The 72089-nt window shown below is 38.0% G+C and overlaps 1 protein-coding gene across 1 annotated transcript; it reads right to left on the minus strand.

Moving 5' to 3' along the window:
* Window positions 1-19441: 19441 nt before the first annotated feature.
* Window positions 19442-47320, minus strand: LOC117394533 (histamine H3 receptor-like). Its single transcript, XM_033992864.3, has 3 exons — window positions 46995-47320; window positions 35169-35335; window positions 19442-20863 (listed from the first exon to the last, which is right to left on the minus strand). The coding sequence occupies exons 1-3, from the start codon at window positions 47248-47250 to the stop codon at window positions 20039-20041; spliced, it is 1248 nt and encodes a 415-aa protein (XP_033848755.3). The 5' UTR covers window positions 47251-47320; the 3' UTR covers window positions 19442-20038.
* Window positions 47321-72089: the final 24769 nt, after the last annotated feature.

Consider the following 72089-nt stretch of genomic DNA (forward strand, 5'->3'; position numbering starts at 1 on the left):
ATAGTGTTGAGCTCGAAAGAACATTCAACCGGCAAAATGTTGTTATCATCTACATTCATAGTTTTAATTGGTTGCATTTTGTCAGCTAGCCTTTGTATGTGTGGTTTTCATTGGTCGCATTTGGTCAGCTGTGTAAATGGTTTCATTGGGTGGAAGGGAAACAATGTTTGCCGCAGTCAGTGCTTCCGTACCATACATGTATACCACTGTGTCATGAATTTATAGTCGGTGATAATCAAAACATAAACACAATTGTAATCGTGTCTATGGCTAAAGGGTGGGGGGGGGGGGCTGAAGAGCAGTCACAGATCATTAAGGGACAACTAATAGACACTGGTCTGGGGAGCAATGCTAAAGGAACTAGTAATAATGATTCATGACATTACAAATATTACAGGTGCAACAAGATAGGGCATATAGCCAAACACTGCCAACAGTGACGAGCCTATGCAGTGCAATATAGAAAAATACTTTTGTAGTAGTATAACTGGGCCACAGATATCAGAAGGGATGACAACTGTCTGGATTGAGCTAAGTAGGGTACATCTCTGGGGTCTTCAAGTGGGCACCTTCCGTCTTCTGTGTTGTGTCGACTAGCCCATGACACCTCTGGCGTCCCAGCATCACCCCCCTCCGTCCCCCACTCAACTCAGCCCAGCTTACTTACCTGTACATCAGCGCTGCTTTTTTTTTCTATTGTGCTTGAGATCCCCAGCCAGAATCTTTCCGTCTCAACTTTTTGCTGCTTCAGATAAGTTCTTCACTGTGCGACAAAACTCTTGGCCACTGAACCCGACATCTCTGAGAAACTGGGTTGTAGAGTGTGCAGGAAATCCTCGACAACCCACCTCCACTTGATCCATGAAATAAAACTAGGGCCAAAGCCGAATTTGTCAAGTGTGGCAAAAAGATAATTCCATTCGATGCGGTCAAATTCTTTTTCCGCATCAAGAGATACAAGGACCTCTGGGGGAAATTTGGATGAAGAGGTGTAAATAATATGAAATAGTCTACGTAAATTGAAGAAAGAGTTTCTTCCATGTATAAAGCCAGTTTGATCCAATGAAATTAAAGAGGGAAGAACCTGTTCGAGACGCTGGGCCAGAACCTTGGAGAGGATATTAAAATCGGCATTGAGGAGAGAGATTGGTCTACATGATCCACAGTGGAGGAGGTCCTTGTCTTTCTTTAATAGGAGAGCTTGTGAAAGTGTTGGAGGGAGGAGTCCTGAGGAGAATGATTCCCTGAAAACAGAAGAAAGCAGTGGGGAAAGTGCAACTGATAATACTTTCTATAATTCGACAGGGAATCCGGGCCTGGGGATTTTCCATTTTGCATAGATCTAATGGCTTGTTCTACCTCTGGGAGAGAGATTGGTTCCTCCAGAGCAGTTTTTGATTGTTGGTCTACAGTAGGAATGTCAAGGTTATGAAAGAAAGCGTCAAATAGAGAAGGATCACCTGCAGATTCAGATGTATAAAGTGCAGAGTAGAACTTTACAAATTCGTTGTTTATCTCTCGCGGCTTGACAGTTGAAGGGCCTGCAGAGGTATTGATTTGGGTGATCAAGCAAGTGGCAGCAAATCGCCTGTGGGCTAAGAGTTTACTGGCTTTGTCTCCAAATTCATACACAGTATGACAAGACTTGATAAGTAGCTGCTCCACATATTTAATGGACAACAGGTCAGGCGTAGGGGATGAAGCATAACGCTTGTCAAGTTGTAAAATAAGGTCAGCGAGTTCAGAAAGTCTGGAAGATTCTTGCTTTTTTACTCTAGAGGTATAACAGATCATTTGCCCACGCAGATAGGCTTTAAGGGCTTCCCATAAAGTGGAATTAGAGATCTCTGGGGTGGAATTAGTTTCAATGAAAAATTATATTTCATGAGAGATCGACTGGACAAAAGAAAGCAAAAGGGGATTAAGTCACCAGGTCTTATGTGAAAAAGAACAGTCAAGGAAGGATAGTTCTGTTGATATAGGGTCATGATCAGAAATCACAATGATGTGGTAGGAGCAAGTTTTGACCAATGAAAGAAGCCTATTATCCAACAGAAAGTAGTCTATACGGGAGAAAGAGTGGTGGACAGGAGAAAAGAAAGAAGTCCCTAGCAGTAGTCCCTAACAGCTGCCCCACCCATCCCCTACAAATTCAAAATTGATCTGTAGAGTGAAAGTGAGTTTCTTGGAGGAAAGCTATTCCTACTTTTAGATGTAAAAGATGGCTTAATACTTTATTTCTTTTAACTGGGTGGTTAAGCCCTTTGACAAAGCATGGATAATGATAATACTACGGTAATAAATCTGATAAAAAACAAAAGTCCTCAGACACATTGAAGTTGGGTACTCATCTAATATCCTCCAGAGTAGCAGCATCTGTGGGCTTCAGACTCAGGGCAATGCGGTCATTGTAAAAGAAACTGCTTTCTTGGGAGTGCTGAATGTGAATCGGGTTCAATTAAAGGTGATCTGGAGACGTGCATGATGTAGCAAGCCATATCTTACCCCAGCTTCACAAAACTGAGACTTCACTCCTCCAAAAGCTGCGTGGCATTTTGAAACCTCAGAGCTGAAATCAGGGAAGATGTGCACTCTCTTGCCACGGAAGTGAAGGAGGCCATGCTCTCGGGCGAGATGCAAGATCCGCTCTTTTGCTTGATAGTGATGGATTCTGGCAATAATGGCTGGAGGACACTCTTCCCAAAAAGTTCTATAGAAAAAAGCTGTGGGATGTGGCCTTTCGCTCCCCTCCAGAATTTCAATCACACGCAGATTTTGTCTACAGTTCTTATATTCCAAATTATCCAATTTTGATTTTATGGCTGTATTTTCGGTGGTGAGACTGGAGTATATTTTTTCCAAAGCCGTAACCCTGCTGTCAACATCACCAAGAGATTTTTCCACTTCTTGCAGTCGGTTCCCGTAGCTTTAAACCGCGAGATGGAGGATCGAGTCTCAGTTCAGAAAGATTTGATCAGGCCATGGATAATAGACATCAAGGCTGCTAGCGAGGCCAGGGATGAGTCACCGCCATCTTCAGTTACAGGGTTGGGCCTGTTCAGCAGTGCCAACTTGGTCGGTTTCAGAGGTCTCTGCAGTCTGAGCAGCTTAGTTTTGGCTTTTGACATCGTAAAGGAGAGGTAAGAACTTTTATAAAGTAATACATCTGTAAAAATGGCAAAATACAGTAGGTTTGCAGGAATTAAGAAAGGATTTTGTAGGATCTAGCATGAGACGTGACTATTCACTTAGCATGCTCAACCTCTCTCTCTACCAGTCTTTTAAAGGTAATGTTTCACTGTAGTAATTGAAATGTTCTTTTCTTTTCACTTGTAGATTGATACTCCTGTAAAATGAATCTGATTAAATCAAACTGTCTCGAACTGTCAGAACTAATGATTCGAATTGACTCGAACCAGATAGGTGACTCGAGCAAACTCTGTGACTCGACTCGACTCGACTCGAGCTTGGCATGTCAAAGACTCGACTTACATACATACACACATACATCCAAGCTGTGTGTGAAGAGTTAATATATTTTAGGCTTTTCTAGAGATATTTTATTTTTATTTTTTGTAGTCAGTATATTCGTTACAAAACTTGATCATAACTCATGTTAGCTTTTCTACGTGCTAAAGATGCTTGAGCTGGCCCCAGCAATAGGGCACTCACTGCTAGTCAGGATGAATCCAGCACCAGTGCAGTAATGGGTTTATTGTGTATAAAATCACTTGTGCTAACCAATGCTTTAACATGTATTTTCTTACCTTTATAAGCTTTGTTAATATTTTTATGACAGTGTGCTGATTCTGCACTGTCATGCTTATTCAGGGCATGCATATATTTAAATTACTGGTACTGTGCCTTTGCTGAAGGTCAATTGGTCTGATTGCAGCTTGATGATTATAACCAGCAAAAAACCAAAAGATCTTCACCAAAAGAAAGGGGTCTGTGATATTGTATATTGCTGGTGTTAATATGATGTAAGAAAACACTGTACATTTAAAACCTTGTTTGATTCCAATGGTGCTGTTGTTTAGTTACTCTGCACATACTGCTGTACCATACTGAATATTGTAACAACACCATTATCTCTCTTAAAGGGAAAATCTGATTCGTGCCTGGCCCTTGTAGACTGCAGAAAATGATGACCCTTCCCATATTATGACCTAAATAGTTTTTGTATAAACCCCACAAAGCACTGTAAAATATTAGTTTCTGACAGTTCTTTGGTGTTACACAAATAAGCATCTCTTTGAAAGAAGCCTTTGAGTGCTTGTAAAAAAGAAGAGATTACAGCAGGTGCGACTTGACGACACTAGCAACATAACTTCTGTTGTGGATTAACCAACCAACTACTACCCCTTTTGATTGACATGTATATAGCCAGTAACAGGCTTTCACACTGAAGACACTGATGAGGTGAAATTACCTAGTGTAATATATAATGTTTTAAAATGAAAATACTTATTTGCTATAACTCGTGCTTCTTCCAAAACTGCACATTTGAGACCTATTTCGGGACTGGAGGTGTATGACAGATAAGATTTATGGAATGATTTTGTCTGTTTCAACCACTGTAATGACCAAAACTACAGTGCCCTAGTAATAAAGACACACTTCAACGTAACAAGATTTTTTTTTGTTTTTTGTTTCAACTGGTGAAACGCAATAAATAAAATGCATGGGGACATTATAAAACGTACAAAATCTCTTCATGAGATGTCTAACTCAAAGTGAAAGGAAATGCAAGATTCAAGAAATAGTGACTGTGCTTCACACTGCTGTCCTATATGTTAGTAGTGAGGTACAAATTAACTCCAACATAAAAAGGAGACCTGTATTATCTTGCAGCATGAGGTGAGAAATAATCATGCTGACAGTTGGTGGGTTTTCTATTGGCCACTTCTACTGGGGTATGTTAGTGATTGTTTTGATTTTTTGTCTCTGTGGTCCCATGTCTCATGATAAGAAGGAATCCATGTCCTAAAAAACAGGACAGCACAGGTGTCGTTGTCCATCCATCTACAGTCCAAAGCACCTTTGACCATTGTTCCATAGTCCAATTTCTTTTAGTCTTGTTCCCCTTTCTAACAGAGGTATTCTTACTGCAACACATCCTTTAAGTCCTGATTTCAAGAATGACCTTTGCACTGTTGTACTTTGATGGACAATGACACCTGTGCCTTCTGCCAGTTCTGTTGTCAATTCAATGCCTGTCTTCTTTCTATTCCTTAAGGATATTATCTTCAAGTATTGCTCATCATTGTTAGACAGCTTTTTTGGGTCTTCCAGTCCTGGGTTTGTCAATTACAGATGATGTTTCTCTGTACTTGTTGATTATGCTTCGGATACCACACCTTGAAAATCGAGTGATGCAAGCTATTTCACTCAATGTTTTTCCTTCTTTATGCAAGTCAAGGTTGTTATAATAGTAGAAAACACAGGTGGAGGCTTTAGAGTAAATTGTTGATGCTCATAATGCATCAGAGTAGAAAAATGCAACATCTCTAAGAGTTTATATATATATATATATATATATATATATATACAGTAACAAAACCTTTTTCCACTGTGAGGTGTATACGTTATTTTTCTTTTTTAATGTAGCATATTAGCATTTAAATATGAACTGCTAAAGGTTACTTTGCTGAGCAAATATGTGTTTTTACCTCTGCAATCGGGTTAAAACAAAGATTTGTAAAGAGCTACAGGGACATCTGCTGGACAGTAGAAAGTAAGTCCTCATAATCGACAGTCCATTGCGCAAATAGTCTATTTTTGCAACTTTATTCATATAAATGTTGACATGTTCTTCTTGTAAAAAAAAAATCCTAGAAAGTTATTTGTAATCCTTTAACAGGGATCTCAGTTGAGTCAAAACTGCTGATATTTTTTATTATTAATATTATTATTATTATTATTATTATTATTATTATTATTATTATTATTATTATTATTACAACGGCATTGCTTCAGTAAGTAATATAAAGTATTGTGATATTTGAGACAGGCAATTGATCACCTGACAGTCAGGACAATCCAAGCAATCATGAAAACGTTAAAGCAGGGATTATACCAAAGAGGCAATTTACACAAACCTGTTTACCTTCAATCATTTTCTAGCTACCACTAATATCCACGTCAGGTAGATGTGCAGTCTGTGCTTATAGGTTTAACAAAGCAAGAATAACAGAGTGTCTGCAATGCAATGATTATAGTAAGGGTTATAGTGACTGAATACAATTGATAACATACATTAATTCAAGCTAATTTTAATATTTCATGGTATATCTGGCATGCATTTTAAATGTCAAAACAAGTAAATATATCTATTTGTTTATATTGTGCACAATAAATAATACATTCTCACCCTTTTGAAATTGAGTGAATACAATAAAAATGAACATAATGCTGATTTTTTTTTTTTTTATATAACAAAACTAAATGCAGTTCTTGCATCAGCCATCTCCAAACAGATATTTAAGCCAGGTTAGTGAAATAGCAAATAGCTTTCATCATTTCTTTTCATCAGAATACTGAATATAGGTTATTTTAAACCAGTTTTTTTTTTAACACCAGCACAAGAGAAATTAAACATAAAACCGCCAGTAGGTGGAGTAATTGATTCATGAAAGATCATTCTTTCTTAAATTATTTTTTATTTCTTAATATTTCAGGACCTTTGTATTGTTCATTGATTGCTTCATTCAGCAAGTGGTTTAAACACTGCCAATAGATGGGAACTGTTTACAGCATAATAATAAGCAGATTCCTGGAGATTAAAGTGTTTGTGACATGTCTTCAAATAGTATCTACAGTCCTCCAGGTGACTGTCTTAACCAGACTTAACCAGTTTTTTTCAAATTTTGCTACATAGGTGGTGTTCCCTTTCAATTCGAAGACAACCAGCAATGACATTACATATGGGATATGCCTGCCCATTGGGTAGGTATTGCTGAGCTCTCTATACCAGAGCTGCCGATAGGCCCCTTCCTGGGATGATGCACTCGGTCACGCCCACCGAGGGGATAAAACTATCATCCATTTCTCTTTTTCCTTCTCAAGGCGGTACAGTAAGACCTCTGTGTTGAGCTGAGCGTGTTGATAGAAAAGAGCTTATCGAGTCGAATTGAGTCGATTGTATTTCCCTTGCTTTCATGCTGAAAGCTGGCTTGCCGCTTTCCCGGAATCAACGACTTTGAAAAAGACAGAGCCTTTTTGTCTCTCTGCCTTTCTTTGTATCGGTCTTTCGTGTGTGAGCGACTGCCTGTGCAGTCATCCGCGAGTGGTTGTCTATTCTTTCTGAGAGTATACAGTTCCTCCATGGGGCTAGGCCTTGCCGCATCCCCGCTGTCGAGTAGACCCTGCCGACTGCATAGGCCTACCCACCTCGGTACTCGATACGCATGCTGCTCGGGACACACGGTGCACACGGTGCGCACTGGGCTCAGCATGCACGGTGCACGTGGTTTTCACATGTCTTTTTCCTTTATTTCGATGGTTTAGAGACAACTCCCCAGTAATGTTGTTGAAGCTGACACTCTGGGATCCTTCAAGAAGCTGCTTCATGAGATTCTGGGATCAATAAGCTACTAACAACCAAATGAGCAAGATGGGCCAAATGTCCTCCTCTCGTTTGTAAACTTTCTTATGTTCTCATGTTCTTAAATAACACACAGTGTCACCAGTGACCAATTGGTATAAGAATAATACAAAACAAGCAGAGTAATTTGTTAAACTGATGGATTCCCAAAAGTTTTTACAAGTGTTAAAGCAGGAAATGTGGAAGAATATTTTTTTTCTTTAATACAATTTCTTGGTGGTCCAATATTTTACAATAAATTATATTTATTAGCCTGTCACTGAAAGAAACAGAAAACTTCATTATTTTTTCTTAATATTGGTGCATTAAGTTATTGTGGAATCCTGATGAGAATAACTCAGAAGAGAGCAGACTGCAGGGAAATACAGTATTACGTTTGATCACCCATAGGAGCTTTTTTTTTTAAACCAGACATGGAATACCTGAGGACATGCTATTTATAATAATGACAGTAAAATTCCCATACCGTATCTGTTGTTTTTGCTTCAAATGTTTGGGCTCTATTCGGATAGCTTTTACTCTTTTTAAAAAAGTTATTTTTTTATGAATAAAACATGATGTTTGTTTCTTATGAATATAAAACAGTTAATATTCATAAATACATTCTAGACTGCTGTTGGCTTAAATTTTTACTTGTTTTTTCATCAAGGAAGGAGGTCCTCTATGTGGTTCATGGAACATTATGTGGATACAAATATCAGGGTTCTCCAACTTTTTTTTTTTTTTTAGCTGCAGCAGCTATTTGTAGGTAAGATCTGGGTCATGTTGTAAAACTTTCACCTTTTCTTTTTTCTGGTTGTGACTTAAAAAGTAAGTAGCGAGGTTCCAAAAAATATAACGTTATACGTCCCCATGTGTTGCTACAACTGTTTAAATAACATACCTGTAATTTTTCTTTTCATTGTGAACATCCTGACAACTTTTTACACTTATAACTTTAAAGCTTGTTTTCAAAGCTCTTTTCAAAATAGCTGCTCTATCTTTAATCACTGCAAAAAGAGTGATTAAAAATAAAAAAAAGCATAACAAGTGCTCTGGCTGTGTTTCAGTGCCTTGCATAAGTATTCACCCCCCTTGGACTTTTACACATTTTGTAGTGTTACAACCTGGAATTAAAATGGATTTAATTAGGATTTTTTGTCACTGATCTACACAAAATAGTCCATAATGTCGAAGTGGGGGAAAAAATCTACATATTTTTCAAAATTATTTACAAATAAAAAACTGAAAAGTCTTGATTGCATAAGTATTCACCCCCTTTGCTGTGACACCCCTAAATAAGCTCTGGTGCAACCTTCAGAATTAGTTGAATGGAGTCCACCTGTGAGCAATTAAAGTGTCACATGATCTCAGATTAAATACACCTGTTTCTGGAAGGCCCCAGAGTTGTTAGAGAGCATATCTAAACAAACAGCATCATGAAGACCAAGGAGCTATCAAAACAAGTCCGGAATAAAGTTCTGGAGACGCACCAGTCAGGGTTGGGTTATAAAAAAATATCACAAACTTTGAACATCCCCCGGTGCACCGTTAAATCCATTATTAAAAAATGGAAAGAATATGGCACAACCGCGACTCTGCCTAGAGAAGGCCGTCCACCAAAACTCAGTGACCAGGTAAGGAGGGCATTAGTCAGAGAAGCAACCAAGAGGCCAATGGTAACTCTGAAGGAGCTGGAGAGATCCACAGCTGAGATGGGAGAAACCGTCCATGGGACAACTATAACCCGGACGCTCCACAAAGCTGGGCTTTATGGAAGAGTGGCGAGAAGAAAGCCATTGCTGAAAAAAACCCATATCAAATCCCGTTTGGATTTTGCCAAAAGGCATGTGGAAGACACAGCAAACATGTGGAAAAAGGTTCTCTGGTCTGATGAGACCAAAACTGAACTTTGTGGCCTTAGCACAAAACGCTATGTGTGGCGCAAAGCCAACACTGCTCATCACCCTGAGAACACCATCCCCACGGTGAAGCATGGTGGTGGCAGCATCATATTATCGGGATGCTTTTCATCGGCAGGGGCTGGGAAACTGGTCAGGATTGAGGACCAAGATGGATGGAGCCAAATACAGGGAAATTCTAGAGGAAAACCTGTTTCAGTCTGCAAGAGACCTGGGACTGGGGTGGAGGTTCACCTTCCAGCAGGACAATGACCCTAAACACACAGCCAAAGCTACACTGGAGTGGTTTAAAAACAAGAACCTGAATGTCTTAAAATAGCCCAGTCAAAGCCCAGACCTCAATCCGATTGAGAATCTTGAAAATTGCTGTTCACCAACGGTCCCCATCCAACTTAACAGAGCTTGAGCAATTTTGCCAAGAAGAATGGGCAAAAATTGCAGGATCCAGATGTGCAAATCTGGTAGAGACTTACCCAAAAAGACTCACAGCTGTAATTGCTGCCAAAGGTGCTTCTACCAAGTATTGACTCAAATGTCTTTTTTTTTTTTGTTTAATTAACTTTTGTGTCACAATAAAAAATATTTTGCACCTTCAAAGTGTTAAGTATGTTGTGTAAATAAAATGGTAAAAATCCCAATAAATCCATTTTAATTCCAGGTTGTAACACTACAAAATGTGGAAAAGTCCAAGGGGGGGTGAATACTTATGCAAGGCACTGTACCTGTTTGACAATGTGGGCAATGATTATTATTTATTTATTTATCAGAAGACGCCCTTATCCAGGATGACTTACAATTGTTACAAAATATCAACAGTACAAAATATCACATTGCAGAGTATCACATTACAGATAAGAGCAGTTATAAAGTACAATAAAATCAGTCGCAAATAAGATCAAATTCTAATAAGAGTAAAATAAAGACTACAGTAAATAATTACATATGACAGCGGGTTTGACTAATAGCAGTTAACTTATAGAAAACATATTTGCTTATACAAGTAAAGTCCAGTAAGAGCACATAGTAAGTTCGATATATGGGTGAGAACGATTTCAAATAAAAGCAATTACAAAAATGTGAATACGGATACCTATAAGAGTAAAATCATGTACAAGATACAGGAAGTAGTTATAATTAAGAGCAATTGTAGAATATGGCAAGGTATGGAGCAGTTCAGTGCAAGTACAAGCTGAAGAAAGTACTGGTACAATTGGGTGTCAAGAGTAGTGAGGTTTACAGATGCTGTCTGAACAGGTGTGTCTTGAGAAGGTGCTGGAAGGTGGTCAGGGACTGAGCATTCCTGATATCCGTGGGTAGGTCGTTCCACCACTGAGGGGCAAGGGAGGAGGAGCGGGCCCTGGAAGCAGGGGAGCAGAGGGGGGGGGTACAGCTAATCTGCCGGTGGTGGAGGAGCAGAGGGAGTAAGAGGGGGTGTAGGAAGAAATGATGGTTTGGAGATAGGAGGGAGCAGAAAGGTGGAGACAGCGACAGGCAAGTACAAGAGTTTTGAATTAGATCCGAGTGGAGATAGGGAGCCAATGGAGGGAGTGGAGCAGCAGTGTAGCGTGGGATAAACAAGGAAGGGAAAAGACAAGGCGAGCAGCAGAGTTTTGGATGAGCTGGAGTGGACAGATAGCAGAGGCAGAGAGGCCAGCCAGTAGGGAGTTGCAGTAGTCAAGGCAGGATAGTACCAGGGCCTGAACTAGGAGCTGAGTGGCGTAGTTGGTGAGGAAGGGGCGAATTTTGCATATGTTGCTGAGGAAAAAGCGTCAGGAGTGTGCCAGAGTAGAGATGTGCTGAAAGTAGGAGAGGGAGGGGTCGAGGGTGATACCGAGGTTCTTGGTGGATGAAAAGGGTGAGAGGGCGGTGGATTCAAGAGAAATATAAATAGAGATTAGCAGTGGGTAGGAAAAGGGGGGTAGAAAAGAAGGTCTGATTTGGAGAGGCTGAGTTTAAAATGATGCCAGTGCATCCAGGAGGAGATGGCCGAGAGACAGGTAGAGATACAGGAGGAGATGGCCGAGAGACAGGTAGAGATACAGGAGGAGATGTCGGAGTCAGAGGGAGGAAAGGAGAGGAAGCATAGAAATTAATCAGCATAGAAATTATATGAGAAGCCATGGGAGGAGATGAGGCGACCCAGGGAGCGGGTGTAGAGAGAAAACACAAGGGGTCCCAGGACTGAGCTTTGGGGGGCACCTGTCAAAAGAGAGCAAGAGGCAGAGGGTGAGCCACGCCAGGACACCTGGTACGTGAGATTGGAGAGGTAGGCAAGAGCCTGGCAAGAGCAGTGCTGGAGAGTCCCAGGTCAGTGAGGAAGGACAGGAGAATAGAGTGGCCCACTGTGTCAAAGGCAGCAGAGAGGTCGAGAAGAATTAGGAAAGAGGAGAGGGAGGCGGCACGGGCAGAGAATAGAGAGTTAGTGACGGTGAGAAGAACAGTTTCAGTGGAGTGTGCCAGGCAAAAACCAGATTGGAGGGGGTCGAGCAGAGAATGCGTTGACAGGAAAGAAGAGAGCTGGCGATGTACTGCTCGCTCGAGAGTTTTAGAAAGGAACAGGAGAAGGGAGACAGGTTGGTAGTTCTGGAGGGGGTGTTTTTTTTTAAGATGGGTGTGATGCAGGCCTGTTTGAAGGCAGAGGGTAAACAGCAAGAGAGCAAATAGGTGTTGAGAATGGAGGAAATGAAAGGGAGTAGAGTGGGGAGGGGGTCCAGAGCACATGTGGTGGTTTTATTGCTCTGGAGCAGGGAACAAAGAACAGAGTCCAAGAGGGGCGAGAAGGAGGGTAGATTAGTAGTGTTGCAGAGGGTGATGGGGAGTGAGTGAGCAGAGGACAGGGGGTGGGTGGGGAAGGAGGCGAGGTAGTGCAGAGTTTGCGGATGTTTGTGATTTTGGAGGAGGAGGCAAAGTCGAGACACAGGAAGGTGAAAGGGGGGAGGGCTAAGAAAGTAGAGAAGAGTTTACGGGGATTGCTAGTGAAAGACTGAATGATAGAGTGGAAGTAGAGGTGAGTGTAGAAGAGAAGGAAGCGAGGAGCGAGTGATAGAGATCCAAAGCAGAAGGTTTTCTTCCATGCCTTTTCAGCAAAATGCAGTTTGGTACAAGCCAAGCGGAGCACGGAGGAGAGCCAGGGCTGGGGTGGGGAGAGGCGGGCAGGTTGAGGGGTGAGAGGGCAAAGGGAGTCAAGGCAAGAGGTGAGGGAAGAGAAGAGGGTGGAGGTAGTCGAGTCTACAAAGAGTTGGGAGAAGAGTTGAGTCGATAGAGGGGAGCTGCTAGACAGCAGCAGAGGAGAAGACAGAGGGGGAGATGGAACAGAGGTTTTGCCGGAAGGTAACAGAGGGGGTTGGCAGAGTAGGAAGGGATGGAAGCGACAGAGACAAGGAGATGAAGTAGTGATCAAAGATATTGAGAGGAGTGACTGATAGAGCAGGGGGAAAGCATTCCCCTTTGAAGATGAGGTCCAGTTGACGGCCCGCTGTGTGAGTGAGGAGGGGACGAAGAGACAACGAAGGGGATTAAATCCAGCAGAGTGGTTAGGATTGGAGAGGTGGTTGAAGTCACCTAACAGAACAACAGGAGTGGAGGGAGAGGGGAGGGAAGAAGGAGAGGAGGAAGTCAAGCTTATCAAGAAAATGAGTTAGGGGTCTAGGAGGGTGGTAGAGAACAATGAGGAGAAGGTGAAAAGGGGAGGTGATTTCAACAGCATGAAACTCAAAGGTGCTAAGAGAGAGAGAGGAGGGAGTGCAGAAAAGAGCAGGGAGGGAGAGAAGAAGTCCTGTTCCCCCACCCTGTCCAGAGGTGCAAAGAGAGTGAGAGAGGACATAGAGAGAGGAAAGGGCGGTCGGGATGGTAGTGTTATCAGGGGAGATCCAGGTTTCAGTGAGAGCTAGGAAGTCAAGAGAGAGGTGAGAGGCAAAGCCAGAGATAAAGTCAACTGTGTTGGAAGCCAAGCAACAATTCCAGAGGGCACCAGAGAGAGCACAGTGGGGTGGGGTGAGCAGTTGGATTTGCAGTGGCAGGGAGAAGCCAGAGGATGGGAACAAGAGGAGAGGATTGCAGGGATATTAAAGTTAGTCATGGAAGGGAGCAGTAGAGAAAAGGAAGTAAAAATGGCTACGTGAGGGGGGTGGTGCCGAGAGGGAGGCGAAAACAGACAGGTACAGGAGAAGCGAGAGCATTAATTAATAAAAAGAAAAGAAAGAAATGTATGCAAATCTGGTCTGGAATCCTTACCCTATCAGTGCACTAGAGTGGACATTTTGAAAAGATCTTTGAAACAGTCTTGGTGTTAGATCTCCCTCTCGACCTGTGAGGGCATGGTGTACGAGGAACAGAGTACCCTTAATGAAATGGCACGACAATTTATTCTGTAGGGTAGATGGAAGTCGGTCATTTCGGAAGGGGGCGGAGCCACGGCACCCGAGCTCAGTGACCCGGACGGTAAGCGACGTGACATCCGAGGACTGGAGGAGCGGATGCGCTCGTTAACCTCGGGGTCATGGGCGAGGGTATAAATAGGGGGCATGGCTTGAGTGATCTGTTCCTTTGTATATGGTTAAACAAACTAGCCGAGAAGGAACCCGTAGCGTGAGGAACTGTGAGTGTTTTCGTGTCTGTGTCTAACCTCTGTGTGTCTTGTGTATTGTTTAGCCACGGAAGGATACTGAGCACGATCCGGAGCTGCAGCCGCAGGCCAGCGATAAAACCGGACTTCACCATTCACGCTTTGCACTATCCAAACTGTCTTTGTTTTCACCACTAGCACTATAATCACGCACTGTCAAAACTGTGTCTTTGTTTTGTGTTTTGTGTGGGTGACTGAAAGGGACTTTGGGGTTACGGGTCAAACCCGTGGATTACAAATCAGAAGTGATACACGCCGCTGTATCACTTCCAACACTATTATTATTTGCAGGTTTGCCTTAAGGCTCTGGACATGTATTGAATTAAATAAACACCCTTGCACCTGTACCAACGTTGTCTGTGTGATTACTCTGCACTGCACTCACCTGCACGTCTTTACCACTTTGCCACACAGCTTTAAAGTTATAAGTATAAAAAGTTGTCAAGATGTTAACAATGTAAAGAACATTACAGGTATGTTACTTAAAACAGTTTTAGCAACATGTGGAGAGTATAACTATATTTTTCGGAACCTCGCTACTTACTCTTTAAGGTGGGGTTTAGTGCTGGAGGCTAAATAGCTACTGATTGTTGTTTACATTCATTTTAAATTCAGATTAGTATTGAGTACTCAGTATTCAGCACACTAGCAAAGTTGCATGTAAACTGGGAATTCCAGAGGAATGGCATGATTCATATCATGTAATCACAGTAAGAATACATATTCCACATACTGCATAGTGCAGAATACTAAGTGCGTGCCAACATACTGAATGATTATCAGTACATTACCAATGAAAGGAAGGTAATTTTGCAGTATTGTTGTTGATTACAGGTCAAGGATGCAGCCTGTAGTCTTTTGGGATTAGGTCAATTACAATGGGAAGAAGAATAAGTGCAGAGATGCTATCGATTTCTCCAATGCATTTAGAAGATTTTCAAAGAGTGTTAGGGAGGAGAAGAACTTCAACCAAGTTTAGAAGGTGTCTAGCCAGCAGACCTGGGATAAATATTGATTTTGAATACTTAAATATTTCAAATAATTTATTTGATATGATTTTAAATATAAGTACTTAAAATATTTCGATTTCTGTTTCAAATATATTTATACATGTTTTACAATAACATGAAAAATAACACATTACAATTTATATGAACATCTATTTAGTATTATCACATTCATATGTACACTCAATATTATCCAGTTAATCAGCATGCATATGTATAACTTCAAAACATCTATAACTTGAATCATAACACGATTTAACTATACTCATCTGCTATGTTCAGTATGGCCTATTGTTTTCCACTGCTTGTTTTAAAGACCCTTAAGAATGCGTATGTAATTGTGTAACAAGCACTTACCCTGACATGCACAAGGAGGTTTGAGGTAGAGTACACTGAGGTGCCAACCTGTTGTTTAGAATATTTACAAGTGGCTTTGAATTTATCCGAGGCATTGTCTGGTATAATGAAATGCAAAGCAGCCTTAGATCTAGGAAATAACATGTTGGTGAGTGACTTAAACTTGAACTAAAGACAGGCAGCTTATATATACACCAAGTCCCCTTCATTGACTTGTAATTGAGGTTTTTCAAATGAGGAGACTATTAGTTTATACAACCTCAGAGTAAACCGATTCCCCAGGTGAAGAGAAAATAGCTATAAAGGGAGGAGTTAAACCATTACTCTGTTAAACCAGGTTATTGATAAAAAATGCATTACTTATTTGATTACAGGTTTCCAAGGAGATTTACTTAACTTGTAAAATGTGCCCAATATTTAAATACCTTTCAAATAATTATTTGTTTGGAGACAAAATATATATTCATATTTTCAAATAATTATTTGACTGTGGACAACATATTGAAATATCTGATATTTATACATTTTATCTCAAATATAAATATATTTGTCTCAGGTCTGCTCAGCAGCAGTGAAAACATCCCAGTACAAGGACAGGTGTCGCTAGTAGTCTTGGTGCACAGTGTATCTCCATTGCACTCAAGTAAAACACCAAGATAGTGAGTAATACACCACAGTGGCTGGAGAGTAATTTTCATCCTAAGATTATAAAGTGCTTGTTACAATTTAAAAAGGGGTTAAACCTGCAACAAAATGGAGGCATTATGCAATCAGCATGTTTTGGCACTTTTATTAATTACAGTCCCCATGCTTTCCACATTATAACTTTTCCTTCATATGACATTTCTTCACCGTTATAGCCTTTTTCAGCTTATCTTAACAATCACGAAACAGTGCCACACATATTTAAAAGGTGATACTTTAAGAAGAAAATAGTCTTTATAAGTGAATTGTGCTAAATATACATATACAATTTATATTACACAAAGAAGTCTCCATAAACACAAACATAATGTGGCAATACTCGCTAATGTTGTGTATCTCATCTGAGTTACAGACTACAACTGAACTTCATTTAGACAAGTGTCCAATTAAGTAGAATAATAGATGGGTGAGAAGATATTATTATCACACAATAATGCATGTCTGGAGTTGGTTTTGGGCAGTTATGCATGCATGGCGCAGCCACTGTTACCCGCCTAAAACCAATGTTATTTTATATATTATATGTTTCTTAAAGCATTTAAAAACAAACCACCTCCATTATCACTCTTGCTACAAGCACAATACAATGGAGAAGAAATAAGACATTCAAAATAAAGACATGGCCATTCAACCAAACAATGTTGAGAACCCAGAAACAACGAGGTTCCGACCAATAACAGCAGATTTAAGGAGACTGTAGCAGGGTGGTAGAAAGCCCTGCTGTTTTAAATGTATTATTTGTTTATTTTTAGAACAGGGTTTCCCCCTCCGCCCCTGTGTCATTTTGTATTTTTGTTTTATGAATTATGTTTGTAAATATGACGGCGTAGCTGTGTGTTTTGTTATTGTTTTTGTTTATTTAAAAATGTGATCTGGCAGAAACGAGATTAGTACTTGTCCGCTGCCAGGAATAATTAAAAACCTTGTGCAGAAGATGGCCATCTCCCGAATTAATTAAGTGATTAATTTGTTGGGAGATGGTCACCTGCATATAAACCTGCAGCTCTCTGCACTCCGGGTGGGTGTTCGGAGGAGGAACAGGAGAGCGAGAGGAGAGAAACGAAACTAAACGAAACTAAAACAAAAATAATTAGGAACAGTGAAGGCGATTTGCCCAGCCTGACCTGGATCATTTATTTATTGTTTGTGTTTGTGATTTGTTTTATTTACACTTTTTCTTTTGTGCTCTGAGAGTAAATATTTAAACAAAAAGTGTTTTTATTTAAATATTTATTTTATTTTTGTATTTAAATAAACGGTGCACGCCGCGTTTGTTTTGAAACTGTAGTACTACCTGGTGTCAGTTTTCTGTTCCTGCATCTGGCCTGACGTCACCACTTAGCCACCCTGTCACAGAGACGTATAAAAAAAAAAAGAAAATGAAAATATATGGGAAAAAAAACCAAAACATTTGCTAATATAAATCTCACAAAGTCGTATTTGCGTTCAGTGGGAGAAACAAGATAAATTCACTAAATACCTGAAAAAGATTTGGCCAAACACCTTTTGAATTTCATCTCGTCAGTAAAAAAGAAAAATGGGGAAGACTTTGAACAATGTCTTTATTTTGAATGTATTAGGTCTCCTCCGTTGGACTGTGCTTGTTTGTTGTAGCAGGAGTGATAATGGTAGCGGTTTGTTTCTGTGAAGCTGCTGACAAGGCAGCGTCATGACATAGTGACTTGTATATTATAGAGATATATTTTTGTACATGAAGATTTCAAGGATATACATTTTTTATTATAGCATTCTGTTTCCATGACAACATAGAATATAGTTCAATAATCACTGTTGAGATGTATATTAAAAGCCAAAGCAACATCAAAATACAGCTTTGCAGAAAGTTTATAGGTATGCAAGGGTTATGATTTTCCCAAATCAAAACCAACGTTTTCATAAAATTCCAACCCGATCTGTAACGACAAAAGATAAACCTGAACCGGATCCGAAACCGAAATTTTTGAACAATGAAAAATGTTGGCAGTCTCAGCACTATCCCTGTGACATCGCGCACTTTTCTGCATATAGATGGTTTATATTAACATTGCTTAATTATTTGAATATACGGTAGTAACATAACTCAAAAGATATGACAAAACGTACCGGATTGATTCTGACAGCTCTCAGTAGGGATATAACCGCATTTTCATACTTAGTCTGGGTGTTCAGATGCCAAGGGCTGTTTTCATTTTAGGTTTCGAAAATTGTTTATTGATGAAAGGTGCTGTTGCTAGTACTATCAGGCATATGCATACACTTTAGCCTGTGTTACATTTTTGTTTGTTAGAAAAATGCATCCTCAGAAGTGACAAGTTGAAGCAGGACATTTATTAGTTAAAAAAGAGTTGTTGAGTCTACTGCATCTTTTAAATTACTTGGTGTGGACCTACTGTAATGTAGATCTAATAAATTAAATAAAACAGACAATAAAATGTTAGTTGCTGTCCCAAACCACTGTAAAACTGGAATAAGCTGTAAAACAAGTGAGCGGGATGCTGCGTGAACAGGCTGAAGAGTAATTTAAGGAAGATCGTGCTTACTGAGCACTGGGATTCAGGTATTATTATTATTATTATTTGTTTATTTAGCAGACACCTTTATCCAAGGCAACTTACAGAGACTAGGGTGTGTGAACTATGCATCAGCTGCAGAGTCACTTACAACTACGTATCACCCGAAAGACGGAGCACAAGGAGGTTAAGTGACTTGCTCAGGGTCACACAATGAGTCAGTGGCTGAGGTGGGATTTGAACCGGGGACCTCCTCGTTACAAGCCCTTTTCTTTAACCACTGGACCACACAGCCTCCTATGTATGTGTTCGTCTACCGCATGGCATCTCAGTGCAAATATCTGGAAGATGCTTTAAATTAGATGCTTCTGTGAGCAGGTCATTTTTTATTTTTTTTTATTAAGGTAGCTTTATTTACTGTTTACTTAAAAATGAGTTTTAGTTTGTCTGATTACAGTACTTCCTGAATTGAATTCAAGTTTAAGGGTCTTATCCCAGGGTCTTATATATATCACAGTTACGGGCTCTAATAAACCAGCATACTAAACAATGTTTTTGGGGGGTTGGCGGCAGGCCTGGCTTCTAGTTTTAGTTTTGTTGCATACATAAATCTAGCTGGCATTTTAAATGATGTGTTTCCTCATCAGAATCGATTTTTAAATTATGTCAAACATCTCAGTCAAGTGATGCAAAAACACTGTATTATTTGTCACAGTTTAAAAAAAAAAAAAAAAAAATGTGTATAATAATGGTATGTTCCTGTTCCCTGGCTACAAAGTTTCATTTTGGTTTTATCGAAAAATTGATTGTATGACAAAACAAACCAATCATAACACTTACACCTTTATTTTACAATTATTTTTGTCTATGATATATATTTTTGCAGTGCTACTATTATTGTAAAACACATCAGTGCAAAATACATTCATTTTAATAGAAAATATTTAAAAAACAAACAATATAATTACAAATGAATACTGTATACCACAACTATGCATTTTCTTATTAAAACTACATTTGACCAAGAACTGGCAACATTCAAGTGCTGGAGTTACTTTAGATGATTAGCAAGCAGTACAGTAAGAAACAAGTACAAGGCTGTACAACAAGCAAAACATATACTGCATCTTTACCACTGTTTCAAGATACTGTTGGGTTCATGAACCGATTTCAAAATTACCAACATTTCCAAAAATACTAAGTTACACAAAGCTGCCATGGTTTGTATAGTGGTTCCCAATGGAGTTGGTCTGGTGGTTTGTATAGTGGTTCCCAGAGGAGTTGGTCTGGTTGCTTGTATTTTCCAGTGTAACTGACAGGGTTGTGGTTCAATTTGGCTCTATAGACTGTCGTTTTGGGCACAGTATCTTTGCAAAGGCTCTTCTAAAACTGCTGTGGCAGAGAGGATACAGAAACGGGTTAATGGCTGAATTCAGCCACAAGAGCCAAAAGGTGATTTCGTACCAGTGGTACTGCACGCAGCGTCCACTACAGGCTGCTCGGATGATCATCAACAGCGTATATGGAGCCCAACATATGCCAAAAATGCACACTATGATGGCAAGAGACTTTGCAATTTTCTTATCCCTGGACAGTCTGAAATGTGGGGTGAGTTTCTGTGACACAGTGTCGAACCGTCCGTCTGATGTGGAAGCGTCGACATTTATGCACTTTGAAGTGCATGACCCCCTCTTCTTTTTGAAGGCAAAGGTGTTGCTGGTGGAAGGTGATGTGTCCTCCTCCTCTGTCACCACAGCATCAGCCACTGGCTCGCTCAGAGAAGTTTTGCTTGTTTTCACAAAAAACACTGAACCCAGCTGCTCTTCATCCTGTCGGCTTCGCAAGTGGCCATTTCCTTCATTCACTGATTGTAATTTGTTTTTGTTTCTTTTTCTGATGTTCATGTAGATACTTAAATTGAAAAAGGTCACACTGATGAAAGGTGCAAAAAACTCAAATGTTGATGCACTAAGCAGGAAATACCAAGTATAGTAGAACTCAGCATAGCATTCTTCCCCGGGAACATTGCTTTTTCCTACAATAAACTCCCAGAAGATTATAGCAGGACCATAAAGGAGAAATGCTAACACCCACACAGCAACCATCTTGGTAATAGCATGCTTGGTCATTGTTTGCTGGGCTCTGTATGTAACCTATAATTTAGAAAGAAAGAAAGAAAAAAAGCAAGAAAATCAGTCTAAAAATGTAGCAAACACAGTATGGAAGCTAAATTGCTCTTATTGTATTACTTGTATTGCAACACTTGAAATGTATTTGCTTACGATTGTAAGTCGCCCTGGATAAGGGCGTCTGCTAAGAAATAAATAATAATAATAATAATAATAATAATAATAATAATAATAATAATAATAATAATAATAATAATAATAATAATAAATTGTGTGAATGCTGATTTGAAAACCAAGCCCATCCAGTACAAATGATAATTAGCCATATGTAGTATATGTTTAGAGTATTTTTTATCTGTGTACGTGATCATGCGTTCAATAGGAATCGGGATTGCTGCCTAATAGAGCTAATTTCCTTGAGCAACGTGCCTTGGCTTTTCTTTATAGACCCAATATGTGGTGTCTTTTTAAAGATTACACAAATATTATTCTGAATTCAACATTTGTTATTTTGTTTATGCATTATGAAAAGATGGCAGTGAGTAGCGTATCAACTCAGAAAGGTACGTTCTATTCTGAGTAGAACTGATAGAGATCTTGACCATCAACATATTTTTAAAATCCAGGTAATACAAAAAATAACATATGGGCTTTTGACAGAAATATAATGAGTTCTGGTTGTAAATCTCCCTCCCGACCTGTGAGGGCACTAAGTAGTGAAAGTGGAAGTCCTTGGACGGGCTGGCCTGACAGTTCATTTCCTGGGTCAGAAAGTCAGTCAGCCTGGAAGAAGGCGAGACTCCGTTGCAGGAACGTATTGACCTGGAAGGTAAACGAGGTAGCAGCTGCAGGCAATAGAGTCAGCTGAAATCGTTTACCAAGGGGTCATGCATGATAGCATAAAGGGGCCGGAGAATTGTAAATCTTTTCCTTCGCTTTGGTTACGAAACAAACCCGGAAGGACCCGTGCACTGTGTATTGAAAATATTGTGAGTGTTTGTTTGTTTGTTTGTCTTGTGTATAATTGTTACTTGTGTGTTCATAGACGGCTAACACGTTCCAGAGCTGTCGCTAAGGGCCAGCACTGAACCCGGAACAGCACTGCACTATTTGTCACTCTTTAAACTGTATCACCCACCATGAGCACTACAGCTGCAATCTCCGTGTTTTACGCATCGCTGTGTATAACCAGAGTTTATTATTTGGTCACCAGACCTGGATTATAAGTAAAAATAAAATAAACATTTTCCATACCAGATTACAAATCTCTGTCTGTTTATTCCTGCACTGCATCACCTCTGCACCTGTTCATAATCAGCAGCCACTTTGCCACAGGGCTGCAGTGCTCTCTGGGTTTATTGTGCCACAGAAAACCTTGATTATATATTTTTTCATAATGCATGGCAGCCAATATATATTTTGTGGTAGCATGGTCGGTGCAGGGTAATAATAAACAATTAATATTAGTCTGGAGACTTTGTTTGCAGTTAACTTCACTTGAAGCACTTACTACACCCTAGATAGTCCTCCCTAGCTAACAACAGGACGGCTAAGCCGTTTTTCTGTAACAATACATGTTACAGATTCCAAAGCTGTAATTTACACTTACATCCAGTTTTTCCAATTTTAACAGCACAGATTTCAACAGTAGAAATTTCCTTTCCCCTTTCCACACTACAGTCCTCCACACACTACACAAACTACACACTCCTCCACACACTACACACACCACACACACTACACACTCATCTACACACTACACCACACACTCCACTACACACTCCTCTATAGCACCCACAGTCTGAGGACAATGGAGAGCTTAAATACACAGGTTAATCATCATAACAATCAACTGACTTTATTCACGCAGCGGCCATGTTGGATTTGAAAACGAGGCTTGGTGTGAAAGCTACCACCGACACGTGGAGTAAATCAATGATTCTTGTACGTATTAGGGACGTACTACATGTATGACTAAATACGTTGTTTATTTGTTGAAATGTCCATGTGGGCTATGTTACGTTGGTAAAACCATTAGAGAATTAAAAACTAGAATTTATGAACATAAGAGTGCAATACGTAATGCAGACCAACATTCACCTGTTGCAAGACACTTTAATAAACACAATCATGAAGCTTGCTCTCTCAGATTTCTGGGCATTGAAATGGTTACAGATCCTAGAAGGGGTGGAGATCGATCGAAATTATTGCTACAAAGAGAAGCTTATTGGATTCACACTGAGGCATCATTTGGTAGGAATGAAGAATTGTTGTTATCAGTGTTTCTGTAATTTATTTGATTTATTTTTTTATTTGCATTTTTGACATGTTTACAAGCAGATGTATAGCAAAGTTTCTGAATTGGTTTTGTAATCTAATAGCTTTGTGTGATATTTACTGACATTTTAATAATGGTTATTGAGACTTTTAATTTGATGAATGATTCTCCCATTGGATGTTCTGTAAAAGTGGTTTGAATTTTCAATCTAATTTTATATATGTTTTATCATACAAAGATCTTTAAAAGTGCTAGTTGAATGTGATTTAAAGTTGTTGTCATTATATTATTAAGGAAATTGTTTTCACTAAATACACTTTAATAGCCCAATTGGTATTGCATTTTCACGCTCTTTTTAAAAAAATAACACCTGTTTGTTGTTAAGCTTATAAAAGAGAGTCTATGCTCATTATGTGTATGCACTGATGAAGGCTTGATTGTTGCAACGTGTTTGTTTGTTATGTTTCTGACATTATTATTTTTTTCTTTAATTAAAAACGTTATTTTATAAGGAGTGCTGGCTTCTTTCTACTTTTTTACATTCTTTTTTGAGTTTCAGCACCCACAGAGAAGTCATTAAGGTTTCAGTTGAGCGTGTTTCTTTGCAAACTGTTTGTACCTCCAATAAGGCAAGAAGAAATCGATCACTGGGCAAATAAAGATGCGTGAATTCCTAAAAGCACACAACAGAAAGGGTACAGATATCTCTAAATGGCTTCCTGTTCATTTGAAGATATCTTCAAATGAATAGAGATATCTCTAAATGAACAGAAAGTTATTTGAATATATCTTAAAATGTTTTAGAGATATCTCTTAATAAACAGGAAGTTATTTGAAGACATCTTTAAATGATTTACAGATATCTTTAAAACCCTCATTTTAAGTTATCTCTAAATGACAGTTTAGTGTACCATGCTAGCCAAATCCACATATTATTTAAAGATATCTCTAAATCATTTCAAGATATCTTCAAATAACTTCCCGTTCATTTAAATATATCTGTAAATCATTTCAAGATATCTTCAAATAATGTCCTGTTCATTTAAAGATATCTGCAAATCATTTGAAGATATCTTCAAATAACTTCCTGTTCATTTAAAGATATCTGTAAATCATTTGAAGATATCTTCAAATAATGTCCTGTTCATTTAAAGATATCTGCAAATCATTTGAAGATATCTTCTAATAGTTTCCTGTTCATTTAGAGATATGTCTAAATCATTTAGCCAATCCAGAACTAATGTAATCTTCTCTTCGTATATACATGCACGACACATCTAAAAGTATTAAGTACAGTGTCATGCTGAATGTTGCATTATTTTGAGATGTGTTTTGATGTTTTAAAAATACATCTAATTTATAATACCGAAAGTTCACATTTTAAAAATACATTAATAACAGTGTAAGTAATCATGGAAAAAATGCAATGAACCACACTGACACATGCTCATATCTCAAAATAATCCCAATAGTGCTTAATGCAGCATGCAAACAGCATTTGGTACCTTGTGAGCACATTCTGATTGGAAGAAAAAATATGAAGAAAAAAATATATATATATCAAATCAAATTATTTAAGCCAATTTTCCTGTTATGTTTCTCTGTGTTAAATTTGTTTTTAGTTGTGTATCCCTTTAAAAAAGACGGTCCTCTTTCTTAATTGATGCACATATCTTTTGAAAACAGGATATACCTTCCGGTAAGGGATTGGCCGGTGAGAGGAAACAGGATGGAGAGCACACGAGAGAGGGTATACAGGTTGTGGATTTGTTGATTTTCTTGATTTATTATTATTATTATTTTAATGTTTGAAATACATTTGTTAATCGGGTTCTTAGAAAAAGAAAAACGCCAATCAATTGAATAAAATGGTTAAATAATATTTTAATGTGTGGTGTTTGCCAACGAGACTAACAATGATAGGTACGTATAGGGTTTGTTGTATCTTAATATAAAATAAACTTAATTATACTGCATTTGTATTTTTAGCAGTATTAGCAATAATACAGCAAAAAATCTGCGAGCTTATGTGAATTATCCCACGATATCGCGATATGGCAATTATTATCGATATCGAAAGATAACGATATCATATCAAAATATCAATATTGGTGCCCACCCCTAATATATATATAAATGTAATCAAAGGGATTGCAGTAATAGAACCCTGTCTTAGAAGGTTGAAGAATAAATAGAAGTGTACAGTTCACTGTTATAAAAGCCTTATTTTTCAAAGCTCAGCATCATAGCATTTGTCATTTGTCTTACCTTGCTTTCATATGCTTTATATCAAATATTTTTTTTTCTAATTTCAGTGACTCTTAAGGCCTGATCACACGGGCGACCTTTGTTGATGGCAACAAGGGGACGACAGATGTTGTCGGCTTGTCGCCTCGTGTGACCACCCTGGTCAACACACCGGCGACGTGTCTCCAACTTAACACGATGTTATTTTTCAGGCGACACGAGGGAAACATTTTCAATACCAGCCAATCGTATTTGATAGTAGTGTTACATGATAATAAAGATATAGAAGACCATAAAGTCAGACAGACAGCACATACGGTATATTCTTTTAATTTTTTTTTTTTCATTTTTAACAATGCAGAAATTAGAACAAATGAGGGACATATTGGAAAGGAACATGAGAACAAAGAATAAAAAATACAATACATTGCCAGGGGTTGACACATTACATTCAGATTGCATTAATGAAATGTTAAGGTGATGAATAACATCAGACCATTTTTTAGAGATTTTATATCAAGCTTTATCTCATGAGTAAATTCCTTGTTATATTATTGAACCCATAAATGTTAATCAAAATGTAATTAATCTCATCCAATTTTGATTACAGCCACCCGATGTCCTTCAAAGTCAGATTTACTATTTACAGTTTTAGCAGATATATTTTTTAAACAATATAGCAACTCTGGGTGAACGAGAAGTTCCTTGGCTCAATAATATTTGGTCACCCCATTGGGATTTCCAAAATGTCACATTAACATCAGTTGAAGGAGTTTCTTGTCAAAAAAAAAAAAAAACAGTTTGATTTTTATTCCTTACAAATGAGAAAAATAGCCTTTGGTTTAGTGATAAATTCTAAGGCCCCTGATATTTAGATGTACTAGAGAAAGATAACTTTTAATATTAAACATTAATAAAAAACTAAGTTAACAATAGTAATGATCAACAATTACAAGACTGAGTAATATAAACCTTTTCCAGAATGACTGTTAGACCATGGATACCAGCATTTGCAAATCCTACATCTGAAATACCCATCCATTTACAACAGGACAATAATTTGCCTAAAGGATGTTATCTGTGGTTCTGTAATGGTAGTTCAAACATTTTGAAGAAAGAGACACAGACTCGACCTTGTGTGACTCGGACTCGGACTTGAACATTCAGGCTCTGTGACAAATAAGTAATTATTTCGCTTTACTACTTTAAACTGTGTTCTAAGTTTTTTAAGCACTGTAGAAATACATTTCTAAAACTGCATTCTTGAAAAATACGTAATTTGATTTTCCTGAACTCCCTGACTGTCTGGAATATAATTTATTTGTTTGCACTGAAAACAAAGAACATTGGTCACCTTAATAATTTCGAGTTTACTGAAATTAATGAAAAAAAAAAATCATATAAGTTATAATCATACTTTTAGAGCTTCTTAATTAATATCATAAAGTTGCTGTGTGATTAAATATTCAGTGCTTGGCTTCTAATCTCCACTCCTTCATGCACACGTCATCACTGTTTGCACGCAATATCAATGAATTCACCTGGCAAATTCAGTGTAAAACTAGGCACTAAAGTCTCAAATCGAAAATTGCCTACCGTCAAATAGACAGATAAATGAGACTGATATGACAGAAGGACTGATTGATAGCAAAAAAAAATTAAAAATGACAGAATAACTTATTACCACTTCATTTATCAAAATGAAAATAGTTAGAAGCTGAGCTGTGTTTCATCATTTGGTAATGTCTGGCAATTTCATTATCCAAATTGTTATTGTGAATGGCTGCCTTGTGTTCCGCTATTCTAATTTTAAAATGTATTTTTGTTTGTCCAATGTATGCTAGACCGCACAGACATTTCAACATGTCTATCACATGAGTCCTTGAATTTGATATGTTTTTGTCTGTATGTGGATGATTGAAATACTTAGTGTTCTGTGTATTCGAACAATGAATGCATTTACCACAGCGATGATTTCCATGTATTGGATTTTGCATGTCCAAAGCTTTCATTTCATAATCTGATGTATCATTACATATAAGTTTTAAGTTTAAAAATTGCCCAAAAGGTATATTTGAAATCACATGTTTTGGATGATCGCTTTTAGCATGCAAAATCATATTTCTATCAGTTGCTTTTTCGAAAAACAGATGTATCAAGCATACCATTGTGTGATGGGGTGCAACCTATTTTATGGTGGTTTTGTGTTTTTTGTATTGTTTAGAGTGAGTCTGGGGTGTGGTTCAGTGAGTTTGTGTGAGGAATGTGTGTGGAATGTGCCTGGGCTAATGAGGTGCGAATTGCCCAATTAGTCCAGGCACATGTATAAAAGGGAGTGGTTGGGTATGTTAGTTGGTGAGTGTTTGTGACTGTGAGAAGATGGATGGATGGATGGATGGATGGATGGATGGATGGATGGATGGATGGATGGATGGATGGATGGGTGGGTGTGTATGTATGTATGTGTGTGTGTGAGAGAGAGAGAGAGAGAGAGAGAGAGTGAGTGAGTGTGAGTGAGTGAGTGAGTGAGTGTGTGTGTGAGAGTGAGTGGTTTTCTTGATATAGTTTGTTTAAAGCCTGTTTTTGTGTTTGTCTTTTTGGTTGGCCATCGTGCCTTTTGTTTTGTGTATTTTGTTTAATTAAAAGTCTGTTATTTTCCCTGCACATCCTGGCTCTGAGTCTCCTTACCTTGGTCAGCCTGTCACACATTGAGATTAATCAAAACACGTAAATAAAAAAAAAATTAAATTTTAAATTAAAATGATCTGTATTAATATATTCTCCAAATAGGATTAAATCAGCTTCCGAACCAGTCCATACCATCAATATATCATCAATATATTTTCTCCAAAATTGCATATATAAACTGGCTTTCCAATAGCCCATTTACAAATTTGCATTATTCGGTGCGAATGGCGACCCAATTGTTGTACCTTGAGTTTGTAAATATTATTAATTATTAAATAAAACAATACAAATGCAGTTAATTCCAATAAAAGATGCATAGGTACATCGTTATTTTTTGAAAAAAATGACAACGCCTCTAACCTTGGAGTTTTGCAAAAAAAAAAAAAAAATAGCTGAAATAAATAATTGTAGATATCTATTTCTTGTAACTTTTTTTCCTCATCCACAAAAACAAAACTTTTGTTACAAAAGATTTCTCCTGTAATTACACCATGTAACAATTTTTTTTTTTGGTTCCTGGGTAGTAAGTGTTATTTCCTAATTGCTTATGCCTCAAAAGTATAGAAAATGGCTATTATTACCCACAAACTTTGCTTTTGTGACCAGGACAGTGATATTTTGAAATTTACCTATTTTCCAGAACATTCCAGATAGATTCAGTGCTGAGTAAACTTGGAGTAACTTCTAGAAATTTCCAGTAATATAAATAGTAGTATAAATACAGGGGCCTTAAGCCCACCAGTTCAGTTTAGTTCCAGCTGCCTAAGTGGATACATATCTGCATTTTTCTGAGATGGCATCAAGAGGCTGCAAGCATCCGGCAGACGCATTTTGCTATGTCTGCAGCCAATTTATCAAGACAAGAGCGAAAAAGTACTCCGCGGAAGCATCTGCTAAGATGTGTGAGGCCTACAAGGCATATTTCGGCATGCCTGTCGGGGATCAAGACAAACCCTGGGCACCTCATTTCACCTGTGAGCACTGCAAAAAAACTCTGGAAGGTAAGATGGACAATTGTTGCTCAGAATTTTATGTTATAAAATTTGTTAAAATTTTTAAAATTGTAAAAGTTCTTAATTTTAAAATGTTTTACAATTTTCAATGTTATTGAAAAAATATATCATATATGAAAAATGTTGCGAGAATCTCTTACACATTAGTCATGGGTGAAATAAATATATTTTTGTAGGATGGTACAGAGGGGAAAAGAGAGCCATGAAGTTCGCTATCCCAAGAATTTGGCGGGAACCCACTGACCACTCAAGCAACTGCTACTTCTGCATGGTGGACCCTTCCAAACGTCGGACTGGCAAGAATGCACCTGCTATCATGTATCCGGACCTTCCTTCATCCATCGCCCCAGTGCCACACTGCCATGAGCTCCCCATACCCACTCCTCCGGAGAGAGAGCAGCCGTCTTTAGAAGAGAGCAGCAAGTCAGAGAGCGAGGAAGACGTTGTAGATCCAGATGACAATTTCAGAGGTGGAGCTGAGGAGAGAAACCCATACTACCCCAACCAAAAAGACCTCAACGACTTGATTAGAGATCTTGGTCTCACCAAGTCCAATGCCGGGCTTTTGACGTCTAGGCTCAAGCAGTGGAACTTGTTGGATGAAAGTGTGCAAGTCGCAGATCAGAGGAAGTGTCACCAACCTTTTTCCAGCTTCTTCACCCGTCAAGATGGGCTCTGCTTCTGCCACAATGTGACCAGTCTGTTCGAGGCAATCGGAATCGCCTGTAACCAGAATGAGTGGCGCCTCTTCATTGACAGCTCATCCAGGAGCCTCAAAGCCGTGCTGCTCCATAATGGTAACAAGTACCCGTCTCTTCCCCTGGCTCACTCGGTGCACCTCAAAGAGGATTACAACAGCATCAAGACCTTGCTGGACGCCTTGAAGAATGATGAGTACGGCTGGGAGGTCATAGGAGACTTCAAAATGGTGGCATTCCTGATGGGTCTCCAAGGCGGTTTTACCAAGTTTCCCTGCTATCCTTGCCTTTGGGACAGCAGGGACACCAAGGCGCAATACCACAGGCGGGACTGGTCACAGCGGACCGAGTTCTCTGTGGGGAGGAACAACGTCAAGTGGGAGCCACTGGTGGACCCTCGCAAGGTGCTGATGCCACCACTGCACATCAAATTGGGCCTTATGAAACAATTTGTCAGAGCTCTAGATAAGGAGTCGGCAGCCTTCAAGTACCTTCAAGACTTCTTCCCCAAGCTGTCTGAGGCAAAGGTCAAAGCCGGTGTCTTCGTCGGACCACAGATAAAGAAGATCCTGGAGTGCAATGAATTCCCCAAGAAGCTCACTAGTAAGGAGATAGCGGCTTGGAACAGCTTTGTCGCAGTGGTTCGGGGCTTCCTGGGCAATCACAAGGCCGAAAACTATGTGGAGCTGGTTGAGACTCTGGTGAAGAACTACGGCACAATGGGCTGTAGGATGTCCCTCAAAGTCCATATCCTTGATGCTCATCTTGATAAATTCAAGGAGAACATGGGAGCGTACTCGGAGGAGCAAGGCGAGTGCTTCCACCAGGATATACTGGACTTTGAACGCCGCTACCAAGGACAGTATAACGAGAACATGATGGGAGACTACATTTGGGGGCAGATTCGTGAAAGTGATTTACAGTATAATCGTAAATCTCGAAAAACTACTCACATCTAAATCTTTTGTAGTCATTTTTGTATTACTTTAGTATAAATACATGTTAATTTGGATTCATATGTTGTTTTTTTCTGACTTTATGTGAACGAAAAGACACAAATTCACCCGTTTTCTCATTGGAAATAGGTCAATTTCAAAATATCACTGTCCTGGTCACAAAAGCAAAGTTTGTGGGGAATAATAGCCATTTTCTATACTTTTGAGGCATAAGCAATTAGGAAATAAAACTTACTACCCAGGAACAAAAATTGTGTTACATAGTGTTATTTGTTTTCGAGAAAATTCTAGAAATTATGAATTTCTATTGGGGTATGTAAACTTTTGACTACAACTGTACACACACACACACACACACACACACATATATATATATATATATATATATATATATATATATATATACACACACACATAAAAATAATAATAATAGCCTCACATTTACATCAGTAAATACTGTACCTTCTGTGGCAAATAGAGGGTTGGTAACAGGTGAGAACAGTAGAAACAGTGGGGTATTTCTATTGTTTCCACCTGAAAAGTTAAAGTAATTTGCCACAGTTTAAAATGAATATGAATAATACAAACATGTTGGAATATAAAGGGTTAAAATACTGTTCTTTGCTTCCTCCATAACATTGGCTTGATAGGATAAAAGACTGCAGTTCCCATAGATACAAGCACAGACGGGATAACTAACAGCTGGGTAAGCTGGAGGTAAATATAAATGGAGCTACGCTAGGTCAACAAAAAGGAAATGTTATCTTTAGTACTTGATGAATCATTTTAACACACAAAGTCCCGCCATTTCCCTTCCCCTTTAAAAGTAAAACTTCCTCTCAGGAGTGGTGCAAACCTGAGATATAAAAAGGACATTGTTTATAGCCTGAAAAGGAAAAACAACAAAGCCAAAGGAAACACGCAGACAGCGGTTTTAATAGCGGGTTTTATTTTTGAACTGTTTGTTGAATCCACTTTGCAAAGCCCAGCCTTCTGAAAACGTCAATTCAACATGGTTGGATGTTTAAAAAATCAGTTTGAGGAGCTGCAACCTGAAACAAAGACAAACACTGGATTAAAAATATTTAAAGGGACAGGGTGCATAATTGTAGGTGCAAGGACAAGTACCAACCTGGCCCTTTCCTGCTGACCAAAAGGGGGCAGCACTCGGACAGCAGCTTGTGCATGGATCATCGACCACAGAGGGGTGCCACCACACTCAAGCTGCATTCCCCAGCTCTCCACAAGGGGCAGCCTACTTACCTACCGCCTTCTGGTAGTGGTGGTGGGGATTCAACTGAACCTGGGAAAGGAAGAAAGAGAGTTAACACCAAGCAATTCAACAAACGGTGAACTAAAACAAAAGTAATTTTACTTACCATTTACAGTAACCCAGGTGAGAGGTTACGTCAACAGCTCCCAGTTGCAAAGCTGGGAAGAATCACCCTCCAGAGATTATTATTTAAATGAACTGTTAGTTGGAAGAGCCCAAGCTTCGGGCAAGGCTTTAAGTTTGTGTTGTTTGCTTTGTTATTGTTAAAGGAAAAAAAAGGAACTCATTAAAATCTTATTATTTGACGTTTATAGTCAAGCCCAGTTCTTCCCACAAACCTCGGTCATTCTACCAACAGTGAACACATCTTTCACACTTTATTTACTTAAAACTTGCAGTCTATTTGCCATCAAAAAAACATTCGCATTTAACACTGATAATGTGACCTTGACTGGTCATTTGCAGTGACAGGTTTTTTGAAAAATCTGATGATCTAGCAAGTCCGACAATTATATTGCTAGAAAAAAAAAAGTTTTATGCCAAAGCAACCACTACTGTACATCCAGCCACTGGTACACTTCAAGACCCATGGGATAAATATGTCCACATTGAGCAAGCATGGTTGTCCCGCAGAGGCACTAATCAATAAATTAGGTTCACTGCAGTGCAACTAATCTCAACCGTAGGTCTTTAAACAATAGACATACAAATTACTCATTCCGATATTTCTGAAACAGTAAACTTACACAACATGCTAAACATACCCTAATGTGATTGAGTACAAATCACATTAAAATCTCTTCAGATACAAACAAACAAATGCAAATTAGAAGAAAAAAAAATGAAATTGTTTATAAGAGCATTAATATAAACCACAGCAGTCACTTAGGATACTTAACTGCTGCCAGAGATAATGATCTAGCAGCAATGACCTCTACATTGGACATTAATGTTAAAATACTAATACTACAACTACAATATGCTATGACTACTACGACAACAGCTACTACTACTACTAATAATAAAATAAATAAGCTTTTTAATCATTTCAACTGACTGTTATGTATAAAATGTCCAACACGTTAGCTTTGAGTGTGTTTCTTTGGACTTTTGTTTGATTCAATTGTTAAAGCAAAATTTGCATAAACATAAAAAAAACAAATAAACTTCAGTAAAAATAAGTTACTGTGATGTCACTCGGGTCCTTTAATTTAGTAACATTAAACAGAATCTCTGTTTTGAAGTGCCCTCATGTTTCTCTTTAGATCTTGCTCAAGTGCTCTCTCATTTCGGAGCCAGTGGTTTTAAATTGAAATTAGAGAGCAGGATTATGCCAATGATAAGAAATCAAAAGAAACAAGGCCCTATTAAATTTCATATTTGTTAAAGCTTTGCATTCTATGTAAGGCTGATGTATCCATTTTCATGTCACATTAATATCCCTACAGCATTGCTACCATAATTTTCCATATACTTAACGAAAAGCTGGCAAAAATTCACAAATGTGACATTTCGAAATCTAACATGAAATACTGTACTACTATTATGGCTTCCGGTCGTCTTTTGCGATATCATTTTGTAGTTTCTTTGATTACATGATGTTAAATAAAGATCAAAATTATGTTCATACAGTTTTTTAATTTTTTTATTACTATTATGTATCTAAGATTCTATGTGGTGCAAAACTTTTGGCCATATCACTTTACTGCCCTAACTTTGTACCAGAGACAAGCGTAATAATAGTAATCATAATAGTATGTTCAGGTTTTTTTCTTAAATCATATATTCAGCCTACATAGTAAATCTTGTTCTGAAAACAAAATACATTCAGCCAACTTAACAGACTACATTGTTTTGATGTTGAAAATGGCATATCTGGGAAAGGTTGCAGGTCAGTAGTGTATACATCAACACCAGAAGCTCATATTAAAGGCACAGTGAAATCAACACGGTATTCTGATAAAACAATGTTGTGAAGCTTTTTTTCACACATTGTCCTCCAAAGTTAAAAAAGAAGGTTTTAATGTTCATTTGGCAGTCATTATTATTATTATTATTATTATTATTATTATTATTATTATTATTATTATTATTATTATTATTATTATTAATATTAATAATAATGTATGTATAATATGGATGTTAATATAAAAAAATGAGAGAATTGAAATTGTAAAGTTTATCCATTATCTCGATCGTGTTGTATCCTCAATCGATTTTGAATGAGTATCTGAGCCAATCAGAGGCCGAGATGTTTTCCAGCTATGATCGAATATTATTATTATTAATGATGTTGTTATTTAAACCACTGGCTAAACAGTTTAAGACTTCTAAGCATAGACAACTACAAAGCTTTGCTCATCTTTATTTATTTTTTTTAAAACAAATCACCAATTCGGACTGAACAGGGAGTCCAGTTGTCATCAACACAGATATTTGTGGTTTCAAATGATGTCCCTGAACAAAAGTGTGCAAATTGTAAAAAGGACCTGGCCAAGTACACACCCATGGGGTTCAGCAGCAAAAACACAAAGGTAGAGATATGGTACTGAGGGTTATATAAACTACAAACAGATACTGAACAATGGGAATCCAACATTGCAATGGAAATGAATAAGAAGATTAATGCTGTATTAACAATAAAAGTACTTGAAATGAGTCTTTTCATTTTACATTGTAAATTCATGTTACTTTCCAGCGGCCAGGACCAGAAAAGGGCTCTTTCATGCACCCGCTATACATATGGCTACATCATATCTCATTTCAATGCTTGAAGTCTTTAGTAATTGTTGCTAGCAACAATTTACTGTGCAGCACTCATGGCTAAGTTTACAGAAGAAAATATGGTGATGCCAATGTCTAAATACAGTACAATCTTCCTGTGAGACCCCTGGTTCGGTATAGAGGTAGTGGCAGATTTTTTAATTACAAATCACCAGGCTACAGAAGATTCATTTGGAGATCTCATTGGGACTTTAAAATCAATTAGGTACAACCGTTATTTGTTATTATTAAATAAACAGCTAAATAAATAAAAATTGCCTTAAAATGTTAGGGCCCAACAACTTATACCGAGTACCTATTTAAGTCTAGAGGCTTTATTATAAGCTTAAAAGGTAATTAAACACAGAGTACACAAAAGACAACATTTTAAAGGTAATAAAGATCAGACTTACAGCTCTAGTAACAGAAAGGAATCGGTCGTAGCTTATCAGGACTATATTGAAGACTGAGGCAGTACATAGGAGGTAATCCATCACCAACCAGAGTTTGCAAAGGCTTCTCCCAAACATCCATCGCCCAGTCAGTATATAAGGGATGTATACTGGGATGCAGAAGGCACCTAAAAAAAAACAGCAGTTACTTTGTTTAATCAATACTGTTCTCAAACGCATCTAGTTAATTCAAACACGATGTAATCTAACTAAAATCATTTTTTGGCTGGATCACTTTAAGAGAGGAAGATACACCATATAGTCGTATGATTATTTACACAGAAGACACGCCACGAACATTCATGCAGTACCATGTTTGAGTGAAGCTGGTTGAAAAACATACACCAAAGCGGTCAAATTTTGTATTTAAGGCCTTCCTCAGGAGTGTAAATGAACATGGTACTTGATGAATGTTCATGGAGTATTTTTTCTATATAATATATGTGTATTTATTTCATTTTAGCTAAACATTATCCCTGTTGGCAGCTGGTACTTGTTTGATGCTCAGAGAAGACGTTATAATAGACTGTGATATCACGTGGAGGCACCCCTGTACATTATTTAAGGGCCTTTACAGTCAGTTTACTAGTTTTTTTTTTTTCTTTCTTCCTTGTTGGCATTAGAATCACCATTTTACACACACATTTTTTGACTTTGGTTAATTAAGCCGGAAGATCGCATATATTTAAGATAAGTAAAAAAAATCCCTAAAATATAAACAAGGAAACTGATGTTGTTTCTCGGTTTTAGGTAGATACTAACAACTTTTTTTAAGCAGTTTTGTGTTTTATGGTTTGAACCGGGTCTAAACTTTATTCCATATGGATGTATCATGACTATTTGAATAACGCTGTGATTTACTTAGGAAGCAAGTCGATCAAACTAACTGCCCTGCAGGATAGTACTGAAACTTCCTGTATTTTACTTTCCTCAAACTTTCCAGTACTAACTTACTCAAATTTGATTAATGTTAGCAATAGCAGGGAACTGAAGGGAAGTTCAGCGAATTTAAGCAAAGTACAAAATATGCAAATTGTAACAATATAGCAGTGGTGGCCTTTGTTTTCAAATTGCATTGGTGTGAAGTTGAGAATCATTTCTTCTATAAGACAAATACTGTATTATGTACATCACAGACCAGAACTCACACTCATTGGATCTGTGGTTGATTTTTTTTGGACTTAATAATGCAGGTAAAATAAAAACTGGGGATTCAGATTCAAAGGTATTTAATTTTCAAAATGAAGTCCTTTTTCAAAAACAACTGACAGATTGGAAAAAAAAATACGATAAATTAAAAAAAACAAATTATTGACTTTTTTTGTTTGTTGCATAAATAGCCTTGGGTTATGCTGACATTTTGAAAAAATATATATAATTGAAATGCTAAGTAACAAAGTCATGGTTCAATACAAGCCACCCTCACTACTAGAACTGTGATAGAAGGGGTTCTCTTTTAAAAACATATTCCTCTGCAAGGAAGATTGACTTGCCTGCTTGGTCACAAGTGTAGTATAAATAGTGAACTATAAATGGCAGGCAGAACAGACTGCATCAAATCGATCAAATGAAGAAATGAAAATACAAAATATTCCTTGAGATGGAATTATGACATTATTTGTTATACTATCTACAGTTTACCTTTAAAACTTTTGATTCTGTGTATTAAGAAAAAAAAAACATTGTTTCATACTGTAATAGAAAGAGCAATGCCAGTTGCATGCATTCTAGAGATGCTTTATTAAAGGGAATTACATATTAGAGAGCATAAGGATATATTTTATACAGTGATAATGCTTCCGCATTTTAAAATGATAGTACATTTTCAGGCAGTTTGTTTTCTTTGAAACAAGTTGTGAATGATTCAGAACCTAAAAGTGGACAACTGATTAAAAAACTTGTGGGGATGTCTGTTTAGTTAGGTCTATTAGGCAGTTGGAAAAATCATTTTTCCATATTTTATTCAATTTTCAAAAGAGCATTAGTTAAGGCATGGAGCTGAGGATTTTGTGAAATCATGTTTTCCCAAACACCTAGTTTTTAGGACTTAATAATGCATGGAAAATAAAAACCAATCACTGGGGATCCAACAATAAAATCACAAGTTTTCTTTCTTTCTTTCTTTTTTTTTAATACAAAATAAATAACACTAAATTCAAAAATATATTGTTGACCATTTTCTCCTGGGAACTAGGCATTGGCTTTCTTGAAGAAAAATGAAACAGCTGATTAAAATATCGGAAATGAACAAATATTGTTTGTTTGCTTGTGAACTTATTTTAGTCTCCTGATATTAGTTTTGCTAGTAAATGCAGCACTACTTACAGTCACAGACAAAAGTATTAGCACCCATCTCTTATTATATGATAATTCAAGGTAACAGATTAAGGACAAGCATTTAGTAAACTTGAATCAAGTAATATAACAAATCATATTTATCAAAAAACAAACAAGCTTTTTTCATTTAAAGTATTTGTTCATGACAAACGTATTGGCACCCCTGCTTTAGTATTTTGTGTGGCCTTGTTTTGCTTTTATTACGACTTTTAGACAGCTTAACCAGTATGTTACATCTTGTTGAAATGTGGGCCCATTGTATCTTGCATAGTTTGCAGCTCAAACAGATTGGATACACAGAGCTTGGCTACAGCATTTTTCAAATCAGTCCAAAGCATTTCTATTGGATTGAGATCTGGTGATTGCTTAGGTCATTCCAAAACTTTTATCTTAATTTTCTTCAAGAATTCCAGTTGACTTAGCTGTATGCTTTGGGTCGTTGATGTGTTGGTAGATAAACTGTCTGCTAATCATCCTATGAGCAGAAGGTATCATTGTGCTTTGTATAATGTTCAGATATGTGACTGCATTCAATTTTCTTTGGATGCACACTTCTTTAAAGCACTTCAGTTGAATTTGTCCTGTGGCACTTATTGATTATTGCTCTGATTTAGAATTTTGGTATTTCATATGTCTTTGATACTGTTCTGTAGCCATTTCCTTACAATTGCATCCATTTGTTAAGAACTTATGAAAGCATGTTTCAAACAGTCTCAATTGTTTCCCAGTTGGCTTTTTCTAGTGCGTTGCCAGTTGTGCTCAATGCATTTTTGTGGCGAACACCCAAATACCTATTTTTCCCTGAAAGCAGGGTGTACTTACAAACCTTGAAAACAAACTTCCATGACATATCTGGTTTCCCAATGTGTTGGGAGCAAAAGACTGCACACATGTGCCGCTAACCCCTCCAGCTCATTGTGAGCATCTGTACAGGAATAGGAAACACCTATTCTATTAATGTGCAGGTTGTAATTGTGCACTGTTTAGCACTGCACTACTGACTAACTTAAATAAAAACTGACAGTATACATTTGGCTTATAGGCTACTCATTATAATACGAATTACTGGTATAATGCTAAATTTGTTGATAGTCCCTTGAAATTCATATTAACGAGCATTGACTTTCGTCCTGTAAGTATCATAACTTGTCAATGCGGCACCATAATCTATTTTGATGTTAATTGTCTAGGCTACTAAATAGGCCAAGTTAAAAATAATAATAATAAATTTAGTTTCAATTTAAATTAATCCTTTATTCGCATTGTACACCAATGTATACAATGCAGCAGCAGGATTTATTTTGTGTTACCGGTGGCCTACAGGCTATAGTAAAAAGAAAGTGCACCAGGTGTTCATTTGATTTTACTACTGTACTGTATGCTGTATAGGCCTACTGTACAAATGTATAGTTTTACATAATGTACTGTGCAGCCTACCCAGAACACATTAGTGTTATTTCAGCTCAATGATTTATACATTTAAAATACATTGAGCACTATAAATGTATGTTTGTGCGATTTTATTGCGTTTTTTAAACCCGACACCACCGTTTTTTTTATATATGGATAAATATATGTATTTGTTTCTATTATAATATTTTTTTAGTGAGTTTTAGTGAGTGTGGCAAATACATGTGAGAAAGTGGCTGGAGCCTTAATTAGGTATTAATTATTGATTAATTAGGCTCCAGCCATATATAAGCCAGGAAAAAGTCATTTGTCTGTGTGGAGTGTTGGTGAGTACAGGAGACTGTTTGGAGAAGAAAAGACAAACAAATGCTACTGGTGTATTTTCTTGAAAGGTACTCATTTTGTTTATTTTGTGTTGGTTTATTTTGGCCCTTGTGCCTTTTTATTTGGTGTTATTTAATTTAATAAATACGAGCACAGCAGCACAGTTTTGCCCTGCACTACTTGTGTTTCTGAGTTCTTCTTCCTGGTCTGGAGTCACCACATGAGCCAACCTGTTCACACATGATGCTCAGAAGTGGGATACAGTGCCTTCCGAAGACCCAGGCCAGAAGCAGTAGTGCGGGTGCATTTTTTGAGAAGAAGTATTTCTTTTTGGAAAATGGGAAGGCGCAGCCACAGGAAACAGCAGCAGAAAACCTCCCCAGCATCTGTCAGGTCTGCCTTGTGGACGAGTGGTGCACTGGTTGTGATGAGTTCAGGCACACAGTGGCCATCTGCCCCTCACAATATCAGGGAAAGGAGTTGGCTGCCCGAGCGAGCCAGGACCAGGAACCCCGGAGAACCCGGAAGAGCCACCGCCCTCAAGCATGACCTCAGAAAGAGGAACCACATACCCGTGCATCAGAGAAGGGGAAGGAGTGGTTGTCCCCAGTGCAGGAGGAAGAGGTGCTACTAGTTCCAGTGCCACCGGGTCAAATATTGTCACAGCAAATTCGGGACTGGATGCTGGACCTTAAGGGGGACATGATGAAGGACGTCTCCGTAGCTATCAACTTGCTGTGGGCTCGAGATGGGAAGCGACGGGAAGCCTGGGAGAGGCAACACAACCCAGCGTCCCTTTACAACATCACAGCCATGGTACTGAACTACTTGACTGCAGAATTGGGAGAGGCCCCACCATGTCCAGCACCCAGGAGGGGGGGAGCCAGAGCGTACAGAGCCCAAGAGGGGGGAGCCGAGTGGCCAGCGCCCGAGAGAGAGCTGTACCAGTCTCCAGTGACCGAGGGAGAACAGCACCAGTCTCCAGTGACTGAGGGAGCTCTGCATCAGTCTCCAGTGACTGAGGGAGAACTGCACTAGTCTCCAGAGATAGAGGGAGACTACCTGTTGCTCTTGCCTCCACCGCTAGAGGGAGACTTCCTGTCGCTCCCGCCTCTACCTCTAGAGGGAGACCGCCTGCCGCTTCCGCCTCCAGCACTAGATGGAGACTACTTGCCGCTCCTGCCTCCACCGCTAGAGGGAGACTACCTGCTGCTTCCACGTCTGCCACTAGGGGTGGACTGTCTGCTGTTAACGCCACTGCCACCAGAGGGAGAGGCTTTCCAGCGCCAGAGGGGGTGGAACTGTTGCCGTCCCGAGAGCTACAAGGGGAGGTCGTTTCCGTCCCAAGAGCCAGTGGGGGTGGAACCGCTACCGTCCCGAGAAGCAGGAGCTGCCTCTACCTCTACCACCAGGAGGACAGGAGCAGGAGATGCCTCTCCCTTCAACAGAGGAAGGACAAGGACGTGGCATTGGCGTCCCTTGGCAGCCACTGAACATGCTGCTGATGGGGGCACGGCGGAGAACAGCCAGACCGCAGCTGCCGCGAAGAGGGCCAGCACCGCCACAGCCACTGCCAGAGTGACTGACCCCAGCACCACAACTGTTCCTGACTCCATCGCCAGAAGAAGACATGGAGCTATGGCCGCTGCCTCCTTGGCCAGAGGCTCCCACGCTGTTGTCGGCACCAGCACCGCCCGGGGTTGCTGAACCCACACTGCCCAGGGATGCCATGCCCACACCTCCTGAGGGTCCGCTCCAGCCGTCACATCCCGAGGGTTCACTCTAGCCGTCGACTCCAGAGGGTCCGCTCCAGCCGTCACCTCCCAAGGGTTCACTCTAGCCATCGCCTCCCGAGGGTCTGCTCCAGCTGTCACCTCCCGAGGGTTCACTCTAGCCGTCGACTCCCAAGGGTCCGCTCCAGCAGTCACCTCCCGATGGTTCACTCTAGCCGTCGCCTCCCGAGGGTCCGCTCCAGCCTTCACCTCCCGAGGGGTCACTCTAGCTATCGCCTCCTGAGGGTCCACTCCAGACGTCACCTCCCGAGGGTTCACTCTAGCCGTCACCTCCCGAGGGTCCGCTGCAGCCATCACCTGGGGAAACCAGGTCACCGTCATCTAAGGATACCAATTCGCAGCCCAGGGTCTTTTAGTGCTGCTGTTGCCGCCTCTGCAGCCAGGAGGCCTGATGTTGCCGCCTCCGCAGCCAGCAGGTTGGTTCCCATCATCTGTAGGTCTTTTGCTGCTGACTCCCGGGGATTTGTTGCTGCAGCCCCCCGTAGCCGCCTTGTTAATTCTGTTCCTGTGGAAGGACGTAAACTGGAACTTTAAGGGGGGAGGTGGCCATTAAGGCATTGTGTGCTGTGCACAAGGGGGGGCGAGTGTGACGGATAAATATATGTATTTGTTTCTATTATTATAATATTATTTAAGTGAGTGTGGTAATATTGTTCTACTTGAGTACTTCTTCCTGGTCTAGCGTCACCACACGAGCCAATCTGTTCACAGGTATTATATAAGCACACCAAGGATCTACTTTATAAAATGTCCTGTGAAGGTGTTTATTGATGCCTTTTATCAATGTTCTATTTGACTGTTTCATAAGATAACATACATATTGCATGAGCCTGGCAGATGTAATGCAAATGCAGCTGTCAATTAAAATCATTAAAACAGTACACTTCCTGGTATGTTACATATTCTTACAGACAGAAATTAATTGAAAAGACATACAAACTGTACACTATCAGATGACCAGAAACAGACCTTGCCTTGCAAGCTGTATAAACCTGAAACACCCAAGCAACATTCCTTTTTTATAAACCCATCAGACAAACCTGGCACCACAAGAGGGATTCTGAAAGGGTTCTGATTAACTGATAAAATCACCAAATGTACCACAATAGTTAGTCTCCAGAGGCTCACCTAGCAAATGGACTGCCGTGTCACTACATTGGTGATTGCACTAACTGGGGTCAGTTTACAGTTCACATGACAAACAAAGACAAGCAGAGTCCTTCAGTCTGAACCCTTTCCTCCTGTGTTCAGTAGCTGGCTTCATCTACAGAGGGGATTTGCTTAACAGTGGGGAGAAAAAAGCTGTCCATTAATCTTCCATCCTCCTTTTTTAAATTGGGGTGAAAACGGGGTGTGATAGGCTGCGAGTGGTAGGATGTACAAACAGAATGTTCAGACAATACTTGCAATGCCAAAACAGCCGTATTTACTTTAAAGGACACACATAATAAATCAGTCGCCCCTATACCAGCAATGGTATAGGGGAATCCAAATACGCTGGGTTGCAGTCCCAAACAAAAACAACACTCCTTTAACCACAATCCTCTGTGCACAAAACTGTGCTCTGCAAGTCGGGTGTATGCAGTGTACGTGTCCTTGTGGTGCTGTGCTGGGAAATGAGGCAGTGAGTCGTAATGTGAGCTGGCTCCGTGGCTGCAGCTCCCGATCTCCTCCTTACTCCTCTGCAGTACAGACAAAACACAGATGTAACAAAACAGACAAACAAAGCTCCGGCCATCGGTTACGTTTTCAGCGCAAGGTGCTATACTCACGCAGCTGCATCCCCTTTGTACTGCCCAACTCCTCCATGTAACCAATCGCTGCCTGGCCTGCAGCCGACTGCATGGGAATCATTTGGAGAATCGTTTCCCTCCAGCTGGGGAAGTGTACTACCAACCTCACATAGCACCCTTTCTGATCGGGAGGGAGATTTACAGCATCGATTCTTTCTCTCTTTATCACACAGGGAAAGAGGGAAGCACTAACCGAAGCTTGTTGCAATTGATAAACAGATTAATTTCACACATATTAAAGTGATTACCATAGGTATTGCCGGTTTGTGGGCTGGATTCAATTGATGTGACAAGAGTGGAGATTGATATTAATTCTGGAAGATGGGATCAGAAGAATACACCGGCTATGTTTGTACAGGGCAAATGTGTTCAGTATTGTTGCAGCTTTCCTTTTATTAACAATTACTGGTCATAAATGTACTTTGCCATTTCAGAACATTAAAACTTCTGCCACTTAAATCATACATCCTTACTACAGGGGTTTGTTTGCAAGTTTGCTTACCACCTGGCTGCATTCATCATTAATAAAATCAACTGCATCAAAAATGTTAATGAAAAAAAGTATATTGCCGATATGGCAAATTTCTTCATATGAAGTGTAAATATTTACTACAATTCAACAGCAAGAATGTACATAAGGCATCATTTTACATTTGTTATTATGGCTAGATATATTTATTTTATCTGATCTTCCCCAAAATCCAATCAATACGCCTTTATGAGGTCTAATTACTATACCTGCTAATATAGAAAGAAATCTATTCAGCCTTTTTAGAGACATTGGGTTGGGTTTTCCTCTTCCCTTTATTAATCTGTGTTGAAATGCCTTGTATAGCCTGTATAAAGGAAATGGGATTTGAAGCTTAATGTCTGTTAAGGGCAAGAAACTAAAAATAAACAGATATACTGTAATTCCAGTGTGATTAAATTGCCAGTTGAGACATTTTCTGTAGGTGACTTATTACTAAGGTTAATACATTACACAGTCCATACAATAATCTTCTCACAGAGGGTGCTTATAAATATAACGCAAATACGTGTATAATGGTCTGACTCTGAACATGAAAAATATTCTGTATAACCTACACCAAATGTACAGGGTGATTCACTTAACCAGTTCATGGATATGCCAGTAAAAAATCAAAGAAAAATCAATGAATACCAAAAAAATATTTGATAATGCTCAGGCTACAATCACAGGTGTTGAAAAGACATTTAGAAAAACATTCTTCAACATTAGTATATGTAACCGGACGAAGGTCAGGTGCGAACCTGTAACCTCCCACACTGCAAGCAAACGTCTTAATCAATATGCAGAATAGCCAGGATCATCTGCAGTAGTAGTTATGAGCTTTTAATCTCATCTCATCTCACAGACTGGGGACAGAATCTGTAACAGCAGTGCATCAAACAACACTGCCCATTACACATACACATAGTGTTATACCATCTACAGTGGCAGAGAAAAATATTGGCACCCAATGCTTAATGTAATTCAAGAAAACATGTTAAATACAAGCATCTAGGGAACATTAGCCACTAATTAATATGATAGAGACCAAAATACACCATTTCTAGTAGTTTACATTTTTATATATAAAAGCAAAAGCACTTAAGCAATTTCAACTGTAAAAATGTAATATAACTAATTAAAAAAATAATTGATTGAAAACCATTACATAGTAACTAAGTTGCATTATAAAGTTAAATGCCAGAAAAAGAGGTAATTATTTCCCACATCTGTTGAAGAAGAACATTTTGGTAACACAGCAGAGCATGGTCATGATAAAGGAGAAGGATTACTACAGTGAAGGAAATGGCTACAGAGCAGTATCAAAGAAATATGAAATACCAAAATCCACAATCAGAGCAATAATCAAGAAGTGCCACTGAACAAATTCAACTGAAACGCTTGAAAGAAATTGACGCTCAAAGAACATTACGGGTACAGCAGGTAGGAGAATCATCTGAGCAGCTAGAAACAAAACAAAAAAAACCCTACCCTAACCCTAAAAAGACTACCAGCCGAAGACTTAAAGAAAGATTTAGTAGCATCAGGCATAATAGTTCATGAAAGTACTGTACAAAGGCACCTGAACACAGAAGAGTTATATGTCTAAAATATAACTTCCCCCCAAAACGGACCACAGTATGTTTGGACAAAAAGTGGGAAAGCCTTCAATGAAGAAAACCTTGTGCCTCCAGTTAAATGTGGAGGTGGTTCGGTCATGATATGGGGGTGTTTTAGCAGTTCTGGAGACATTCATGTTATTGAAGACCGAATGAAAGTAGTCACCAGATCTCAATCCGAATGAATGCAATCACCAGATCTCAATCCAATTGAAATGCTTTGGACTGATCTGAACAAAGCCTTTGCCAAGCATTGTGTATCCAATCTGTCTGAGCTGAAGGAAATATGCAAGACAGAATGGGCCCAGATTTCACCAACAAGATATAACAAACCAGTTAAGAATGATCATAAACATCTGAAAGCCATAATAAAAGCAATACTTTTGTCATGAATGTATACTTTAAATTAAATAAGTTTGTATTGTAGTGTTTGTTTGCTGATAAATATTATTATTTTTAAAATACTAGAAATTGTGTATTTTGCTTTTTGTTTTATTACAAAGTGGTTAACGTTTACAAAATGCTATATTAAGATACAATACTTGAACATGTTAATTGTTTGTAAAAAAAAAAAGTATAGATTTAAATAGAAAAGCTTTACATTCTTTCTGACTGTTAGGGTACTAGAAAATTCAGATGACCTTCTGATTAAAACAAAATAACACTAATAACTGACATCTTCAAAATATGTGCACTAGTTTTAGAATTAATAATTACCCTCTAGTAGTTGCCAAAGTCTCTGACAAATGAAACCCAATGTCAACAACAATTTGGAATAACAAGTTAATGCCACATATGTTGCCGATTTTTTTATTTTTATTTGCATAATAATAAGGTTTGCAAACAATTATATATGTCCTGTATACCACAGAGACAGGAGCAACTGTACATAACAGGATCCCACGTTTTTACACAAAATCATACTTTTGAAGTATGACCACAGCAAGAGGGAGGTCGGACGCTAACCCACAACCTCCACCTCTGAAACAGAGCGCCGACACAGCTGTACAAAGATCCGGGCTCCCAGTGTGCAAAGGCCAGATCCCATAACGCATCCGAATTTAACGTGAGTCTAACCAGAAAAAAACGATCACGTGCAGTCCCTATTCCACCTTGCATACTGAGTCAGTAATTATCGTACTACGGTGATGCGTCGATTTTGGAATCGAAACAAGTTCGATTTGATCCGATTTGACGTGCGTTAAAAAATACGTTGACCAATGAAAAACGACTGGGAAGACACGTGGGATCTTGCAGTTCCCACAACAAAATGGAAAATCTAACTGTGTGTTTATCCAAACAAAAATTACTTTACGATAAATCTAACAAAGATTACAAAGACTTTGAAAAAAAAAAAAAAAAAAACATATGGAAAGATATTGCCGTGGACTTGGGCATGAATGATATGTACTATAAAACATTGTATTGTGTTTTCTTAATATATAGAAAGTAGACAATTCAGAGACATTATATTGTTTCAAATTAATGATAAATGTAAACTGAAACAATAAAAAAAAAAATTACAATAGATTAAATCAGAGCATAACACCTTGTATTGAGATATGAGATGAAAGTGATTAAAAAATAGTAACAACAAGATGTTAAACTTTCCCTTATATATATATATATATATATATATATATATATATATATATATATATATATATATATATATATGTATATATATATACAGGATATAAAGCGTTTGTCATACCACAAAACAACTTTGATACATCAGCACGCATTTGTCTCTCCCTCGGTATACCTTAATTAAACGCTTTGCACGTCACCATTGCACTGTATTAAATATATCATAATAAATAAATAAATAAATACAATTTAAAAAGTCCCAACGCTCCATAGCACAGTTACGTCATATAGCATTTACTGTTCGCAGCAATAAAACTAACATATATGCATTTATTGTACAGTAGCTACCAATTCTCAATTAAGTTAAGATACTGCAGACAGATGTAAACCACAAACAATAAGTGACTTACCTACTAAGAAGTCCGAAATGGCCAAATTAAGGAAGAAATAATTGCTTTGGTTTCTAAGGCTCTTATCCACAATAAAACCCAGAATAACCAGAGCATTCCCCAACACAGTGACTGTAGCCACTATGACCATAAGAACAGCCAATATCACCATGATACAGCCAGAGAATGAAGCTGCTGCTTCCCCGTTCACCTTCGAGGCATCACTGACAGCGGTAGACATCGTGCTTATATTAAAACCAGTTAAACCCCCTCCCATAGTTTTTTCATGAAAAGATATACGTTTAAATCACCAAATATAGTTTGTTCGTAAATTCACCCAGTTTACAATGGGGTGCTTGAAACAGCTCATTGCGCATTGAATCCATTGTACTGCTTTAAATGTTCTGTTTAGGCAAAAAAAAAAAAAAAAAAAAAAAAAAATACAGACACATTGATATTCTTTTTTTTACAATACATGAAAATAGTCATCTTCAGGATAAAAATGTGACAGAAAAAAAACACGTTTAATTAGTCAATATCCACACATGTCTTCATATAACACACGAAAAAGATACCCTTTCTCGGTATTTTCAGTATTTCACATTTCGCTGACTAACTTGATGCACCTGTGCGGTTTTAGATTGCCGGCAATTCTATACGTTACTCAGGTTGCAGTTGAAGTTTTCCAAGTAGAAAGTTTTCACCACCGAGTATCTGTTACCCGTAAAATAAAATAAAGCGACCCCCTTGCACAGCTGTGCTGTTTCAAAGCAAAGCTGCTGATGTGATGACTCCCTCTAGCCTAAAATTAAGCAACGCTGCTTTCTTTTTGTGAAGTAGGATTTGCATTTGTCCTGCCTCTCCAGCAAGCTATTTATTCTCCGCTCACATTTTTCTGGCTATCTTCCTTTTTGCACTGGGCTTCATTTTAATAAAATGCTTTTTAACTTTTTATCTCATCAACCTTGAAGATAGGTATATATATATATATATATATATATATATATATATATATATATATATATATATATATATATATATATATATATAATTTTTAATATGGCCGTTTCTACAACATATACAGGTATAAGTAAAATGCATTTAAATGGTGATGATTCCACTGTTGCATCAACTTCACCAAATAACATGGAAACAATGGAAACAGGAATGGTTCATTAAGAAAAGGCTGTTTTATGAATAGTGTAAAAAAAAAACTGATGTTGCTTGGATTTAAAGGAAATGAAGCTATATATTTATTGATAATGTAAACAATTCATGATTTTAAAATGGTTGAGGCTATGGTTAGATCCTACACTTTCAACTGAGTACCACAGTAATACCACATTAAATGCTATTAAAATGTACATTGAAACTGGGGTCTCTCTGCAGATTGTTTAATATACTATAGGAGTCGAAACAACGTTGCATACATTAAAGTATGTTGAAAAAGGCTATACCCCATGCTCGAATTATGGGGGGGCGTCTTCTTTTAAGGGTCCTTTCACTTTTTATATTTGAAGGCGAGTTTGCTGTGGGAATATTATCTTTCCAGGTATGTCTTGTTTTTATATTTGGTGGGGAAAGTCAGTTTTTGGCAACATAGGCAAGACAGTTGTCAACACCACTGAATTAGCTTTATATTTAAAATATTTGCAGAGGCATTGTAGAAGCAAACATGCTTTCTGCAGTGTACGTGGCAGCACACACATCCTCTTACTACCAATCAAATTGCTGTTTTGGCCGCGCACATTTGAATGACTGGAGATTCAACCAATCAAACTGCAGTATGAATGGAAACACATGCAGTAAGAGACTGTACAAGTGAGCAGGAGATTTAATTTCTCATGAAGAGTTGTGATTAAGAAGACTGGACTGGACGCATCAAGTGATAACAAGTGCTCCGAAAGAAATTGGTATTTTGTTTTCTTAAATGCCTACTTGTATATAATTAACATAAGTAGAAACTGAAGCACTTCATCTTCCATTTCTGTATTGTCATGAATATTATTGCTCCTGTGTTCATAATTAATCCAGAGCTGCTTTTCAACGTGTGCAGGGGTGCTGTGTCAATCTGTTCAAATGTATGCTTGTCTTGAATAGTGCTTCCTTAATCATAATTACTGTTGGCGCCGCTGCTGCATGCATGGGGTGTTTTGTTGCAGATTTATTCTGGCATCTGGCATTATAAAATACACCTGTTGAAATAATTATAAGCACTGTAATACACTGGGGTAAAAAAAGGGGTGTACTGTTCCTTCTAGACAGGATTACAAGAAAGACTGACCGGGGTTGTTACTTGTTGAGCTCTGTTGGTGTTTTTTTCTAGTAATTATTATTATTATTTGTTTATTTAGCAGACGCCTTTATCCAAGGCAACTTACAGAGACTCGAGTGTGTGAACTATGCATTAGCTGCAGAGTCACTTACAATTACATCTCACCTGAAGGACGGAGCACAAGGAGGTTAAGTGACTTGCTTAGGGTCACACAATGATAATGGCTGAGGTGGGATTTGAACCGGGGACCTCCTGGTTATAAGCCCCTTTCTTTAACCACTGGACGACACAGCCTCCTATGAAAGCATGTTGGCCCTGAATATCAAAAGTGTCTTCCGACAGTCCAAAACCCGCTGTCTCCAGTCTGTTTTTACCCGACTCTTATCCCGAACATTGTTTCCATCATAAAATTTTCACTTTTCTGTTGTTTTCTGACAGGCGGAATAACTATTCAGTATTTAAATGAGAAACATATATGTTAATGATGCGTATTACAGTTTTTACGTCATTTCAGGATTTCAATCAGTGGACAGGTGGGATTAAAAGGTAGTAACGGCAGAGATAAACAAAACAGACGTGTGTTTCAGGAGATATGGACAAATAAAAAAATATATACTTACAGTAATAGAACATAATAATGAAGCAAGTTCGTCAGGACAGAGAGAAAAAAAATAAAGTTAAGCCCCTTTTACTCTGGCACTCTTACCCGGGTCCGGACCCTGGTCCTGGCTAACCGGATCACAATCCCGGTCCCAGCGACCCACTTCAGAATGTGGGTTGACACACTTTGACCCGGGTTGAGCAAGACAAAATACGGGACTGCAGTATAAATGTATATGTTATCAGTAACATGTTTAACTGTAACATTGTTTAAACTTGGTCATTTGATATGATAATGTACTACAAATATTGTAGTTTTGTTTAATGGCGATGATGCTGATGCAGGTTCGTGAGATCATGTACATTAAGTGTGCATACCTGCAATATTAAGAAGATGTATCAGATATAAATCCTAAATTGTTTGCGCTTTTTTGTTGTTAACACAAGATACGGTGCATGTGGGGAGTTGCAGCGAGTAGCTGCCAGTATGCTTTCCACAGACCGAATTAGTTTAGGTTTCCTGAAAGTTCGGGGGGATTATCTGTGTGGAAGCTTTGATTAATGGGGAAAAAATTAATTTATGCAATATAATTTATGCACTAAATAATGAAGACCCAGATTTTTTTTTGTGAATACAATTATTGGAAATATCCCAGATGGACAAACAGTACTGGCAGGCGATTTTAACCTGGTACAGGACAGCATGCTTGATAAAACAACATATCATATAAACACATCCACAAGAGATAGGGCTGCGATTTATGTAGTAGCAAAAGATTTGGGCTTGGTAGATATCTGGCGATTAGTTAATCCTCGAGAAAGAGAATACACCTTTTACTCACCACCACAAATCTCCTTCCAGGATCGATTTCTTGTTAGCTAATGATATGATTGACTCCGTGATAAAGTGCGAGTCCTATTGCTTTGACAGATAACACTCCAGTAGACATGTGTTGCTTTGAATGTGGATATAGTCCGAAAAAATAGATGGAGACTAAATACCTCGCTATTTCAAGAAGAGTCATTTAATAAAGCTCTTGCAGAGGGCCTTAAGTCTTTTTTTGATATCAACATTGTGTCCACAGATGAACTGGCTACTCTGGGAGGCCTCTAAAGCTCATATAACAGGCAAGATAATAGCTGTCACCTTAAAGAAAAAAGGGAAAACAGGAACAAAATAGGTAAATTGGAATCCTAAATTCAGAAGATGGAAAAGATGCTTGCTAAGCATTACACAGACACAATGTATAAACAAATTTGCGGCCTGAAACTCCAGCTTCAAGAAATGTTTAATATAAAAGCAGAATATGCTTTATTTCGGCTGAAAACAAGCTTTTATGAAAGGGGAGAAAAAACAGGAAAACTCCTAGCAAGACAACTTAAACAACAAAATTCAAGTTATGTTATACCTGCCATTAAAAAAATGTAACAATAGATTGCTCACTAATACAGTAGATATTAATCAGTCTTTTAAAAACTTTTTTGAAAATTTATACACCTCTAATACTAACCCAAGCACCACAGAACTGGATGGGTTTTTTTTTTCAAAGATTCCGCTTCCCAGGTTATGTCCCGAACAGAAGTTCTGGAAACCCCAATTACTCAGTTAGAGGTGAGGAATGCCATTAGTTCTATGAAATCTGGAAAATTGCTTGGCCTAGATGGATTTCTTACAGAGTATTATAAGAAAAGCATTGATATTCTTGCCCCTATCCTAACACAGGTGTATGCAGAAGATCTAGAAACTGAACCTTTGCCCGACACATATAATGAAGCCTGAATATCAATAATTCTTAAAAAGAACAAAGATCTCACAGACTGCGCTAGCTATAGGCCTATTAGCCTCATCGACATGGACTGCAAAATACTGGCTAAGGTTCTCACTTTGAGGTTAGAAACAATTCTTCCAAGCATTATATATACAGACCAGGTTGGCTTTGTATCCGCTGACAATCTTAGAAGGGTGCTGCATCTCATGTGGAAGCACCAGTCCAAATCTTCCCCAATCGTTGCACTGCCTTTAGATGCTGAAAAAGCATTTGGCAGAGTTGAGGGGAAATTCCTCATAACTGCCCTGTCTAAGTTTGTTTTTGGTTTCGGTTTCATTAAACGGACAAATGTACTTTATTCTGGCCCAAGAGCTGCTGTCCTCACTAATGGGTTAATTTCTCCTTTCTTAAAACTATCAATGGGCACTAGACAGGGTTGCCCCCCTTTCGCCATTGCTTTTCACTACTGTTTTAGAACCTTTGGCTGCTGCAATCAGAGCAAAACCCACAAATTAAAGGGATTCAGGGAGGTGTCAAGGAGCACAAGTTGCTTCTTTATGCAGATGACATCCTGCTGCTGATCGATGATCCAGTTGCTTCTGTACCACCACTTTTGGATACAATGGAATCTTTTTCAAGATTATCTGGATATAGAATCAGCTGGCATAAATCAGAAGCTGTGCCAATTTCTAAACTATGCCCGTCAAATACAGTAACTCCACACAAATTTGGATTCCAAGAGCGTAAAATATGAATATTAATATTGCTCCATTACTACAAAAAATAATTTGGAAAAATGGAAAGCAGTTAAACTTACCCTATGGGGAAAAATAAATATTATTAAAATGGTTGTTGCCCCACAATTTAACTATATTTTATATGATGTTAGCAATAACTATACCCCTCTCAACATTTAAGCATTTTAACCAATTGATAAAATATTTTCTCTGGGAAGGAAAGAGGCCTAGAATCACTATGGCAAAATTATTTGCACCAAAATGTAGGGGAGATCTGGCTCTCCCTAATGTAGAGCTAGCCTATATAATACCGCTTTTGAAATGGCCATGCTAGCTAGACATTGGCATGGTACAGACTCACATTTGGATTGCATTCAAATAGAAAAATCACTTACTTGCCCTTTTTGCCCTATTGATGTTTTATCACAGCGATCCCAAAAAAATAAGGTGACTGGTAAAGCTAACCCAATTTTAGGACACTCAAAACATGTATGGGCAAAAGTACATAAAATATCCAAACTCTCTCAGTTTAAACAGTCATCTAATGGCACAACCCTGTAATCTGCAGAGGAAAAAAGTTTTTTTTTTTTTCTGGGAACAGTGGCTTAATAAATGAATACATAAATTGGGTGACTTATACAAAGATGGGGAGTTTATGTCATATCAGAAATTGATAACAAAGTATAATCTGACTGGAACTAGACAATTCAGGAGATATTTGCAAATCAGAAATTGTGTCACTGCTAATCTTGGGCCGGCATCTCCAACATGAAAATACATCAGTAATTGAGCAGTATTTTGATGAGCTCACTGGAGAAACTCAAGCTGCATCTACATGTTATAATACATTTAATACTTTTTGCAGTGGTAACTGTGAAAACCTCAAAACTATCTGGCAGAGGGATTTAAAATGTCGAATTGATGATGAGACATGGTTAAGGATTTTGTCTAATGGGGCTAATATCTGGGAGGCCAGATGAAAGTTTATACAATACAAAATATTACACAGGTGCTACTGGACTCCTGTGAGGCTCCACAGAACAGCTATACTGAATAATAACTTATGTTGGAGATGCAGGGGGGAGGCTGGCACATTCTCACATGCTATGTGGGAGTGTTCAGTCGTGATGCCATTCTGGCATACAGTCCTACAAGGCCTGGGGACTTGGTTGGGAAGGTGTCTCAACCTCACCTAGATTGTGCCTTCTAGGAGACAGATCTGAGATCCCAGAGGTGACACATAAGAAATCCTGTCTGATCACAATGGGCATTATTTCTGCTGCCAGGCTGGTCCTCTGTAACTGGAAGCACTCCTCCGAAATGTAAAGAGTGGATAGAATCCATGATTCAAACCGCTTCCTATGAACAGATGTTGTCCAATAAAAGTGATTTTACTAAAATTTGGTATCCTTTCCTGTGCCATGTCCTGAGCTGAACTTGTATCTCTAACTGTAAATTAACCTCTAACACTGTACTCACAAGGTCTTGTATTGTATACAATGTAAAGCCCTACAGACTTATTTTAATTACTTTACTTTTCTGTATAAAAATGTGCTCGCAATGTATAATTTGTTGGAAAATCAAGAAAAAATGTTAACAGAAGATGGATGCACTTGATTACAATCACTATTTGTAATTGTTTCAATGCATAGTCACTTATTCGCGTTCTTCATTCCACATTTAAATGAGAAAGTAAGGACGTGGAGGATTTAAAAGCCCATTTAATTGTTTCATAGCCAATTCCCGTAAATTAAACTGATTTTACTATTATTATTACAGTATACCTTTTATTAATATCATGATCTGGTCTTACTATTGTATTGGCATATGGTATTACTATGGTATTGGCACCCCCTTAATAACCTCTGGTCCAGATACATGCCGGTCTGTCCCCCTTTTCAGAGAAAGTTTCCCACAGGGAGTAATTGTTCTGGACTGATAACTATTTTGTTTATGCATTTCAATTTGATCACAGAGGGCTATTTTGTTAGGTATTCCTTCCATCCAAAATATTTGAGTTGGACAGAATTCACTATTTTTCATATCGGAGACTTCCCAAGCCTTGTTATCATCGATCGAAGGGCCTGTTACTTTGGCTGCATAGGCCTTCCATTCAATAGGGACCAATACCTTATACAAGAGAGGAACACTTCATTTTTATACTTTAATGTAGTCAAAACCATCTAGTACAACTTTCATGTAAACAACTATGTTTCTATTCAGGAAAGGGATTTTACTTTTTTAATATACAGAATTAGTTTAGAAATGGGCTCAAAATATACTGCACAAAAAAACAGGCAGAGAAAGGCAGAGATAATCACATCAGTGTGTTACTGACACTTACACTAATGCTTTTGGAGTGTTTGAAACAAAGTTATGAAGCAGAGTTTAGCACTGAAGCCTTTTATTTACAAGAGAGCAGTTGCTTGATAAAGCTCTGAGGAAGTGATTTTTCATGTTACAGCTATCTGTAAAACATTGTATACAGCTTGCAGTAATAGGATAGTTTGGTATTTAGGAAAAGATTGTGGTAGAATATGGGAGGAAGTTAGCAAGAGTTCTAAAGTTGTGGTTAATTCCAGCCCTCATTATCCTCAATTTCTACAGAGAGACCTCAGCTGGAACTGAACAAGGGCAGAGGCTTCTTCTGGAATTATATAACATTATTAATAGAATAGAATAGATTGAAAAACAAGTAAGGGTATTGAAAATGCAAGTGCAAAAACAGTAACAAAACTGAGTTATTATTAGAATTAGAATTTGAACATCTGTACATTATGATTTCAGGTTGCTATATTTGCAAATATTTTCATTGCGATTTGTAGATCTTTATAAGCTAGGCGATGGCATTTCATGTGAGTAGGGTTGTGGGGCTGTCAGCTTCAATGTGTTTATTACATCACAGATATTGTATATTTCATAGGAGTATCGGCTGTTTCCACAGACCCAAATTATCAAAATGTTGGAGTACCTAATTTGGCCTTAGGTAAGCCATAGTGTGCATAGTCCATTTGTGAAAAAAATAGATGTTGCACTACTTATTCAAAAAATACTTTAACAGTATTGGGCACAGCAGGCTGGGTGTTATTAAATGTTGCCTGAAGCTTATTTGCTGCAGCAATCTAAATGGGAAGTCTTTATACATAATGTACCATGCTTTAAAAAGTGAGTCATTACACTATTCCATACTCAGAAAGCATTCTTACCCCCAAGCTCAGTTTTCATGTGTGAAACGTCCTTGCTGATCAGAGCCATATTTACTAAAAAAAAGGGACACAGCTCTGCTTCATATGATATTGTACAGTACATACACACATAGCAGTCAGGTATAAATATGTATATTGTATATAAATGCAGCTGTAACAGTTTTCTACCCTGTAGTTACCAAGGAAACAAACAAGGAGAAAGTCAAGAGGGCATGTACACAATGCATTATGGAAGTCATATTTGAGGGGAAAAACAAACAAAACAAACACGGAGGGAAAACATAACATAAAATAATGTTCTCTCAGTTCCCAGTGTATGCGAAATTGTGTTTTTTATTCACTGGTCAATTTAGCAATGGCAGCACAAAAGCAAACAAATCAATGCACAACAACTACATTGTAAAATAACTTTCAGTAAAGATGCTCCGCGTGGAGTGCAGGATGCACTCTATAGCCTGGAGATCGCAGGTTTGCATCCAGGTTATGTCATTGCCGACTGTGACCGGGGGGTCCTAGAGGGCGGCACACAATTGGTCAAGCGCTGCCCGGGTAGGGAGGGATTAGGTCAGCAGGGCAATCCACGGTTCACCGCGCACCAACGACCCCTGTGGCTGATAGGGCGCCTGCGGGTCTGCAGTGGAGCCATTCAGATCTGTGTTGTCCTCTGGCACTATAAGTCTGGTGGCTTCGCTGTGGATCTGCAGTGCAAAAAATGACAGATTGGCTGGAACAAGTTTCGGAGGACGCGTCTTTCAGCCTCCGTTTCCTGAGTCCCCAGGGGGTTGCAGCGGAGAACCGGGATAAAAATAATATGGCCATTCCAAATTGGGGAGAAAACCATGGTAAAAACCATTGGCGACGACTAAATTAAAAAAAAAAAAAAAAAAAAAAGAAAATGCTAAGTTGTTTTCACAAATGATTTTATACAGATTACAGTAATCTATCAATCAATTTTATTTTTATATAGCATCTTTCCTGTAGAACATCACAAATCGCAGGAAACAGCATAAAATACATCAGCAATTGTGAATAAAAAAACATCAGATACATTAAAAATACATTAAAAAATATCTTAGAAACAGCATTTAGAAACAAATGAGTAGGAGCACACAAAGAGAAGCTTCCACCTACCAATGTAGCGCATCTAGTTGATGGAACAGCCCAAATATGAGCGTCAAATATGAAGGACCAGCTCCCTGGACAGCCTTAAAGGTCAGCAAGAGGATTTTTAAAATTACCCAATAAAAAAACAGTAGCTAGTGTAGTGATTTTAGGACAGGGGTAAGTGTTCCATTTTTTTGTGCCTGTCAATATTCTTGCAGCAGTGTTGTTGACTAACTGTAACAGATATACCAGTTTAGAAGATAACTAGGGATGTGCTTTTGATACATTTTTATGAATGTTTAAATGCTATGCAGGTCACAGTGTTTAAACCTTTTAAACCATATTTACATACACACACACACTCTTTATATTACATTCTGATGTATACTGACAGCCCTGGTTAGTATTTTCCAAGCAAAGAACCCCTAAATAAGCAAATAATGTTTTAACATCGCAAATACTTAATTACAAAGTAAAAAAAAAATAATAAAATGAAAAAATAAAACAAAGTATATATTGAAATTAGGGCTGTCACTTGATTCCAATTTTGATCAGTTAATTTATGGGCATTAATTAATTTATAGGTAGATTCATCCGTGCACATTTTTATTAAAGGTAACAATCTTATAGCAGCTGTCCTGCATGTAATACTAAAAAATCAACAGAATCTAAAAATAAATAAATAAAAATAAGCCTTCCTCCTACTACTTAGAACAGAGTTTGTAATTGGTGGTAATGGTAGATAAGTAAAAAGTCTGCACAATATTTATAAAGCAGGGTTATCTGAAATTTCAGATATAATACATTATTAATTGCATCTTTAGGGAACAGTTCTTTAAAATGACATTTGTGAAATTAGAATGTTCTGGCTGTAATGATAATCAGTAGATCAGCACTGGATCTCTCTCATTTTACTTTGTTGCTCGTTTGCTTCTTGTTCTTTCCTCCTGGTTTTGCCAGGTCATCCTGGAAGAAACACACGTCTTACAGTATTGCTTTATACTTTAATACATTACACTGGCACTTAAGCTTGGTATCATAGCAGGGTGTCTCATTTCAACAGTACAGTAGATGCAGGCTAGCTCATCCAAACAAGTTGGGACCGAACTATTTTCAGATAAGTGATTTGTTCAGAGTACGGTTAGGAATATGTATCATACTAAAAGTCCATGATCTTTATTTTTTACATTTTCACATACATTGTTAATAATTACAGTAATCCATAATATACAATTGAAACATGTTTTTTCTAATTTGTCCTAATATGTCCTTATCCCTTTCTTTTCTCAAAATTACTGTTACTATATGTTATATGGCAGAATACCAGGATACACTTCTCAAGGTATATGAGATTTAGTTGAGCCAGCAGTTGTATGTAAAAATATATTTGCAAGTATATGAAAATCCCAGATAGTAACCAAGATTCTAACCTTAGTTGAGAAAAAAATGTGTAAAAAAGAAATCGTTCATAAAGTTGTACTGAGATGGGCCCAAAATGCAATCATTCTTATGAATATGATGCGTTCATATTCTGCAAAGTTAATGAGAAACCATGTTTTGCTGTTCAATAAGATGAGGTGGGAAGAACTGGAACCCATTAGGCTCAAAAACTGGAAAGCATAATCCACTACTTTAATCTCAAATCCGGATGTGGAACACTTTTGATCAGCTGTAATGAAAGATAATGCAAATCAGACCAAGGACACTGCTAGGATACTGCTGAGATTTACTTCACATTGTTCCATTCCTACATATTAACCACATTATCGCTGCACCCATTTTTGTGTTTCCTCTTTTGGTTCTTTGCTTTTATTTATTTATTTTTTTTAATACATTTTAATGTTTACAACAACACACACATTACTGCCCATAGCTGCCTGCTGTGTTGTACATATTCTTACAACACATTTTTAATGTAACCACAATTGTTTTCATATTTGTATTCATATAAAATTACTGTTCAGTCTGTGTTGTACTTGTTAGATCAGATCAATGATTTGTTTTGGATCTTTTGAGTGACGTAACTGAGGGGTTTAGAGACGTCATGAAAATATTAAGTTGTTTAATTGGTACTGGCAACTTGATAGAGGAGTTGGGCTTTTCCAAACAGTCCAAAGCACTATACTAGATCATATGCAATATTTTCACATTAATATCTACGCAGAATGACTGCAAATGTCATAAAAAGGTACAGAAAAAAACATGAAAATGTAATTTGAAGCTGTCAGAAGATGCAGTTTAAATCAAGTTTACGGGTTGTCTTGTATATCCTCAGTTGCACCCTCTGGTCATTTTGTGTATTCACAATATGTACACAAATTGTACTGGTATTTATTGCATGGTATTTTGTATGTTTGGAAATACATATACATTGTATAGACTGCATGTATACATATGTGAGTAGGGTTAGAAATGAACTAAGAAAGGGTTAGGAGAAGAACCAAGTTGTACTTGGGTGCACTTTAGTTGAACTGAAGAACACACAATGCTGCTGTTGACTATAATTAGCAATTCGTGGAATATCAGGTGGTGAGAGTGTGACTAAACTAATGTTCTGTGGAAGCAACAATGCTGAGAAAACAGGAAGTACAATGTAGACATAGGAGGTAATTTTAGTAAGCACACAAACGTGTTTATCTGTCTGTATAAATTGGGAGTACACACAAGCACTTTTTGAGATGCCTTTCAAGTCCTCCCAGTGACCTTCAAGGTGTGTGTGCCGTGCTCTAGTGATAGGCAATTGAGCTCTACCTTTACTTCTGTGATAACTAGGGCTACACTATTTTGTATTAAGATCATGTTTAAATAATATGTCTGTCACTCTTGAATATTGGTATCAAATAAATGAACTATGTTAAATTATTAATTACTGTTTGGACATGAATCATTACAAACTTATAAACCACAATATATTAGTTTCCTTACATGTGTATTATTCTTTATGAGCATTTATTTTTATTTTTATGTTAGACCAGGTAACATTAATCACTTAAATGAAGCACTTATATACACTGAAGAACTGATTGAACTCTCTCTCCCATACTGATTCTAAAAATGCAAATACTACATTGAATCACAGGGTGCTTAAAAAAAAATCTACCCAGACTTTTTATTTTAACAAGAACCTTTAGCTTCGACACAGGAAAAAATCCAATAAAACATGCTGGCAAAGTCAGTGCAACAATACTCTGCAGTTATAGTGCTCGACAAAGCAGTTTTAAAAACAAAAAGGGCTGCATCCCACTGTACTAGATACTTTCATTAGGTGTGCAATATGTGTGTCAAGGTACCTCAGCACAACAATCTGAATGGCTCTTCTGGGTGTCTGATTAATTTGATCGTGTAAACATCTAATTTACAAATTGCCCTTTGAAACCTTTGATGCCAATGACAAGTAGTAGCTGGCCTCTTGCAAATACCATTTATTTATTTATTTATTTGACATGACAACACTATTCTAGGATGAGGATAAAGGAGACAATATGTCCATGTTGAATACCGTGCTTAATAGCGGAATGCAGTATAAATGATATGCACATACCCTTAAGGTTTGCAATAGAACAATAATAAAAGTAGATTCACTGTAACTCTATAAACTATAAAATGGATCATTTTACAGCTTTTTGCATAATATCTGTGTGTTCGACACAGGGTTTACTGTGGTGTTTTTGAAAGGATATTATACAAGGGGTGCATGCACACTATACAAAAGGTGCAACCCAGGGCAGCTCAGCTGCATGTTATACACGGGGTGCAGAATTTTGTATTTCTTATGAATGGCAAAATCAGTCGTTGTCACAGTTTAGCTTGGCACCCACATTACTTCATCATTCTTAACAGAAAAAATAACAACAGTTGTTATACTGAAAAACACTCAATAATTAAATAAATAAAATGATGACTTGTTTATAGTATTCTACTTTACATTTTTGTAAACTTGTTTCCTGTTGTTTACTACGTGACCAAACTAAAAGCAACTAATCTGATTTCAAAGTCAACATAAACAGGCAATTGTGTGGAGAAATGTCTAACAGTGTTTCTCAACCTTTTTTGTAACAGCGCCCCCTAAGGATCACCTTAGCTTAGTCATTACCCCCTTGCCACAGAAAATAAAAAAAAGAGAATTATTGCCGATTAACAATGCCGTTTAAATAACATTAATTATTAATTACATTTAATTCTATTAGTTCCAAGAATGACAGAGAAATATATAAACTGAAAAAATAATTAAACCCCAGTCACTGTGTGACAGTCTGGCTCGCAGTGGTGAGGTTGATGACGTCACGGACCAGGAAGTAACTGAAACCAAACAGTGGATGGGCGCTTGAAGTTGAGTGCACTAGCACTCAGCATGTTTAATAAACAAACAAAACAAAAGATTCAAATAAAAACAACAAAACAGAAACCAAAGTGCATGAGGGCCAAACGAATAAACAAACAAACAAGTAAGTGTCGTGCTGGATACTTCAGCACGTTTTAGCAATTGTTTTTAAAGTGCGGCTGGGGGAGCTGGTCTTCTGACCTCCCCCCCCCCCTTCTTCATGGCTGGCAGCTGCCCTTCACGGGGCTCCAGCCACAGTATTTCCTGCTGCGAAAGTGCGGCTGGGGGAACTGGTCTCCTGACCTCCCCCCCCCTTATCCGTGGCCGGCAACTCCCCTTCATGGGGCTCCAGCCACAGTATTTCCTGCCGCATGGCAGGACTGGTAGCGACCCCAGACAAAAAAGGACCAGTGTCATAAAGTTCACAAATGCGTGCGAGACAATTCCCCTTCGATAGCCAACACACTTAGTTCTGTGATGCAGCAGATGCTCAAATTCTTCATCATTCTCATGACAAAGCTGTCAGAACAGCCGATCATTCAAAGGGTGTGCTTTGATCTTGTTAATGGTCTTTATTGCCAAGTGTAAGGACTGGTGAAGCTGAGGACTCAGCTGTTTGGCTACCAAATTGTATCGGTGCAAAACACAGTGAACAGTAAGCACCTATGGGGTGACTGCCTTCAGCAATGCAGAGAAACCACAATATCGACCAACCATCTCTTGTTTGACCACAATGGTTGAAACGGACATAGGTCATGAGAAGGGCATTGCTGTCACTTACAGTGCTCTAATCTAGTTGCAATGGAAATTCAGTTTTACGTAAAAAAGGAGCACAACTGTTCCTCAGCATCTTGAGCCATTTCATCAACTCTTCTGGATACAGAATCATTGCTCAGAGGCATTGATTTAACAATTCCGGTTAGATCACGCTCCATTACTGTGGATAGGACTTATTTTATTGCTGGAACGATGAGCTTTTCCTCAACAGTAAATGGCTGGCCACATTTTGCGATCAACAAGGAAATCTTGTCTGAAGCAGTAAGTAAGTAAGCAGTATTAGAATGCTGTCACTACCTGCAAGGATAATAAAGTCACCCCAACAGTTCTTGGTTCAGAGTTAAACTGGATGGCTTCTAAGAGATTCTGATGCATGTACAGTAGTTGTATGACAATATCATTTTAAAAAATCCAGTAATCTAGCCTATCACATTAAAATCACCATTATTGGTACCATAATCCATAATTCTTGACAACTCAGCTTGACTGCAATTATTCATGTCTGTCTACCTTTGAGGTTGGAAAGCATAAAGTGAGGTCAAGTTGTTTAGCGTTAGCACATCTTATAAAAGCCCACTTAACGACTGTTGAAAAGGCACTATTTCTGAAAAAACAGTTAAGTGCAAGGAGACATCCAGCGCATAGAGCAGCACTGTAGAATGAGATACTACACCAGCAGATGCCGTAGTCATGAACAATACCAGTATAACATTTTCCCTTAATGTGTACCAAATTTAAATATCAGGAAAGATCATACTACACACTGTTAAAAAAATTCCAAAAGATTAATTTTGGCAAAATAGCTTTGTTTTGAATATACCACTAAATGTTTCAGTGCATATTGGTATGTACACCCATGGCCTAAATTCTCCCTGCCACATTTGGTAGCAATATGGGCTTGGATATTCTCTACACTCAATTCATATAACATTTATTTAAGGTAAATATTACTCATGATCACCACATAGCTATTGCAATATTGCATTGGGAATTTGCATGTACAGTCGACTCCACTTATTTGCATACTGGATAATTGCACAAATTGCTTAATTGCATAGCGTGCAGCTGGTCCTGTTTTTTAGTGCATTATTTTCTATGATTGTATGATACGGTTAAATGCATAATTTGCTTAATTGCATAAAGCTGCAGGGTCACACGGTCCATTGTACATTGCATTTTAATTCAGATAATTCCATAATGCAAACAATGTTCAAGTGTTTCAAAAAAAGTTATGAATCTGATCAAAATAAGTTATATATACATGTACATGTACCTATAGACCTATTGTCATTGTATCCCATTGTATTCCCGCAATCTTGTTATGTACATGACCTCTCACCCGTCCCGAGCCCATGTAATTATGCAGAGTCAACTGTATATAGTAAAACTCAATATTAACCCCGAACAAAAAAGGCTGAAACATACAGCACTGTGCTCCACACTCCCCAAAACGTATACACATTTATTAACACACACTACTACTCCCTTAAAAGCCAGGGAAGAATACCATTACAGAAACCAAACAATAGAAAAGTACTAAACAGATCATTTACAATGTGAAATTATGCAACATGGATATAGTGCTGGAGAAAATAATACATTGCAATCCCAAAGCAAGTAAGAATAACAAGACAGGCTTAGCAAGCCTTTCAAGTACCAGTCTTCTTCCAAAGGAGAAACAATGAGAAAAATGTATATCCAGTAAGAAAAAGTATTTGTAATCCACAGGAATGAATTAGTCTTGATACACTACAACACAGGCCATGGCGAGCCAACATACGTGAGATTAAAAAGAACCCAATAGAAGGATCGCACCCAGTTCAGCAGGCAGCAGAGCCAAAGCTCTGGCGGGGTGGTTGGTAACTCAGTGTTTGGATCCAGCATTCAAAAAAGTTGTGTTGTATCTCCAGGTCTCAGCATGAAATCCAGCAATAAGGATAGAACTCTGTAATCCTTTGAATTTTTCAGTATAATCTGATCGTGTAAACATCTAATTTACAAATTGCCCTTTGAAGCCTTTGATTCCAATGACAAGTAGTAGCTGGCCTCTTGCAATTACCGTTTATTTATTTATTTGACATGACAACACTATTCTAGGATGAGGATAAAGGAGACAATATGTCCATGTTGAATACCGTGCTTAATAGCTGAATGCAGTATAAACACTTGTTATACTGAAAAACACTAAATAATTAAATAAATAAAATTATGACTTGTTTATAGTATTCTACTTTACATTTTTGTAAACTTGTTTCCTGTTTTTTACTACGTGACCAAACTAAAAGCAACTAATATGATTTCAAAGTCAACATAAACAGGCAATTGTGTGGAGAAATGTCTAACAGTGTTTCTCAACCTTTCTTGTAACAGCGCCCCCTAAGGATCACCTTAGCTTAGTCATTACCCCCTTGCCACAGAAAATAAAAAAAGAGAATTATTGCCGATTAACAATGCCGTTTAAATAACATCAATTATTAATTACATTTAATTCTATTAGTTCCAAGAATGACAGAGAAATATATAAACTGAAAAAATAACTAAACCCCAGTCACTGGTATAATCAACATGTAAATACATAGTATGTAAAATGTGTACACTGCTCTAATGTGAACCTTAAGCTTGGTGCCCAGCTGCAAGTTCATCAAGTCTTTCCATAATGCCTGATATCGATGACCATATTCAGGCCACATAACGTTGAAGCCGGACCGATTGAATGTGGCTCTGACTTCGACATCATTTTGCAGGTCCACCATATCTTCCTGCAAATCAGGATCACATTCCTGGGTTGTTACAGAAAATGTTTGCAATATCCATTGAGGAATATTAAGCAGGCAAAGCTCTTGGAAACGAATCAGCATGTCTTCTTTCATTTGAATGGTGTGATTGACGTATGTGAGAAGGAGATCATCACTTAGTGAACTGGAGACCTGGAAAAGTAACAATATTAGCCCACAAGTTTTAATAACTGATAGAATGTAATACCTAGTAATAGATTGCAGATGTCATCTTCCTCTTTCAAAAAGCGCAGACTATTATTTTATTTTATATTTTGTGTGTAGAGCTCCAATTTGTCAATAAAGCTCAGAATTACACTCCGTGTGTAGATGAGTGTGATGCCATTTCCTTGAAGTCTGAGGCTCACTGCATTGAGCTTCTCAAAAATATCATCAAGATAGAAAATGTCTGTGACACACGACTTCACATCCGTTTTCAAAGATGGATAAAAAAAGCGCACAATAATCTATATTTTCACAACAAACAGCTGAATGAAAACACAAATAAATGAAAATATAATTTTTTAAGTTGGATTCTGAACACCTACATGTGGAGCTTGTGTTTGAACATGAGGTTGCCGGTCTCCCATGCGGCAGGAACATCCCACTTTCTCCTTCCTCTTTCCTGGGAAACAACCTACTTGTGTGCTTCTGATTAATTAACCAGTAGGATTTCTTACAGGGGTAAACCACAGTTTCCTTACTGTCACAGTGTGGTGTGGGAGTAACCGAGTTGACCAAGGTAAGTACAGTCAGCGCTCACATATTCGACTCTATAAAGTTTGGACTTCAGTGACAGTTAAACGAGTGTGCTGCATATCTGATTATTTCATTTTGGCCCATTCTGTTTTTTCAGTAAACACAAAAAAGATACAATTTCAAAAATACATAGCTGAAAGGACTGTGTTTTGAAATAAGTAGTCTTCCATTTAGATGTACTGTAGTTGGTTTTGTTGGTACAGTACTATATTTTCAACAGAAGAAGTATTTTAATTCAGAATGATATGATTCTGAAAATATCACTTGCCTGAAGAGACCACACTTGGACTGTTATACAGTACATACTTTTTAAATCTGGTAAGTATTGTAGCAGTATGTAAAATTAGTTGGTTCAGAGCAAATTAACGAATAGAGGTACAAGCAAAGATAAGGTGAACAAATTGCCGATGTTTATTATACAGCTTGCGAATGAAAATGCACAAAAGCAACTAAAGATCACAGATTTTAAAAAAAAATTAAAAAATCACAGTATCTAAAACTGTTTAATGATTAACTGTTTTACATTACTATAACTTTTTTTGTTCGTTTTGTTTTTGCTGCATTTTTGTCATGTGAAATTGGAGAAATCACTGTGTAAACTGCACAATAAAGACAGACTTATTTGGCATCCGAGAAAAAAATGAAATGTGGGCTGTGACGGATAATCAAATAAATGGTAACACTGAAGAGATGGGCTTTGTATCCGAGTGCTGACTGTATCAATATTATTATTTGTTTATTTAGCAGACACCTTTACCCGAGGCAACTTACAGAGACTAGGGTGTGTGAACTATGCATCAGCTGCAGAGTCACTTACAATTACGTCTCACCCAAAAGACAGAGCACAAGGAGGTTAAGTGACTTGCTCAGGGTCACACAATGAGTCAGTGGCTGAGGTGGGATTTGAACCGGGGACCTCCTGGTTACAAGCCCTTTTCTTTAACCACAGGACCACACAGCCTCCTATAATAACACTGGGAGCTTTATTGTTTTCTTTTCCAACAAACAGAAAAAAATCAATAGCACACTTCAAAAATAAAATGTCCACAAAGGTAAATAAAAGAAATCAAGCAAAGTTCAACCAAACAAGAGGGATCCTTCTCTCTGAGAGACGGCAACCGTGTTCAGCACTTGGACAGCTCTGTGTCAATTTCAGCACTCTGTTCCACACACTGTGGCTCGGACACCAACTCCTTTGTTTACTTCAGTTTAAAGGCCAGGCAGCCAATTTACAACCCATGTTCTTGGGATTTTCACGTGGCTATTCCTTTGTGCAGTGAGGCAGGCTGTAGCGCTGCCTCCCTTTCACACTTACATTCAGGCAAAGGGAAATAAAAACACCACACAGGGTGATGAGTACAAATATACAACAATATGAATTAATAATTGTATTTGTTAAGACAGAATAATGTGCTTTTCAATTAAGAAGCAGAAGAGGGGTGCTTACTTGGCCAGAAATCGTGTGGCCGGTGCCACAAGTTTACCTTTTCCAAAAAGAGTGATGCAAACCTAACACAGTGGTAAATGCTTTGTGGCCCTTTGCAGCAGATCACCAGTACTACTGGGCATAAACTGCAAGTACTTTGATCTGCAATAAGATGTTAAGTGGATACAAACAAGGGAATCGTTAAGAATATAAATCAGGCCTCATCATTTTTCCAGTTTGTTTTGAAAGTGCTACTGATGAATACAGAAAAGAAATCTCTCCACTATATTTAAGTCAGTGGATATGTTTAAATTATTAAAGTGCACTCAAACATAATTACGATTCAAAGTACAGAGAAGAAGCTGACCCGTTTTATGAATAAGAGACTGGCCACCTTAGAATAACAAAAGGCAAATCTAAATTATAGTGGTTTGAGCTAGTCAGTTTTGAAGTGCTGCAATTTACCTATGCTGTTAATTCTGAAAAATGCAGATTGTATAGGAAAAGCTATGCTCTCCTTTTGAAAACCCTTGTCCAATTTCATTTTCATGTTAATGAAGGCCCATATGGAAACGTAATCCATCTTTAATAGTAGGTAGGTCATGTTTGAGACAGAGAGTTATAAAGGTGTATCACAAAGGAGCCCTTTAAGGGACCAGTTGTGCTGTAGTGTTCTTGAGGGTCTTTCAGCAAAGTCAGTGACATACTTTTTTACAGCAATTAAAGTGAAAACACTTTATGAAGAGCTTGTTATATAAAGGAAAATAAGGCTGGGACCAAATCAAAACTTTGACAACTCGCTAATTGCACTTAACAAAAGTATATTTAATAGCGTTTTCTTTTTTTTGTTAGTATCTTATTTCTTCTACTCATAAAAAACACAGTTTTTTTTAAGTGCGATTAGCAGGTTGTCAACATTTTGATTTGGTCCCAGCCCAAGATTCTAACAAGTCATATTCTCAAAATGTTTGCATTATATTTCCTGTGAGGTGTCAATATTCTCTGAGATGTTGCCAAATTTTAGCTTTTTATGTGTCTGAATTTAAAATTGCAGTCAATAAGTTCACTGCCATCTGGCTCCAATAATAAGGAAATCTGTTACTGTTCAATGGTTCATAAATTAGCAAGTTTAATAGATAGGGTAGCGTTTTGCTTCATTTAAATAAGTTAAATTACTTAGTACAGAAGAGCCAGAGTTGCTCATCCTTGCTCTTATGTTTGACAGAATGTTTTGGTTCCACAGGATTTCCTATAAATGCTTCCCCCAGTGCTGCACTAATCTGTGGTCTTTGGTTCCACACTATGGATGCCACCTCTGGGTTAGTGCATCTGAGGTACAATGTTTCTATGACCTTTACATGGGAAGTTTCCTAGAAGATTGAACAAGATGCTAAAAGGAGTTTTTAAAAGCACCTTAAAAAGGTACAAAGTTTTGTATTTATTTCTAATGCTAAGCTTTAACCAAACAGATGACATTAACGTTGCACATTTTATTTTATTTTATTTATTTATTTATTTATTGCCTGGGGACATGCATATAGAAAGTAATTAGATGGCATCTAGTGTTTAACCCTTTCAAGGCTGAGCCCGAATGTTTCAGGCCCAAGAACATTTACCTCGGGGCAGAGCCCAAATATTTCAGGCCCCACCGTTTTGCAGCGATGCCTGTTTTGCTTATCAGTTGCATCATCTGTGTGTACTGATAGGCTTAAAACAGTCACATGGACTGAAGGAAAGGCTTGATGAACTTTGAACCCAAATGAGACTGTAGTTAGGAGTGAAAACAGAGAGAGCTAATTTTGTAAAATGAAATTTGGCAAGCGATCTCGCAATGCGCAGGCTGCAATGCATTTCGTTTTGGAGAATGGGAGTAATTGTGATTACTCCAGTGGGGTCAAGGATCCTGATTTAGAGGATTCAGAGCTTTTGGATCTTATTTTCGCTATAGACACGTAAGGTCAGATGATTCATTATTTGATTTATGTATCTGTTCTTTTATGTATGTTCTTGCTCAAATATCCCCTGACTAATATGCCATGACATATTACATTAGTAATATATTTAGGACGCTGTCACGTGGATGGCTTGGTGGTGATGTCAGACCAGGAAATAGACAGACACAGTACTGCGGAATGAAGCGCTGATGCGTGTATTAATTATATTAAATAAAAGATTTAGACAAACCAAAATGCATGTTGGCCAAAACAAATAAGAAACAGATACAAGCAAACACTGAACAAACAAGTATCGTACTGGTCCAAATCCATATATTTTTCACTCACTTCTCTCTCCCATTCTTTCTCCCTGAACACCCAACCCAGACTGGGAGATTCCTGCCTCTTTTATGCAGCTGTGCCTGAGCTCAATTGCTTGTTAATCATTCAATCGGGCTCAGGCACATTCTACATGTGACATGATTAGGCAACATTTAAATCATAATACAGCAGTGCATAGTACAAACACAAAATATGCACAGGGGCAGTGTGTGCCCCACCACAGACGCGTTATCATGTTTGCCAGTTTCCTTGCAAGTTGGTTTATTTACTGTTTTTATATATGAATTACCTGTCAGATTGATCGCTTATCGATAGAGATTTAGGTAGATGATTTACTTTATTTTTAAGTCTTTTTTTTTGTCAGCCATTTTATGCCTGCACAGGTTTGGATTTGTGTTTGTAATTTACCATCTGAAGGGTACATTTTTAACCTGATTTTTAGTCGTAATCCTTGTACAACAGACATCTTAGGTACAAGGTTGCTGTTTATTAGTCGAGTTATAATGTTTGAGCAATAGATATTTTATTTGCAGCTTATTTGTAGTACGTTGTTTTACTAATAAGCAAATAATGCTACCCTTATAAAAGTTGATCACAAAGTTGATCATTAATTTGCACAATAATTTTGCAGTTTATCACAATGCTTATACTACGCATTTACTGTGCTTTACTTTTTTATTTTACCGGTCGAGAATGTGGCTTTACCATACTTTCGGATTTACTGTGCCTGACAGTGCAGAACCCCAGTGCAGGTGATCAGAGAGGCTGGCCGATTTTTTTATATTGTATGTATTTATTTAAGTATTTATTTATTTATTTACTATTTGATTTATTTATTTTGTTATTTACTTATTTGACCTCAAGAGGTCAAATCTCATTCTGTTTATGGTCTTATTATTGGAAAACTCTTTTTTATTTCTCCTCAGATTACTTGGCCTGGGGCCCCCGCTCTGGCTCACTGAGAACCACCCATGACTGAGGTGAGGTGGTCGTTGCCCAGCCTCCAAGCTTCTTTTGTCCCTGGCTTCCTGACCAAAGCAAAAAACCCAAGAAAAAGTTAGGTGTAAAGGATTTTTGTTACATTTTTAAATATTAATTTTAAACTATATCTTGCCCCTCCACCCCTTGGGAGGAATCATCTTTTGGTCTCGGAGGAGAAATGGCCTTCACTCCTGGTATACTAGAAATATTTAGCTGAGAAAGCAAAATGACAGGAAGAGAGGAGCGGATGTAGGTTTCCATAGCTGAGGAAGACCAGTGGCCTGATTTCTTAATAAGGTGTTGGCTGATGTTTACTTTACTTGCTGCCCCTATCTGGAAGGAGATGAGGGAAGAATGATGGGAGGAAAACGCTCCCTTGTTATGATTATAGAATTGGATTATAGCTTAAAATAGAATATATTCTGCCAGGAGGGGCCCCATAGAGAAACTACAGTATGCAATTGACAGTTTTGGGTTCTTTGAGAGCAGACCCATGGGAAAGTCCAGAAATCAAGTAGACGACATATTCTCTATCTATCAGGAAGTTCTTTGGAGAGGAGGGAGATTTTGATGGGAAGTATAGATTAATGTAATTTGAAAGAGAGGAGCGGGAGTGAGCATCACCACAGAAAGTGCAAATGTGAAGAATGTGGCAGAATTTTGAGTAGAAAGAGGAACTGAGGTTGCAGAGTTGTTTTCCAGATTGGATGTCTTTCTGGGTGGAGGATATCGGGGGTGGTGGAGGAGTGGTGGGCAGGTCAGAGGAGAGTGGAGACACTGCATGTATTGGCCTGCAAGTCACTGAAGAACCAGTTGAATTGATTGGGATCCGGCTGGGACCAATCAATGAGGGTGTTTGAGAGCAAGATGGGAAGCTGCTGTGGAGGAGAAAGCTTTGTGGTAGTCTAAGAAGATAGTGCCACCTTATATGATAGAAAGGTTGACGATGACAAAAGTCCAATTCTTGCTAGTGATGGTGTTAAACTTCACCAAGGATGTCCCTGAAGATGGAGAAAGAGAGGACAAATTCACAGAGGGTAAGGTTTTTGAGGAGGTGTGGATCCCAGGATCTACCCCCTGAATAACAATCAAGCTTACAATATATTAATATATTTTAAAACCACAACAGACACTAACATTCCATGCAAAACAAAATCTTACAATTTAAGATTATAAGCATGACGTCAGTAGGTGGAAGAACCTTGGGTCAGATATTCAAATATCTTTAAGAATGTATGGAACATTTATGCAGATCTGCTTTTGTGAGTATTTTTTATACATTTGCAAGTTTGTGAAATTTAAAAGGGTAGCAGAGGATTTTAAAATATTGCAAATATGCAGGAATGAATACATGAATAAAATCAGAAATTATTGGCAACTCAGTCACATAACTCTTTCAAAGTCAATGCTTTTTTTACCTCTCCACAAGACAGTGTAACAATACTGAGTCATTGGATTATCTGATGCTTTAGAAATAGCTGGCATAAAGATTCTTGATCGTATTAAACCCAATATAAGAGCTGTGAGGCCTGTGGCATTCATTTTATGAAAAAATAAACATTCAGCAATTATTAACACTGAGCCAAAGTGGGTTTAAGTGCACTTGTATTCTCTTTCAAGATTTACCCAAAACGTCCACGGATACTCTGCAGCTTCTACATTCCCTTTTGTCATTCACCATTTCCACTGCAAATTCTGGAAACTATTTTGCATTTTTATCAATAGATTTTCTCTTTCTCCCCATTTTTGATTGTGTGTGTCTAACAGCAGCAAAAGTAAGTAAGTAAGCATAAAGTAACTGAAATAAATACGCAGGAAGCATTCTCGCACAAATTCTTTCTTTCTCACAAGGGTGTGTTGGGAAGTGGGAACTTGAACCTGGATTTCGGCAGGTATTAATGAGTACAAATATATATATTTTTTTTTTACCGAAAACTGAAACCCTTATTCATATATAAGTCCAGATTGAGTATAAACACACCCACAGCTGAGGTAAGTTTTTAAATCTCTGCATTACTATATAACAGCATTTTAAATTATGATTGTAGCATTAAAGGGTACCTGTAGTGGTAGTGAAAATAGAATCCCTTTAATAGAAAACATGTAGCTGA

Source organism: Acipenser ruthenus, chromosome 3, assembly GCF_902713425.1.
Source record: "Acipenser ruthenus chromosome 3, fAciRut3.2 maternal haplotype, whole genome shotgun sequence".
In the NCBI taxonomy this organism is placed as follows: Eukaryota; Metazoa; Chordata; class Actinopteri; order Acipenseriformes; family Acipenseridae; genus Acipenser; species Acipenser ruthenus.

Coding starts and splice junctions, on each gene's coding strand:
- LOC117394533 (XM_033992864.3), bottom strand. CDS start 47,250: ATGGGAGGGGGTTTAACTGGTTTTAATATAAGCACGATGTCTACCGCT. Junction 35,336..46,994: donor CATTTCGGACTTCTTAGTAG/GTAAGTCACTTA, acceptor GTTTTTTTTTAG/GTGCCTTCTGCATCCCAGTA. Junction 20,864..35,168: donor TCCTTTCTGTTACTAGAGCT/GTAAGTCTGATC, acceptor TCTAAATTATAG/GTTACATACAGAGCCCAGCA.